This window comes from Pelmatolapia mariae, linkage group LG7, assembly GCF_036321145.2.
Source record: "Pelmatolapia mariae isolate MD_Pm_ZW linkage group LG7, Pm_UMD_F_2, whole genome shotgun sequence".
In the NCBI taxonomy this organism is placed as follows: Eukaryota; Metazoa; Chordata; class Actinopteri; order Cichliformes; family Cichlidae; genus Pelmatolapia; species Pelmatolapia mariae.
In genome coordinates, this window is record NC_086233.1 from 14712404 (window position 1) to 14784492 (window position 72089).

Consider the following 72089-nt stretch of genomic DNA (forward strand, 5'->3'; position numbering starts at 1 on the left):
TTTAGTAACGCAGTAATGCAGCGTGCTTACGGGAAAGTAACAGTAATCTAATTACCTTTTTTGCGATAGTAATCCCTTACTTTACTCGTTACTTGAAAAAAGTAATCGGATTACAGTAACGTGTTACTTGTTACTGCCCATCTCTGCTAATGAGATCGGCAAAGAGCTATTTACAGGGGAGTGAGTGAGGGGGCTATATACAACAGTGTGGCAATACTATTTATAGATGTAGAAACTAAACTAAAACTAAACGAAACTATACACATGAACGAGAGCTGGGATCTATGCCTAATGAGCACAGGTTACATGAACTTGAGTGGCATGGACATGATTGTGCGACAGGGTTCCAGGAAGTAATTCTTGGCACTGACATGATTAGGTGGATTATGAGCCAGAGGTCAGAATACTCTACAACAGTTTCTGCTACCTCTGGCAGCAGAAACCCAAGAAAAAGGAGGAAGAGGAGGAACCATCATGGAAGGACAAGCCCCTTCGTGGTATATACCACTGGCAGATTGAGGAAGTGGCTGACATTCAGAAATCCTACCAGTGGCTGGACAAAGCTGGACTGAAAGACAGCACAGCGGCACTAATCACGGCAGCACAGGAGCAAGCTCTGAGTACAAGATCTATAGAGGCTGTGGTCTATCACACCAGGCAAGACCCCAGGTGCAAGCTGTGTAAAGATGCCCCTGAGACAATCCAGCACATAACAGCAGGGTGCAAAATGCTAGCACACATGGAACGCCATAACCAAGTGGCCGGCATAGTGTACAGAAATATCTGTGCTGAGTATGGCCTGGAAGTCCCAAGGTCAAAATGGGAGATGCCCCCTAGGGTGGTGGAAAATGACTGAGCTAACATCCTGTGGGAATTACAGATACAGATGGACAAAATAGTGGTGGCTAACCAACCGGATATAGTGGTGGTAGACAAGCGGAAGAAGACAGCCGTAGTGATCGACATTGCGATACTGAATGACAGCAAAATCAGGAAGAAGGAACACGAGAAGCTTGAGAAATACCAAGGACTCAGAGAAGACCTTGAGAGGATGTGGAGGGTGAAGGTAACAGTGGTCCCAGTGGTAATCGGAGCGCTAGGTGCAGTGATTCCCAAGCTAGGCGAGTGGCTTCAGCAGATCCCAGGAACAACATCGGAGATCTCTGTCCAGAGGAGCGCAGTCCTGGGAACAGCTAAGATACAGGACCCTCAAGCTCCCAGGCCTCTGTTAGGGGACCCAAGCTTGGAGGATAGACTGCTAGCAGGGGTGAGAGGGGAATTCTTTTTTGCATGTATATAATTAACTCACAGCTGCCTGCTAGAGAAACCTTTACTCTGTTCTTGGTTACAAAGACAATGAAAAAAATATACATTCACCAAGTGGAAACTCAACATGACTGTAAAATAATCACAAAACTAGGGCTGCTCGATTATGGCAAAAATGATAATCACGATTATTTTCACTGATTTCACTGATTTCACAAATTGAGATCTCGATTATTTGACGATATTTATTTAACAATAATAATGTATTGAATAACGGCTTTAAAGATGTCAAAAAAATAATATAAAATAGTGTGCAAATACTGATAACAGTGCAAATGTTTGCAATATAAAAAATAAATGAAAAATGTAAACATCTATGTTTAGTGAACTTCAAAATACTGCATAATACTGGTTGTTCACTGTGTTAATTGAGCAGTGGTCTTTGGCAAGGAAAACGTTACCGCGTTTCTTATCTCCTTGTGTCTCTGGGAGCTGGTGGGATATTTAGTCGCGTTGTACAGGGGAGCGTGAATGGAGGTCTGTGAGGATGAAGCAGGTGTTGTCAAGAGTTTTTTCTCTATGTTCCTTCATTGTTTGATCGTATGTCACTTTGTGAGCGCTCTTCAAATGATTGAATAAATTTGTAGTGTTGCTCTGTGGTGCAGCTACGACACCGTAGCAAAGTTTCCACACTATGTCTACTTGATCCACGTCTGACTCCGCGAACCCAAAATGTTTCCACACCACTTAAGTCGTTTTATCTCTCTTTTCAACCAACGGCATTCTTTCTTCAGCAGCCATTATCCTCTCCTCACCAAATAACTTCGGCTTAGCTTTCCGAGCTCCCCTCGGGTCCTCTTAATTGTTGTGACGCGTGTTCGAAACGCAGAGAGGTGCGCTCGATTTGCCACACGGAGCAGCGCGAGAGGAGGAGCTAATAATCGGCTCAGTCATTTTTAATGATCGTTGAAAGCCCAGATCGTAATCACGATTAAAATTCGATTAATTGAGCAGCCCTACACAAAACTACTAAATTAAGCATTTAAAGGAAGTCATTACCACTACCAAAAGACTAAATTTTGTTTGAGTCACAATGAAAGACTAAATGAAGAATTGGACAAAGCACCGTAATTAAAGAATTGTTTGGTACATTGACCCCTTGCTCATTGACCTCTCTCATTTGTCCCATATTAGAGAGACATTGCAGTTGTCCTAACTTTAGCAAGGCTAAGTGGGTTTAAATGGGCCTACTTCAAGAAGATGGTATGACTTCATACTGTAAGCATAATAAATATTTGAACAAACATTTCCATTCCCCCGACCTCTGACTGTGATATGATATTAATATTAATTTTGTGTTTTTGCAGTGTGTGTGTGTGTGTGTGTGTTGCCAATGAAGGCCTCACCCTTATGAGTAAATTGTGATTTATGAGTACATTATAATTTATCAGTAAATGATAATTTATGAGTAAATTATTGGTCATGGCACATGGCCGCCCCTCCCTGAGCCTGTTTCAGCTAGAGGTTTCTTCCTGTTAAAAGGGAGGGATGTGAAGAGGGAAGTCTCACTGAGAATATCGAGGATGTACAGATGTGAGATGAGAAAAGGCAGACAGTGTCTCTAGATGCAGTTTGCTCTGACTGGTGGAGGAGCACGTTTGGAATAGACTGGTTGGACTTTGGGCAGAACTCATTTACTTGAAATGAACATTTAGCAGTAGGGACGTGAACGAAGATTGAATGAATTTAACACCATTATCCTAATGGCCATGGTTTTAGTGTCTCGGAAACATTTTCTGTGGGTTCTGTTGTGTGCGTGTGCCTTTCCTGCAGGCAACAATGGTAAGAAAGCTTTGTTATTTTATGTTAAATTAACACAGGCACACTTAGAAAACAATTGATGGATATGTTAGAGATGAAATCTGACTTTTTTATGATTTTGTCAATCTACATAATATTATTGTTTTTTCTAAAACAAATTTAGTTTTGACAGTTATCAAGCAGAAATAATAGTTTCACGGTTCAAGTTTTATTGTCATATACAGATAAACAGTGTAGCCACATATACCCATAATGAAATTCTTTGGCTCGTGTTCCTCAGCTTTACATGAGCATATAGAAAGTGTGCAGTTATATTTAAGAAGAAAATAGCAAGAAAATAACAATAATAATAGTAATAATAAAAGAAAAAACAAACAATCATTCCTGGTAAGTGAGTTTTGTGTTTCTGGTTGTGATAGACTTATATTTATTTACTTTTTAAATTTCATATAAATGAATGATTTCCTGTGTTTTATTTGTGTTTACTGCATGTGTTAACTGTTAAAAAATAACACAAACATTGTGTTTTTATCTGTCAGTCTCTCATTTTGTTCTCCCAATTCTCTCTATTTTCATTAATTGTGAAATATGCAACATTAAAATCTTGTTCAACAAGTTCAAAACAGAATATTTGGCATGTTTCTTTTTTACTGATTCAGAGCTTCAACTAATTTATTTGTTATGTAACCTGTGAAAAAAATTATAAAGATCAACCATCATAGTTTTTATACCAAATTTTTTAAATTAAGACTACTGAATAATATAAAAAGAGGCAAAAAAAAAGTATTTACACTTGAAATCTGGCTTGAAAATTGCTTTCTGCGAAATGTTTTCTGTGGGTTCTGTTATAACCGTGTGTATCTTTCCTGCAGGCAATAATGATAAGAAAGCTTTAACTCATCATATGTTAAACTTCGAGCGCACTTAACAACCTGTTCATAGGTATGTTAGAATGAAAATCCTTCAGTTGTGACCAGTTGTTAAATTTGCAATGTTTAAACTTTTGCTGCCATGATGCCAGGTCTCTCTTGGAAATTAGATTTTTACCTCGAAAAATAAGGATTAATACAAAAATAAAATAATAATAAATATTCAGATATTTACACCTGAAACCAGCCAGTAAATTATCTGTATTTCATTTCATTTCTTAAATCACTAGATTCATAATAATATTCTTACCTTCTGTTAACAGAGCTATTATCCAATAATCTCAATGATGTAGCTTTAATATCTATATTAAAGCTACATAGTTGAAATATGTTAAAGTGACACGTTTTTTTTTTTGTTTTTTTTTAAATCTCTCTCTCCCTTTTAGGCACTTCAAACAATACTAGAGGACCGAAAGGAGCATCTGAAGCAGGTTTTCTACATACCAAGACCGCAGTTAATAAATCATCAAATGAAACATTTTTAAGAGATGGACTTTCGGAACAGGCGCTGAAGTTTCTAACTGGCCCTGTGTCCACCATCCTTTTACCTTCCTTCTACATGCTGGTCTGCTCCATCAGTGTGCCAATTAACATCTGTGCTCTGCTGGCCTTTGCTCGGGGGATCCGTCCTAAGAAGCCAGCTGCAATCTATATGCTGAACCTGGCCTTAGCCGATCTTCTCTTTGCACTAATGCTCCCCTTCAAGATCTCCTACCACTTTGAAGGCAACAACTGGAAATTTGGCCCGTCCATGTGCCGCGCTGTCACTGCTGCCTTTTACTGGAACATGTATTGTTCTGTTCTTCTCATAGCTTGCATCAGTGTGGACCGTCTGCTTGCTGTAGTTTATCCCATTGACTCTCTGGCTTGGAGGAGGCCAAGGAACACAGTCATAGCCTGCATAACCATGTGGGTGTTATCCTTTACTGGCTCTGTGCCTCTTGTTACATCAGACCAGACTTTTCACATCAGTGAGTTGAACATCACCACCTGCCATGATGTCCACTCCACAGCTAAGATCGTCTGGTTAAAGACATACTTCCTCACCCTCTGCTGCATTTTTTTCTTCCTACCTCTGCTCATCACAGTGGTGTCCTACGCTCAGATAATCTGGTCATTGAGCAGAGTCCAACATGATGTTCCAGGAACATCACAGAGGAGAAGAAGAGCAATGGTGATGACTTTGACTGTGCTGGTGATATTTTTGCTGTGTTTCATGCCCACAAACTGTCTGCTGCTTGCACACTACCTGCAATTAAACGAAGAACCCAAGAAGAGCCCGGAGGCACCCGATGGCTCTTACGCACTCTATCTGGTGTTTCTGTGTTTGGGAAGTCTGAACTGCCTCCTGGATCCCCTGCTCTACTACTTTGGATCCTCGCAGTGCCAGAAACAACTATCCAATATGCTGAAGTGTAAGAAGGTGACAGAGAGCAGAGATATCACTCATTCAACAACTGATTCCTGGAGATTAAGCGCAAGAACAATGCTGAAACCCAGAAACCTGCAAAATACCAAACACTCTGAATTAAACACATCAGTGGACTCTTTCCAGCTTCAACAACCGAAACAAGAAACTAGTAGTCTGACTAACTCTAACACTGTGCTGACATTTTAATTAACTCTTATGTCTAATTTTAAAGGTTATTTAAAGTTAAACTTCATTTTAAAATTACTTTGTCTATTCTTTAATGATTTTCTTTCTGAATGTATGTTTATTGATTAAACTGTTATTGAGCTTGAAGTACTGAGATGGAGTGAAATATCTGCACTCATAGTTTGTTTTATGCTTCCCCCTGCTGGTGCAAACTTTACATTAATTAATGTATATTTAATTCAAGCTTCTTTATTTGATGAATTGATTTATTTGAAATAACACAATGTATGAATATGAGCATCAAAATAATGCTCATAGATATGTCAATATTTAAAAGTGTAGTATTATAAGTGAGGTTGCCTATTTGTGGAATATCCACCATTCATGATAAAATTTTTCTGCTTAGGTTTCTTTTTTCTATTTAATATATTAGAATACATAAAAAAAAACTTTGTAGAAGATACATCCACGACAGAAATGAGATATGCTATTATGCTGTGAGTTTTCACCACTGCCTCTGTGCTTGTCTGTCCAGCGTGTATTGCCACATTACTGTTAAATAACTAGAGAGTGACCCAAGCGGTCTCCATTATCAAGATGCAGTTAAGCTCTTAATCTTACAGAGAAGCTCTTACGTCTGTGCTGGGCTGCAAGTAATGAGTATTTGTAATGGATATTTAGTGTTTTCTGTGTGAAAGAGCAACAAATAGAGTTATCTTCTCTTGCAATTCCTTAGCTGTTTTTGTTTGTTCAACCATCAAACCACACCCTTATACTGAAACCTAGATGTTGGGATACCATCAAATGATATATGACATTTCTAGACACCCAAAAAGTCTTAAAAAATAAATAACTAACATAAAAGGATGTTACATTTGCATGAAAACCTCAAAAGCTTTGACGAGTTACAGCATAGTTATTCAAGCTCAACAGCTACTGGCAGTATGGGGCATAACAATCACAGCAAATATGTAATAAAAGCCTTGATGTAAATAAAAAAGGAAAATATCAGTTAAAATGTAATGCTGTATGTGTCTTATCTAAATGGCTTGCTTGGTGTTTTCCTATTAAATGCATGGTTGTATTTAAACCTGTGAGTTATCCTCTTGCAAGAAAATAAACAGATGTTCCCTGTTGACTTGTTCTGACTCCATGTTTTCTCTAGTATACAGGCGTCTTTATTTTGGCTCTTTATCCAATTGGATCTGCCACTTCGTTTTCATTTTTGATGTGATGATTTTACTTCCACTTTACTACCATGAAAACATGAAAAACTATAGTTACCTAAATAATAACCTACCTAATAATTGCCTAATAATATATGTTATATATATTATTATTATGTTATACATGAATTTAAAGCAAAAATCCTGCCTTATGTCGAATAAATGAATAATGGCAATGATTAATGGTGAGTAATGGTGAACATAAAATTTTTCAAATTAGACTGACGTAATCCAAATGAATGTGAAAAATGCATTTTATATTCTTGACTATAATTTATTAATAAAACGTATTTTCCACGCACAAAACATGTTAAGGTGAACGTGATAAGCCAGCAATTTCATAAACAGGTTTAATCTGTGAGAAAATATTCAGAGAAAAACAAAAGTCAAATCAACAGGGACTAAAACAATTGAAAAGCTTGTTACATGTTCTTATATCATCACAAAAAAGGCTATTTTGCTGGCTGACAGCAGTAATGACAGCAGTGAGATGCACCTGAGACTTCACTCACGAGTTAGACACTTCACATTCAAAGGTAGCAGACGATTTCAATAAAAATGTAGTATCAGGATCAAGATGATAGTCTCCTTAGCTTCGTTCACAATATTAAAAACAACCTAAAATAATGGTACACCGTGTTCATCAATTTTTCAATAAATTTATTATTAGTAATAGTATTATTTCGTTTTCATTTAGTTAGTTCTCACTCTGGTGTTATATCACTGTCCAAGAGTGCAAGCTAATGTGCGTAGTTATTGTCATAGCAACATGTCCGAGCATTCCGTGACATAATTGGTATGAGACATGAACGCTAGGTGGACGTTGAGGCAAGAATGTACGAACGTACAAAGCCAACAAATTACTACTGATGGAGGAAGGTATGAAGCACTTTCCCAGCTCCTTCTATATCGGGTATGATTAAGCTAGATGTCTGATATTTATTTATATTCAAACATGTTAGTATTGTTTCTTTAAAAAGTTGTAAATTGTTAGAAATAAGTTATTTTTGGATGACTTTTTTTTTTTTTTTTTTTTTTACATTAACTGCAATGTATGCTCATAATAGAGGTCTTCTTGCCCATTCACAGATGCAGGTCCCACAGGGCCCCGTTGTTCGCTGACATGAATCTTTCTTTTTGACGCAGGAAAGCTTTTTCCAAAGAAGGCAAAGAAGCCTCAACTGCCTCTCTTCACATAAACTGCTGCCTGGAAGAAAAAGAAGAATACACAACTATATTTTAATTTTTTTTTTTTTTTTTTTTGTCAGTCATCAAGTCACTTGGCTCAATTGCAGCAATACTATTAATAATTGTAACTTCAACATACATGATCATACAAACATTTGTATTTGAAAACAAATGAGTGGTGGTTGGCTCTTCAAAGGTCCTGATGTGTTTTTCCATTCACAAATCACCCGATTTTTCACAAGCTCAAAAATCAGGATAGCTTGTTTGGTACCATGCCTGCACAAGAATGTTAATTAGGCTCCTGTCATCATAATCTGGCAATACAAACACCAGTTACAAACGCTTTTTGTTAGAGGTAAATTAACTAAACCAGTCACGGCAGATGGCTGCCGCTCCCTGAGCCTGGTTCTGTCAAGAAGTTTCTTCCTGGTAAAAGTGAAGGAAAATCTGAGGATACCAAGCCATTCAAATTCATAAAATACAGGTGCATAAATATGGCTGCAGTTGCTGTTTAAGTGTCGGTTGAAAAGCTCGATCCGAGTATTCGAGTTGTGCACAGAACTTCCTATTAAAACCAAGCCTTCACCCCTGCTTGCTCACACATTCTTCCATATCTGAGGGTTCTCTCCTCTATTATCAGTCCTGATGTGCAGGGGTCTGCCAAATTTTCCAATAATTGCAGTAAATGGTTTCAGCTCAATTATTGTTGGAGCACTGAAGAAACATACTATAGCCATGCACCATGAACAGCAAACATTCAACAAATCAGCTTGTGATATCCATCTACATGCAATATGAAATTTGGATGAGGCACAGAATAAACTCACTATTGCAGTTTTTCTGTAGATAGAACACCCTCCACAGTGACTCTCTTACATGCTGTCTTTGAACCACTATGTTCTTAGAACACAGACGTCGCCCCACTTCTCTATCATTTGGATTTTCAGTTTTTATCTTGAACACTATCTGATCCAAATTATTGACACTGATTATATTGAATTTTGACACAGATATTATAGTCTTGCAGTAACTCTTAGAAAGTTGGCCTTGAGATGGAAAGGATAGACATGTCACGACTGAGAGGTCAGACTAGGTGCAAGGACTTAAAGTGCAGACACAGACGGAGGCACAAGTAGATGTTAAAACAGTGTTTTATTTACAAAGTGAGACAAGACTTTAAGGTGACAACTATGAACTGTGAACTATAACTATACTTTTAAGGTATCGACTATGAACTGTGAACTATGAGACTAAACCAGAAACGAGAAGCGTAATCTGTGAACTAATGTTAAATTCCAAAGTCTCTGAAACTAGTCCAATGGGGAAAGAAGGGGCTGTGGCACGGGCGGAGAAGAGCAGACACTAGAATGAGAGTAAACAGGGAGTCAGCTAGGTTCCAATGATTAATGGTAAGTATGATGGGAAATGTTTCTAATGGCTTACACGTTGCAGGTGGAGTACGGCGTGGAAGGGGGGCAGTCCAAAGGTCTGGATGAGGTTTCATAAGTGAATCCAAAATGTACTGCTCCAGAAGCTGTTGCAGGGAGGCACGCAGGTGGAGTGCAGCGGGGAAGTGAGCGCAACCAGACTGTGTGATTGGAGGAAGACCAGCGTCCAAAATGAAGCTCAGTATTGTTCAAAAGAGCAACGTGATGACCAGCCAGGTTACTAAAACAGAGAAAACACAATAAGCAAGAATACTGAGGAAATCACATATGAGCTTGGCAGCCTAACACTAACACTGGTTAGCTGTATATCTGGTGGAGAACTTTGAGTATGCTGGTCTTAAATACCGGTAGCCATAGCTGGACTGGACATCGGGCATACCGGGCATTTGCCCGGTATGCCCGATGGTGATTTTTCATTTTTATGGGCCGATGGTTTTTCTTTTTTTTCTTTTGTAACGGTATAAACAATGAAAGGTGGTGGATTGGCCAGATGCTGGCCGATGTGTAAAAATAACTCAGTGGTTTGGTGGTGGCTATGGTGGAGCTTCCACAGAGGCCAGTAGGTGGATGAGGGAAAGGGGAAGCAGGAGGAGAAGAGACCCGAGGCGGCCGCCGAGTGTCAGGTGAACTGAACTTCAGGTAAGAAGTTATGACCTGCAGTCTATCTGGGTCAGATATAAACCAAGTTTAGGTGTAGTTTATTTTCGTTGTGCTAACCTTTTACAGTCAGTTACAATACTTCGTACTGCGTGCTAGCTAGCATGACGGAGTACCGATAGCGAACTTTATTTTATTCATATGGTTAGTTATTAGAGTTGCCAACCGTCCCGTAAAAAACGGAATCGTCCCTTTATTCAGAGAAAATATTACGCGTTTCGTATTGAGCCGAAAAGGAACGCAGTTTGTCCCGTACTTCAGCTAGAATGAAAAAGAAGACAGAAAGTTAGACTTATTCTGCGTCTTTACGCTGCACAGCTGCTTCTTCTCCACTCCCCTCCTGTTGCTACTTCAATCATGAAACTGATCAAAGATCAGCTGATCAGCGTTTCTCTCTTGTGTGTTTATTGCCCACTTTGCGCCAGAAAGAGGAAACCAGCGGATGTTGCGCTAAACAACACCAGCACGTTTAAGCTTGATAAGCTGTTGTTAGAATTTATTTAATATTAATTTCTAGTATCAGCTGATGTTTGTAGGAGCCACAACTGTAAAAGCTGCTGGTCATGATGTCGGTTTGGATATGTGGTGAGAGGGAAACATGAAGATGAAACCAGGAGATGTCCTTACTGAATCATCAGAGCTGAACAGGTGATTGAGAAACAGCTTTACCTTTAGGTGACATGAATGAGTTGAAGGGAAGTTATGAACTGTTTCTGAGAGACAAATAACACCAGGATCCTTTTCTAAGTAGCTGACAGCTGGTAACTGTGCAGGGGCGGGTCTAGCAAAGTTTTGCCAGGGGGCCAGGTAGGGCATTAACAGGGAAAGGGGGGCACAAAGAAGTACTTTTCTTTCTTATTCTAATTTAAAATGTCTCGCTTTTAATAAATAATTATCTGAATCTTACAACCAAAGTTTTTATCTGACGTAAAATGTATAGAAATCATACATATACCAACAAGACAGTGCACATCACTGTCACAACAGCGTTCGTTTTCATTCAAAGGCTTTATGGCTTTTTCTATAATACCTGGTGGGCCGGTCTCTAGTCAAAATGCCCAGGCCAATTTTTTGTCCCAGTCCAGTCCTGCCGGTAGCTTGATTGCAGACAGGTGAGATGGCTTAATGGAGACTCTGGCCTGAGGTGGAGCCCCAGCTCTATGGAAAAACACTGCACTCATCCCGACCATGACAAGATGTTGCTTCAGTAAAAGATGTTTTCAAGGAATTAACATTTTGAAACGTCATTTCAAGATTCTGTGACATTGATAGAAAATGTACCTTTTGTAAAACTGAACTTGAAAGTGTTACTCATTTGTTTTATGGCTGTTCATATAGTGCTACATTTTGGAGAGAGCTTGAAAATTATATACTGTGCAAAACAACATACGAAATCAAAATTGAAGGGAAGAACATTATCACTTATTTTGAAACTAAAGAAAAAAAATATGTACCATTGTCAATCTTTATATCATATTAGGGAAATTCCATATACATAAATGTAAATTTCAAAACTCAACCCCATCATTTAATTTGTTTTTGATTGCAATTGAATATTACTTAAACGCTCTTAAATTAACTTCCAATAAAAAAGGTTTATCACTGATTGAAATTCATTCAGAAATGTTTAACGAATGAGCTGTCACAAATACAACTTTCAAGTACAAAGTTGTTATGAAGTCTGTCACATTCCCCCCTTTTTTTTTTCTCCTTTATTTATTTATCCTTCTTATTTCATTGTACTGTATATTGTTACTCTTATTTGTCCTGTATGTCTACTGTACAAACTGAACTGGAATGACTGACTGTTCGCTTTATAATTTCAAATAAAGTTGAAAAAAATAAATAAATAAATAAAAATTGTGGAATAAAAAAAAATAAAAAAATTTTGAAACGTTGGAATTTTGATGCCTGGTTTGATTGGTAACCATCCTAGAACACTGCAAATATGCCAATAAGCATAGTTCTGTAACAAAAGATGGGCAATTCAAGGTAATTAAACTGTGACAGATTAGCTAGAGATTTGTATTTTAGGCAGGCACGTGAGTAGGATTTATTTTGTTGGTGCTGATGTGACTCTGCTCATGCTAGAGCTGTAAGAAGTTAAAAATGTATACTGAATCAGAGTTACTACTTTGACACAAGCTAATTTAATTCAAAAATGCAAGTTGAAAAAGAATTAACTGCAATATTATATGACAGAAATATACAAATCTGCCAGCTAATTTACATGAGTAATAAGGCCTACCAAGCGCTATGATATTCCAGTGGAGGTAGTAGGTCTATGTAGTTGGTCCAGACGCATTGCTGGATTCCTAAGGAAATTTTACATCAAGAAAGACTGTTAGCTACAAAACACAAAACAAAACAAACTGCTTTCTGCATGCTGATGGGATGGCTAGCGAAGTAACTTAGCAATGCTAGTTTAGCTAACACTGCAACCCGTACACCAGGCTATACAATAAACTCACCAAGTGCTTTGGTGATTGTCGAAACTGCAGCCACTGAAAATGCACTACTGCTGAAAGACCGCCAAAATGGCTCTTTTGATGCTTTCATTTAAATCGCCAGATATGCTCGTAGGAAATAACTGAAGTAACGTATGGCGGAAGTAACCCACAGTCAGATATCCTCGCCACTACAGGTACACTTTAGAGCAGGAGGTTTTCATAAAGCTTTTATTTTGGTATTTCCGCTGACCAGCAGAATAAATTTGCAATTAGCTAAACATTTAGACTTAACATTTAGATTTAAATATAAAAAGTTACAAATATTGTTGTAAATTTTGTAAAAATTGACTCAAAAAACGTGTTTTTATAAGGTTTGGAGCTATAAACATGGAAAAATGCTGAAGTTAATTTCAGTATTTAACCCCATGCATTTGAAACCATGTTGTATTTATTAAATCGCTTGATTCACAATGAAAATACTCATCTTTCTGATGATTATGTATTCAACTATTATTTTCAGCAATGAACCTTTCATTCTATATATTAGACCATACTGCTGTATCCAAAGGAATAAATGAAGCAGGTTTTAATTATCTGTAAATCTTTAATAACTAACTAAATTAAACAACTTCCAGGGGAGAATTTTAAGAACAGTTAGCCCACAAAAATGAGGAAAGTCAGGAAATGTGGCTCATTCTTTAGCTCTTTAATCTTATTTATGTAGAACTGAGAAGCAATTTATCCAACATCCAGGAAGTTTCATTTCCCTGTGTAAGAGTTCGAAGGAAACCTGTTACCATGCCAGGCAGAAAGCCAGCAGGTATAAACAAGTACGTTTAGGGTGCGTTCTTCAAGGTTGGTGCTGTTAACAGACATTTAAGACACTGTTGGATTGAAAGGAAGCCAAAAAGGAAAAGTTTCCCTGAGAGAGAGAAGCAAACATGGCTTTAACACAGTTGTTGTTACTTCTGTTTTTTTCCTGCTGTATTTCTGCCGTGAACACTTCAGGTAAGCTTGAAAACACTGTGACGTCTTGAATTGCTTGGACTCCACTGAAAAATCCAAATAAATTACTTGTTGTTATCTGTGTTAGAACAAATACAATTCAAAAAATGTTTTGGTGAATCCAATAATTTTCAACAGAAATCTGACATTTTCTAATTATTTTATTTTTATTTTTATTTGATTTAGACTTTTTGTTTAGTGTCAGCTAGTGTCCAGAGGGGGATTATTTTTGTTTTAGTTTCAATTTTGTTATGTGAAGTTTTAGTTTATTTTTAATGACTTTCAGTGTTTGTTTTGGGTTTTTTAATTATAATTATTGGATGGAGGGCATATGTCAGAGGCAAAAGTTTGGAAAATCAATGCAGGTATGACAATAAAAACACAGAATGATTTAAAAGCAACTGACTCACGGTCTAGACATCCAAAGTCATAATAAACATTTCCATCAATGCCTCATCAGAAAGCAAAATACATTTCCTCTATATTTTATCTTAGTTTTGGTTTTATTTTAGTTTCCAACTTCACAAAATTGTTCAAATTTTTAGTTTTTATTTTATTCTAGTTATCTGAAATGGGTTTTTTTCCACATCCATGTTTAGTTTTTAGTTTAGCTTTAGTTAACTATAATGACCTTGCACCAGACTAAAGAGGAACGCAAGCATCAGGCTTGTTATCAGCGCTCACTTCAAAAGCCTACATGTATAGTTGTACACTGATGCCTATGGAACTGGAAGCTTACACATCTGGATGGGAACGTGATATGTATTTCCTTTTAAAATATATTTGAGATGAAGTTCCAGGGTCTGTCACATTTGTGCACCCGAAAGGGCAGACTGGGTTGTTGTGGCGAAAGTGCATCTGAAGACTAGCCTCATCAATGTGATTTTAATTGGCAAACCATCTCAGTTGCTCAGTTTTGTGCAAGTTTCAGGGCAAAACTAGATAAGAGAAGATGTGACTTTGGATGTGTTTTTAGTTATTTTGTTTGAAAAGGAAAGTCAGTGGACAAACAGATTTAAAACTGCGTCTGTTTCTGACCTTTAAACTCTGAGAAAATGTTACCATCATAGTTTTATACCCAGCTAATAACCATTCATTTCTGTATTTTAGAATACACTGACAAGTCTTTTTTGTTTTTAAAACAGGAGCGTCTGGAGCATCTCCAGCAGGTTTTTATCATGATAATAATGATAATTCACCAAATAATTCATCAAATGGAAAATCTTTTGGACTTTCAGAACAGGCACTGAAGTTTCTAACTGGCCCTGTGTCCACCATCCTTTTACCTTCCTTCTACATGCTGGTCTGCTCCATCAGTGTGCCAATTAATGTCGGTGCCGTGATTGTCTTTGCTCGGGGGATCCGTCCAAAGAAGCCAGCTGCAATCTATATGCTGAACCTGGCCTTAGCCGATCTGCTCTTTGCACTGATGCTCCCCTTCAAGATCTCCTACCACTTTGAAGGCAACAACTGGAAATTTGGCCCATCCATGTGCCGCGTGGTCACTGCTGCCTTTTACTGGAACATGTATTGTTCTGTTCTTCTCATAGCTTGCATCAGTGTGGACCGTCTACTTGCTGTAGTTTATCCAATCAATGCTCTGGCTTGGAGGAGCTCACGGACCACAGTCATATCCTGCATAACCATGTGGGTGTTATCTTTCGCTGGCTCTGTGCCTCTTGTTTCTTCTGACCAGACTTTTAACGTCAGTGAGTTGAACATCACCACCTGCCATGATGTCCACTCCACAGATAAGATCATCTGGTTAAAGACATACTTCCTCACCCTCTGCTGCATTTTTTTCTTCCTACCTCTCCTCATCACAGTGGCATCCTACACTCAGATAATCTGGTCATTGAGCAGAGTCCAACATGATGTTCCAGGAACATTACAGAGGAGAAGAAGAGCAGTGGTGATGACTTTGACTGTGCTGGTGATATTTTTGCTGTGTTTCATGCCCACAAACTGTCTGCTGCTCGCACACTACCTGCAATTTAACACCGAGAAGAGCCAGGAGGCACCCGATGGCTCTTACGCACTCTACCTGGTGTTTCTGTGTTTGGGAAGTCTGAACTGCCTCCTGGATCCCCTGCTCTACTACTTTGGATCCTCCCAGTGCCAGAAACGACTATCCAACATGGTCAAGTGTAAGAGCATTACACAGAGCAGAGATATCACTCAGTCACCAACTTCTTCGTGGAGATTCAGGAGGTCTGGAAGAACCATCTCCACCAGAGGGGGTTCTTTTCAATCAAGCCTCAGAAGCCAAAAGAAGAAATTACTACTCCTCTGAGCTGATATTTTAAATGACTCTTAGCTTTTAAAGTTATGAAATAACATCAGTGATTGTCATGATATTTCAGTAGCTGTGAACATGAGTATGTAGCTAGCAGGAGCGTTTAGAGTTCTGGGCATATCTTTCTTCATGATCGGAATGAACTGAATACCTTCCATGGCCATCTCAACAGAAACAGCTTTAAATCTTTGTTTCATAGGCACACATGATCAGTCACAGATGCCAAAAGGGACACTGACACCAATCTTCAATAGGAGAACTCATGATGGTTCAGGAGCAGTCAGTCTTACCCGGGTGAGATTTGTTTTTATGTGTTCAATAAATTCTACTTGTATCTTTTAAGATATGAATATTTATTTTTAATTATCTAGACCAGTTAGTGCAGATTAAGTAAAAAACCTTTGAACTGGTATATGTTAAAAACTGATCCAAATCTAGGACATATTGTAAAAATAAACATGATTTTTCCACTGCATATAAAAATAAGCCTCAAACGTCCTCCCTAATAGTTTCATTTGCTAATTTAGATCTGAATTATTGAATTATTTATCATTATATCTACATTTATACATATATTTTCCTTTCTTTTTTTTTGTGGCAAGCGTATGCCAGTGCTGAGGGGAAGTGGAGGTAATGATGAATAAGGTAAATCAACAGAGTGTCACATTCCTGGGTCTGTTGACCCAGCGTTTAAGTTTTAGTTTATTTTAATGTTTATGTTTAAGTTTATTAAGTTAGCTAAGTTCATTTCTTTATTAGATTCCCCTTGTGTTTTCTTTCCCTGTATTTAAGTTTCCCTCAACCTTCATGTGTTTCATGTTTGCATGTCTTTGGTTGAACTTTTATATGTCTGAAATAAAGGGTTATCATCATCAAATGCAGTAATATTAATGCAGTAATATTAAAGCGCCACCATTTAGGTTGATCAGATAAATATGTGGGATCTGTACTATTCATAATAAACCGTTTCTAATCAGAAGTTTCTTGTTTTGTTTTTTAAATTTAAATTTTAAATTTAGTCGCCACATGTGGGGTTTCCTGCTGTCATGACCCCTTGTAATCAGGAAGTAAAATATAACAGCGAAAGCAGATGACAGAGCAATTCCTAATATCTCTATACTTCTTTTTATGGATGATACTATATGGATGTAAACTCGCCTGTGCACATGACATCACCAAGCCCGCTAATAAAAAAAAAACTGTAGCAGTCTGCTTCCTGATTGTGGGATCTCTGGGATTTGTAATCCCCACTGTTGTGTGCATCATAACCTATCTCTCTTCACACACAGGATTTTCCAGCTTAGAACAATCATGCTTGCTAAAGACTTCCTGGAATGCTCCTTAGAATGCATGTTGAATTTACGTCGCCTGTTTGTTCATTTAGAGTAAAGTTGTTTTTCACTAGATTAATGGTGTTCCAAAGAAACCTGGGACCAGGCCAGGCAGGAAGCCTGAAACAGCAGGTACAAACAGGTAGGTTTAGGGTGTGTTCTTCAAGGCTGGAACTGTTAGCAGACATTTCAGACACTGTTGGCTTTAAGGAAGCCAAAACAGAAAATATAAAACTGATATATAAATAAAATTAAATTGAATTATCGTCAAACTCAACATGACTTTTTTTTTCTTACAAAGATACATTTTCTCATTTTAAACATTTGATATCTGTTCAATGTGAATAAACTATGGGTTTATGAGATTTGCAAATGACTTAATTCTAATGTTATTTACATTTTACAGTGGGTCATAATTTTTATATTTTCCTTTTAGAATTGTGGATATATATTTTAACAGTTATTTTTAACCCAGTGTTGCGGTTTCAGTTCCCTGTGGATGATTTTTAGCATTATGATCAATGTTTCAGGCTAAAATGTGTCAGATAGAAATGAAAAGACACCCCAGTGTTATGCCTCAAAATAACTCATCTGGCTCAGTCAACAGTACCAAGCCCTGTGATACTAATTTATCAGTAACAAGATGAGATAGAAGATAGCCTTCATTAGCCCAAGACATGGGGAAGTTGTTACAACAGCAAAGTAGACAGGAATAAATAGATGCAACTTACCTAACAACAATAATATATTGCAAAAATAGAAGAAAATATACACTATACAGGGTAGAAGAAATATAATTTAAATATATGTACATAAACATTAAATGTGTTTTTGTGTATATGATAAAATGATACGGTTTACTAGTAGCAGTAAAATGGACTGTGTCACAATGCAGCGGTTGGCTGTTATTAGCTGCAGGTATTGTGTACTGCACACTAAGATATGTACAGACCACAGTCTGTGCATATGTGGTGTGTTTTCACATCTGTACATTCACTGCTCAGTGCAGCAACCTGTCACTGAAGGAACTGCTCAGTGCTGTCCGGGTAATCTGTCTGGGGGTGGGAGGTGTTCTCCAGCAGGGATGACGGTTTGACCACCATTCCCCTATAACTGGCTACCTCCACTAGGTCAAGAGGCTGTGTCCAGTCAAGTCATGTGAACACCTAGGTTCAGTGGTGTAGGTAGAGAATGTTTGTGCCTCTGCTGCAGACTACTCTACTAGACACACGGTCTGGATCCTTACATACTGAGGGCGGTTGGTAAGATAGTCCAGGATCCATGTGGCGAGATGCACTCCAGCTTGTCTTTCAAATTTATGTCTACGATAGTGTTGAAAGCACTAGAAAAAAAAAACCAAAACATAATTTCGAGCTCTCAAAATGTAAAAAAAAGAATTTTTCAAATATTTATATGATAGTACAGTGTGGTAGGACTTGACTTAAGCGGCCAAAGAAGTGCAGGAGACAGATACTGTCCAGTGTAGCAAGTGATTTATTCACCATTTTGTGACCAATATTTACACAAATAAATTTTAAAAAACTCAACTCCATAATTAACTCAGTTCAAATAAACAGAACTGAACTTAAATCGACGGAAATTAAGGTCAAACTGCACACAGCTACACTGACCTGATCCTTCCTCCCTGAACACCTGCGTTCATCTGCTTAAATAGTTCATTCACCCCTGGACTAATCGATTAAGGTAGGTAAGGCAAACATTTCTACACTCCAACCTGTACTGCTACTCTTCCTAGCAATAGAACTCAAAGGTAGTCAATACATATTACAACAAATCAATTTCTCTACTAACACTCTAAAATCAACTTTATTAAATTACAAGGATTCTCCCCCTTCTTCTCCTGGTCTCTTCCTGTGACCTCAGATTAACCAGTAAGCTATAAATACAGGAAGTAAAACCTTCCTTCTTTTGTTCCTGGAACACGGGTAGGTAAGGTGAGTTTAAACAAGACAAATTAACAGTTGAACTAAATAACATGTTAACTTAACAAACTTGTCAAAAATTGATTTAAACCAAGATGTGATGTTATATAATCTGTAAAAGTGCAAAACATAGGCAAACATCTACTATCCCGGGTTTGTTTATTGCAGACTACACATGAAATATGGTTAAATCAAAACAAGAATGTTAACTAAGAATATGGACAAGTGCTGCTCTCACCCATTTTGTCACATGCAGCATCAGATACACTGAAGGCTAGTCTCACCACTGTGCGACTTTGTGCAGTCAATTGGACATGTAAACGCTCAGGAAGTCCTAAAAGTGAATACCGTCTCCTTCTTGCAGCCTATCCCAGCTGCCATACAGCAAGTGGCAAGGTAAACCCTGGGCAAGTCACCATTCTGTTCCAGGGCAACCATTTTAAGTGTTTATAAAACAAAACACAGAAATAAAAAGAAACACAAAGGGACACTAACACCAACCCAAAAACTCATAGTGGTTCAGGAGCAGTCTTGCCCAGGTTATAAGCATTACTTATGTTATCAGTAAATTCTACTTTTATCCTTTATGATGGGAATAATGGAACAGATGCAGAATGGAGAATTCAAGATGGCTGCTAGGGTGCAGACACACAGCTTTGCAGGTCCTGTGCTTTTGCCAAAAAACCATCTAAAAACCCCTGGATCTTGACATCAACTTGTCTTTTTGTTTTTATACATTTTTATCTTCTGTGGAGTTCGACATGTCCAAGAAAGCTGGATAATTATACCATTTTCCCAGCCAAATGGAGTCAACATCTTTTGTTCACAAGATTCTTGGATTTCGGTCATGCTAGACCACCCCCAGGTAAACATGAACAATTAAATACACCACAACTGTCGCTGGAGATTCTGAAACTTGTTCTGATGCTACTTTTGGCTGGTGATATAGAACTAAATCCTGGACCTAATTCAAGCATCAGTGATTTGGACTGGCTACAACTAATTAGCCTAGTTAGCCTATGGGCACAGCTATCTCTGCATTGCTTTCCACCTCAACTAACTGTGCTCCAACCATCGTCCCAGTTAGTAAGGCTACATCTGCAGCTAATAGTGTTTACGCCCCTGTTGTCGGGGCCTCCACTTCTGCTGTTTGGGTTACCATCTCAGCTGCCTGGGCCTCCATTTCAGCTGCCTGGGTTTCCACCTCGGCTTCCTGGGTCTCCTCCTCGGCTGCCTGGGCTTCCACCTCGGCTGCCTGGGCCCCCAACGCGGCTGCCTGGGCCCCCACCTGCTGTACCCAAACTACAGTCTCCGGTAAAGGGTTTCTCATCATTAAATGCTCATAGCATTGTCAACAAAAGGACAAGAAATCCTGCTATTAAAAGTTACAGAGGAACAAAGATCTGCAAGACATTTAATCAGGCTAAAGTAATCTGGGACACTAAAAATAAACCAAAGGGAATATTTTTTATGAACAACTACAGATATTACTTAAATATCATACTATAAATAATAAGATGAGATTTCAATGTCAACTGGGACTGTCAAAAGGACAGAAAAACACTCAAGGACATAATGGAGACTTTAAACTTTACTCAACACATTGAACAACCCACAAGAATAACGAGACACTCTAAAACTAAAATAGATCTGGTTTTCAGTAATAAGCCCGAGCAAATTATTAAATCTTATAATTTTATCACTGGTATTTCAGACCACAATTTTATACTATTTTCTAGAAAACCTATAAAATCACGGGTTAAGAATCACTTTCAAAGTTCATCTAATAGGAGATCCTTTTATGAATTTATACCAAGAAGTCAGCGACAAAATGTAGCAGAAGCATTAGCATCAGTTAACTGGGAGCCTTTATTGTGTAGTGATGATCCACAATTCTGCAGCAGTCACTTCACTGACATTGTCAAGGATGTTATATCAACATACTCCATTAGAGGTCGACAAAAAATAAAGACAACATCTAATTTGCCCTGGTTAAACAAAGAGTGCAAGAATCTAATGAAAACAAGAGATCAATTACTAAAACAGTTCCTGAAAACAGGTCTAACTCTGGATAGACAGAGATTTACTTCAATGCGGAACAAAGTAACAAGAAGTTTGAGACAGGCCAAAGCAAATTTTTTTTATACATATAATTGAAAGAGCCAAAGGTAATGGTAAAATTATCTGGCAACACCTAAATAAATTACTTGGCCGTCATTCAAACAAAAGTAAAAATACAATTGAACTTTATGTAAATAACTCTATTGTTAGAGAGCCTCTATCTATTGCCAGTAACTTAAACACTTTCTTTATCTCATCTGTTAAGGAGATCAGTCAGAGCTTTGACTCAGTCGTATGCTCTGATAATGTGAATGATGTTGGTCAAAATTTGTTCACCATCACTCATATTTCAGACACTGAAGTTGCTAAACTAATTACAGGTTTAAAACAATCAAAAGCACTTGATGTATATGGTATTAACACAAATTTCCTAAAGGAACATATGGATTTGCTTGTACATCCAACAACTCATGTTTTGAATATGTCTTTTGAACACTCCATTGTTCCAAACAGATTGGAAAATTGCTGCAGTTACACCAATTTTCAAAGCAGGTGTGAAGACTGACATGGCTAATTATCGCCCCATAAGCATACTCCCGGTCGTATCTAAAATAGCTGAGAAGTGGGTGGTTAAACTCCTCACTGCTCACCTAGAAAACACCCAACCCTCATTACATCCATTGCAGTTTGGCTTTCGGGCACATCACTCCACAGATAATGCCCTGTGTATGTTTGTGGAGAACCTGAAGAGCTTGCTGGACAAGAGTCCCTGTGTTGGAGCTGTATTTTTAGATCTGAAGAAGGCTTTCGACTCTGTAAACCATCAGATATTGTTGTCCAGATTGACTCAGTTTAATATCTCCAGTCAGGCTCTTCAGTGGTTTGCCTCATATCTCTCACACAGGAAACAGTGTGTGGTGTTGGATGGGGTTAAATCTCCATATTTAGACTGTGATACAGGGGTTCCTCAAGGATCTGTTCTTGGGCCCTTATTGTTCTCTCTTTTTATCAATAACTTACCTGAAGTCTGTCCAAATATATTTGCTCAAATGTATGCGGATGATTCAGTTATATATACGCAAGCAAATAGTGTCCAGCAGGTGGCAAAAGATCTTACAGCTGCTTTAGCATTAATGCATAGCTGGCTGGAGGACTCATGCCTAATGTTGAACACCTCAAAAACTGTCTGTATGTATTTTTCAAAACGCCCCTTAAACTTGAAGCAGTCAAACATATTCCTGGATGGAGCAGAGCTTGAATTAGCTCCAGAATTTAAATATCTTGGGGTCATTCTAGACCCAACACTATCCTTTAAGAGTCGCATAAATAAAGTGTCCCAGGTACTTAAATTTAATAATCGAAATTTTAATCATATACGTAATAATTTAAATATGAATGTTGCAAAAACTTATTTTTACTCAATGATCATCTCTCATATGGACTATTGTTTGACGTCCTGGTCACTTGCTTGTACAACAACACTTAAAACTATTGAAAACATCTATAAAAGAAGTTTAAAACTACTTGACAAAAAACCGACTTCCCACCACCACTGTCATGTGTTTAAAAAAACATAAATTACTGAACTTCAATAACTTAGTGAAACTTAAGAGTGTGTTTAATATATAAAGTCTTACACTCCCTTGCTCCACCACCACTAAAGCAGTTCATTAGGCATAAAGAAAGCTCAGACAGGACCACTCGAGCTACAATCCGAGGAGACTTGTTTATACCCCACAGACGGATAGCATTTGGGCAGAACGTCCTTTCTGTCCAGGGTGGCCATCTGTGGAACAGTCTTCCTCAATCCATTAGAGAATGCTCTACATTCAATTTGTTTAAGGCAAAGGTTAAAAACTGGTTATGGACAAATCAAGTGTGTGATCATGTATAAGTTGTATAGTTTTAATGTTTTATTTGGGAACAGAATGGTGTGTATGTGTGAGTTTGGTGATGGAGTTTTTATTATGAATGAATTATGAATTTTTATGAAGTATTATGTCTATTTTTTTATGTTTAAGGACAACAGATGGAAATTAGCCCTTGGCTATAATCTGGCATATTTACATTTTTTTTTACATTTATGTTCATTAACATGCACTGTCCTAAATAAATAAATTAAATTAAATTAAATATTTCTTCCTAGTTATCTAGACCAGTTGGTGCAGTACCAGAAGCTTTTTATGTTTTTTTTTTTTTGTTTTGTTTTTTTTCTCACAGGTCTATTATGCTGCTTGTGTCAATTTTCCTTCAGAATGCATGTTGAATTAATCGTCTGTTTGTTTATTTAGAATATTGTTTTTCACTGTTCCAAGAAAACCTGGAACCAGGCCATGAAGGAAGATATTACTAAATCAGCAGGTTCAACAGGTAGGTTTAGGGTCTGTTTTCTCAAGGTTGTTAACAGACATTTCACACACTGTTGGTTTTAAGGAAAAGAAGAAGGAAAAGTTTAAGCGAAGGGCTTGCAGATTTAAGCACAATAAGGCCAAACCACGTGCTGTAGCTCTACTAGGGACACGCTTATTTATGCAGTATTAAGACATCATTTGTCCAACATCCAAGTTTCACCTGTGAACGGGTTTTTATAATTATATAGAAACTTGATTTTATATTTATTCATGGTTTTATAATTATAAATTCTTTAGGCTAAAAAGTGTCAGAGAGAAATTACATACAAGATGAAGTTTTAGGGTACATCAAATTTGCCAGAAAAGTCAAACTGAGATGTTTTGGATAGTGAAGCATCAAATAAACAGGAGGCTAGACTCGAAACAATTCACTTGTTGAGTTTTGTATGATTACATGGACAAAATAAAATAGGAAAAAAAGTAGGTTTGTACTTTTTCAAATTTCTTTTAGCTCTCATATAAACTATTTTCTGCAGTTTATTTGTTCTGATTTTCAGAATACACAGTAAAAAAAAAATCTGCAGCTCTGCTGAGAATCCACACGTGGGGGTGGTACTTTATTTTGATGGGACAGACTGAGAGACAGACTGGCATCATACCATACTGTCTACTCTTTAAATTTTGCAAATAGGTTTGTTACTTCTGGTTTAAGAAATTTGACAGGAGTTATTATTTCACATCGCATGCCAAACATTAAACTGATTTTTAGTCTAAACAGTAACACATGAAAGACAATCTTAATGGTGTATCAGTTGCCTGGGCTTATCGCATACACAGAGGCAAAAACATGCATAATTTATAGCATCATCATAGTGTTGTATTGTATTGTTTTGTTTTTATTTTGGGTTTGTTCGGCACAACAACGTAATGAGTGGAGATGTCTATAGGCTGTGGTCACTGTACTTCAGCATCTAGCTAAAGGGAGTAACTTTAAGTGTCAGGTCATTTCTAATGCTGCGCTCAGTGTCCAAACTAAGGTACCTTCTTTTCTGTTTAAACTGTTGAAAAACATGAACTGTAACATTAAATATGTCTTCTTAACTCACATACGAAAGGGAGATGAGTGAACACACTGGCACGCAGCTCACACTCAGCTAACAACCAGTCAATACAGAATCAACCTAGGCAAAAGTGTTACTACTCATTTCTCTTTATATTCCCATTGCATACTCCCTACAGTAACACAGTCAAAACATCCATCTACAATAAAAACAGCATGAACTGTCTACTGACAATTTAGGGGCTGTAATTTACTAATATAATTGTATTACATTAACTTATACAAGGTTCAGTTATCTTTGCACACAAAAAAGCTGGTCGAAATGTCCTCAAAAGAGCCACTTTTTACTTTCTTACTTTGAGTACATTTCATAGACTACATTTCCACTTTTACTTGAGTAAAGAAGTTGAATCAGTACTTCAACTTTTATCAGAGTACATTTTAACATAAGTATTTAGACCTCAGAATGTACTTTTTACTTTTAGAACTGTAGGGGAGACCGGGGATAGTTGTAACGTGGGTCAGTTGTAACACTTCCAATTTCTCCAATCAGGGCTACGTTTCAAATGATGTGATTCATTCTGTACATGCCCGATTCAGTTCTTCTATCACATGTGAAAAATCAGCACATTTGGTCAAACACAGACAATTCAAGAAGAAAAAAAGTAATTTGTATGCGAAAAAGTAAGTTTTTTTTACTTTATTTCAATTTCTAATAGCATTAGCTGCTTTGCAGTTAAACTCATCAAACTTAAATTATGTTATTTGTATGTCTATGGGGATATATTCTGTGTAGGTCTTTAGTGCTAATGTTTTAGCCATTGGCTGTAATGTTAGCTAGTTCATGGCTATAGGAGTCTGGGTCAGTTGTAACAGCAACAGTCTGGGTTAGTTGTAACAATAATGCAAATGTTACAACTTACAACACTATTACTTTAACTTATATTAAACAAGTTGGGGCAATGACATCAGCAGAGAGAGGTTCACTGGTCACCTTTGTATATGCGGTTAATGCCATTGGCAACACAATTCCTCCCATGTTTGTGTTCCCACACATACATTATGCAGACCACTTTGTCAGAGATGGACCAGTAGGAAGTATTGGTAGTGGAAATAAATCAGGATGGGTGCAAAAAAACAGATTTCCTCATCTTTCTGAAGCACTTTGCAAACCACACCAAGGTCAGCCATGAAAAAAAGTAATGGAATTGCGATGCTGGTGCACAACTACATTTTTTCAGCTTCATTGTTATGTTCAAAAGTTGGTGCAAGAGTTGTAGGTTACAATGCCCCTTGAGCCAATAAGGCCAAACTCAAGGAAGACCAACCAAAATTAATGAAATATTCAGTTGCAGAAAATTCCATAATTTGTCTTTTTTGGGGGATGGGAATATGTTCAAAAGCTAGATTTCTGCATTCTGTCACACACACACATAGCTACATAAATGGCTCTAAGTCCATTCATGTGTTGAATAAAAAAGATTACATGTTAATGTTTTGTCAGTACCCTTATTTCATTGTGTTACATTTCACCCCAAGATATGTTACAACTAACCCAGACTATGGGGTTAATTGTAACATTTCACTCTTTGTGTTTGAGACCATACCATGCAATGAGTAATTGTGCTGCACAGAAGATAGCTGTACTACCAAATAGCAGAGACATGTAAATACTTTGCATTAAATTTTGAATCCACTACCTTAAAAGAGCTCCAAGCTACAGACAGAAATGTCAAAAATGTTACAACTATCCCCAGTCTCCCCTATATTTATTTAGAAGTATCTAGCTCAGTTAGTGCAGTTCCAGGTTACCCACTGACCCTAAAGACGGAGCTGACCCAATTCATGCCTCCCCTAAATGACAGATGCTTTTGGTTGCTGCATGTGAAGTGAAGTGGAAACCTTTGCATTGAGGACGTTAATACTGTAGTAGATCCAAATGTAGAACATATCATAAACAAAACATGCACTCTCTGTGTAAAAGTATGTAAGTAAAGTTTTAGACATCACATTCATTTAAAAGAAACCATATGAATAAATGTTTTTGAGTTACAGGATTCGAAAACATTCATTTGTTACTGTGTTTTAAACAAGGAAGGACTGAGAAGCAGTGACACATCTTTCCTGATAAGTTTTTGTATATTGCCCTCTGCTGGTGGCAACCTTGCATTAATGTTAAAGCTGTATTTAATTCATTTTTAAGAATAACGTCATATTTCTCTGCTGTCATCCGTGGCTCATCGTCCTTTTTTCTTTTTCTTGTCTTTTATTTTGGCATTGGAGGTAGTAAAAGGAAGGTGAATAGGAAGGGTTTTATTTGGAAATCTCCTCCCTAAAATTCAAGATTCTTTATTTGTCACATGCATAGTTATACCAGTACAACATGCAATGAAATGTATCCTCACACGCTCCTCGACTGTGCATGACTGTGTTGATAGTCTGGATTTTTTACTGTTGAGGAAATACAGGTTTACCTTAAATAAACTGTTTTATGATATTATCATTAATATGAGAAATAAAGGTACTGAGAGAATTTTCGTCTGGATCATCACTGTTCAGATTGTCTCTCAGATCTACAAGGCTTTTCAGAAACGGCGAAGATTCAGACAAAAGGAACCAGTTTCACTATCGGGATCAGTGCAGCAATCAGCCATCAACAGCAAAGCTACTTCAACTTTAAATAGGAGCAAGGAGATGACATGATCGCAAACAGGTGAACTTTGCTCCTCCAGATGTGCAAAATTAAAGGGCAGAAACTCAGAATTAGAATGTCTTTATTGTCATTGTCACAGGTACAACAAAATTAAAGATGGTCCCCGATCAGTGCATCATCCCTAACAATATCAAAATATAAATAAAACGATAAAATTCAATAAAATCAAAAAATAAAATAAATAAAATACTTAAAGTGCTAATAAGAATAGTATCAGCAAACATTCACATACATTCCCACATACATGCTTCAGTCAGCGCATAGATTAATACAAGAGTGGTGTGATGGAGATTTTATTGTAGCAGTATTGGTTGGGGTAAAGGATAGGATAATTATAAGCCACAAGGCTTCAGCCTATTCCTTTTTCGGTTACTGTATGATTGAGTACTTTTATGTAAAATGATAATCTGTGTTGTTGTTGTTGACCGAAATAAATTTCACTTCACTTCACTTCACTTCACAGTATTCAGACGTGTTATTGCAGTTGGATAAAAGCTGTGTTTGAGTTTACAGCAAACACTGCAGTCCCCTGAAGGAGAGAGAGAGAGAGCAACTAAGAAGAGAGACAAATGGAAAGGACAAGTCAGCACAGGAGGATTTGGAAACCATAAGAGATTTCATTTCTTTCCACAACAGTCACTTAATTTCCCTGAATGGTATTGCCTAAAGTCACCTGTCAGGAAACTTACCTGTGCAGGCCCATAGCGCGTAGTAGTAGTAAATTGTAAGGCTGTTGGCAGCGCAAACGCATATTTATCACATTTTTCACATTTTGTGAAAATGGGATTAGATCATCTGTCCTTGCTTTCATAACCTAAAATATGGCAAAGACAATGCTTACATGCTTAATTTATTTAATTTAAGAAGTGAGATCACAAATAAACATTTATTTAAAAATAAACATGAATAAATGATAAATAAACTGAAGAAAGTAATGCCAAATTTACTGAGACTGAAAATAAGAGTTTCACGTTAGTTTGAATAAAATAAAAGCACTATTTTTTTGCCACTGACAGCATAATAAGATACATACATGAGTGCAATGTTCCCTCTAAGCTGCGCACGTGCGCAATTGCGCACTGCTGGCATGGTCTCTGCGCACAGAAAATCTGTGTTGCGCACAAAAAAAAATCTAACCTGATTTGAAATTAAAATTAATACTTTAACAATTCTGTTTTGCAGTGTTAGTCAGTAAGTGACTGGCTGCTCCCGTATGGGATTAGAACGATTCCACCTTATCCCATAGTCCAGCCAATGATGCGATTTACATTCGTATATACGCAGCTAATCAACGTTGTTGACAGGCTATGACAGCGTACTTATGTGCCGACACCGGTGTTTTAGCGAGCAAAGCGGCGTGGCTGATGTGGAGTGAAGCCACATTAATGAAACGTGTACAACCATTGGAGATGTGAGCAGGACAGACGGAACAATTACGGAAAAAGTGTTGACTTTATACCAGTTTTAAATTGTGTTGATAGGCCACGTAAAACCAGAGTTATGATAAAAATATCTGCAATGTTTGGTTTTCTTCCTGAATACTATTGTTGTTTATATTTACTGCGGGAAGAAACGGTAAAACGGCGTTTTAGAAGGAAAAAGGCTCGAAAGCCTGTGAGCAAAAACAAACTCCACCCACCTTTCCTATTCGTCCAAAAAAGTACCATGTCGACCAATCAAAAAATGATATGGCAACGTGACATCTAGTTGTTACAAAACTGGGAGAAGTTTTAGGAGTGATGGCGGTGCTTTGAGATGTGAGTGATTTGAGACGTTTAGCGCAAATCTTGTGTAGTCAGTGTGTAGTGTAGTCAACAGTTTTGTTGTGTGTGTCAGAGCAATGAGACGACTGCTGAATGTTACAGGTGTTACAGGAGTGATACATCTGCTGTTGTCAGGCCTGCAGGTATCAGGCTGCTGTTCTACTTTATCTAATAGTGGACAGAAATTATTTTTTGGAGTGGCGCAAATAATTTGTGTGACATCAGATTTGATGCAGAACAGCTGATTGTTCTGTAAATAGTTTGAAATGTTTATTTAAAAACGCCTTGGCTGCATTTAAAAAAAATAGCTGCAAAAAAACTGTTGTTTGCCAAACTGAGTTACTTTTTTAAAGAAGTAACTATATAATTAATTGCCCAGCATTGGTCATTATATACTGTATTTTGCAGACAGAGAGCTACAGACTCTCTCCCAGACCACAGACTCATAATGCAAGTCAGAGCTTTTTTAAAAAAGAAAGAAAGTTGTGTTTTCAAAATTGGAGTTCAAGTTATTTTTACTTCCAATAGTGTTAACATACTACACAGGTCATGAACAAAATTTTTTTTTTACATTTTCATTGTAAGTGAGCTAAAGCAGTTAATTAAAAGTAGTCTAACATAAATGTAAATGCTGTAATTTGATTATCTTAATAAACCATGTAACTTGGATGGATTCAATGCTGGCGTGACCACATTGCACACGTCTGATGTCGCTCACAGTGGTCCAAGGGATCGCTCAGGGAGTTTGTGTGTTCGCTCAGACACGTGAAAAATTAGAGGAAACATTACATGAGTGTGTAAAATGTTCTTCAGTATATGTTCTTAATGTATCTGGCTACCGAGAATTTTTTCCCACTGAGTAAATGGAGCTCAGAAGAAACCTGAATCAGATCACACAGGCAGATATGACGCAAACAGCAAGCACAAACATGTCGTTTAAGGGTGTGTTCATTAAAGCTGGCATTTTAAGGAGACACAAACCTTTAAGGAAGCCAAAGAATTTCCTAACAAGAGAGCTACAGACATGGCTTCACCACATTTCTTGTTGTTCCTTCTCATTAATTTCTGCTGCATTTCTGCCTTAAATACCTCAGGTAAGCTTGAAAACACTGTTTTGTCTTGAACTGTTCAGTCTCTGCCCTCTACTCGTATACAGAGGGAATATTAATATATTAATAAGATTTTGTTACCTGTTGTTATTAATATTTTAGAGAGCCAAAGGTTAATGACACAACCCCCTGACATAAATAATGCCACATTTGTAAGGAAAATGCATTTTTAGGTTGAACAGCAGAGTTGAGTATGTGGGTTGTACTCATGCTGATGGTGAACAGCATATGCTGCTCTTGTTTATTAATTTATGTGGTAAATTTATGTTGCGTGTAGCACCTTGGTCCTGGAGGAACGTTGTTTCGTTTCACTGTGTACTAACTGTATATGGTTGAAGTGACAATAAAACCAACTTGACTTGACTTGACTTATTTAATGTCATTTGTCGAAGTAAAAACACACATTGGCAGTTAAACAATTTATTCTTTTAACAATCCAGTACTTTAGGGTGGAATAATCATGCACAGCCACAACAGCCTATTTGGGGTCGGTGCACAAAAGAGAGGAATCTCAGGATGTGCCTAATGTTTTAAAATATTAATATGAAAGTAGTCTATTCTAGCGACAGGTTTATTTTTTAAGAATTCATTAATTCAACCTCCTGAGTTTCAGTTGCCTGTAGATCACGTCTTATAACTATCATGAATGTCTAAGGCTAAAAAGTGTCAAAAAGCAATGGCTCATGTTACAAGCTAGTGTGGCACTTCAGAATAACAGCCAAGATACTAACTTTTCAGTAAAATGCTGTCATGGCACTGGGTCATTATTAAATTTCAAGTTTTGTTGATTTAAATGTTCTATTCTGATTTGTTTAATATTTTCAGCATATTTGTTTTGTGTATTCTTGGTGTATTTTCTATAGCTCTCAGTTTCTTTAGTTTAATTCCTCCTTCAGTCTTTCTTCCTTCTGTGCCATGTCTTCTGTGTTTGGTTTATTCATGTTTCTGTGTTTTACCCATTTAGTTTTTGAAGTTCCTCCTTTATTATAAGATTTAATGTTCCTTCTACTTCCATATCTATATCTTAGATCACAGGCACAGTGTTTTTTCTCCTTTTAGGCACTCAAGAAAATAAAACAAAGACACCAACTGGAGCAGGTTTTGCTGTCCTACCGTCATCAAAAGAAAGAGTTCCGTCAGAAGAGGCACTGGAGTTTCTTAATGGCACTGTGTCCACCATCCTTTTACCTTGCTTCTACACACTAATCTGCTTCACCAGTGTGCCAATTAACATCTTTGCCATAATGGTCTTCAGTTGTTGGATCCGTCCCAAGATGCCAGCTGCAATTTATATGCTGAACCTGGCCTTAGCTGATCTGCTCTTTGCACTGATGCTCCCCTTCAAGATCTCCTACCACTTTGAAGGCAACAACTGGAAATTTGGCCCATCCATGTGCCGCGTGGTCACTGCTGCCTTTTACTGGAACATGTATTGTTCTGTTCTTCTCATAGCTTGCATCAGTGTGGACCGTCTAATTGCTGTAGTTTATCCCATTGGCTCTCTGGCTTGGAGGAGCTCACGGAACACAGTCATAGCCTGCATAACCATGTGGGTGTTATCCTTTGCTGGCTCTGTGCCTCTTGTTACATCGGACCAGACTTTTAACCTAACTAAGTTGAACATCACCACCTGCCATGATGTCCACTCCACAGATAAGATCATCTGGTTAAAGACATACTTCCTCACTCTCTGCTGCCTCCTCTTCTTCCTACCTCTCCTCATCACATTGGTGTCCTACACTCGAGTCATCTGCTCACTGAGCAGACTCCAATATGATGTTCCAGAAACATCACACAGGAAAAGAAGAGCAGTAGTGATGACTTTGACTGTGCTATTGATATTTTTGCTGTGTTTCGTGCCTACAAACTGTCTGCTGCTCGCACACTACCTGCAACTTAACACAGAGAAGAGCCCGGAGGCACCCGATGGCTCTTACGCACTCTATCTGGTGTTTCTGTGTTTGGGAAGTCTGAACTGCCTCCTGGATCCCCTGCTCTACTACTTTGGATCCTCCCAGTTCCGGAAACAACTATCCAACATGTTGAAGTGTAATAATGACAATAGCACTCATTCACCATCTTATTTATGAAGATTCAGCAAAAGACAAATGCTGAAATCCAGTCAAACAGAAAAGTCCAGAATCAAGACCTCAGTTACCAGAGCAGGTTCTTTCCAAGCAAGCCTCAAAAGCCAACAAAAGACAAGCCAAACAAGAAATTACTGGCCTGACTGACTGTCACACTTTCATTGATTCTGAACTGTTATTTTAAAGTTATAATATAACATCAGCAATTTGTCATAATTTGTCAAAGCTGCTGACATAAGAGCATGTAGCTAACAGGAAGATTTTAAATTCTCTATATTCATGATTAGAATAAACTGAATACCTTCCACTTCTTTGTGAACCGGTCATGTCAACAGAAACAGTTTTAAATCTTAGGGTCATGGCTACACATGGTCAATGAGAGATCCTTTTAAGAAACACGAAAGAAAACACCAGGAGAGAAAATATGCATTACATAAACAATACACATTCCATAAGGCAAGAGGTGGGGTCCAACCTGGGCAAGTTGCCCGTCTCTCGCAAAGCTAACATTATGAGTAATTATATATTAGAAAATAAAGACAACGTATGGTTCAGAAGTTGTTGGTCTTAGGCAGTTCAGAAGTATTTTTTCTGTGTTTAAAAAACTGTACTTTAATCTTTTATTATGTGTATTGTGTGTTTTTTCTTCTTTTAGCTATCTAGAATTAGATGGACACAAATATAATGTCCCAGAGGTATTCTGTTGGATTTCAGTCAGGCGAGCGTGAGGTCTAGTCAATGGTATAAATTCCTTCATTCTGCAGGAACTGCCTGTATATTCTCACATTGTCTTGCACCACAAGAACCCTGCACTTCGAATCCCTCCATGGATATGCCTCCACAGAGCATCACTGACCCATTTCCAAATCTGTCATGCTGAGCGATTTACAGGCAACATAATGTTCTCCACGGCTACTCCATAGGAACCTCCTCTCATCTGTGAAAAGCACAAGGTGCAAGCCGTCGACCTGGTATTTCTGGTATTCTATAGCAAATGCCAATCTGGCTCCATGGCACCAGGCAGTGAACACAGTGCCCACTAGAGGACATCGGGAGCTCAGGCCTGAGACCTTTCTGATTGTTTGGTCAGATACATTCACACCAGTGTCCTGCTGGAGGTCATTTTGTACATATTGGGCTGTTCATCTTTGCAAAAATGAGATAATCTGATTAAAAAATTGTGTCTTCTATTTTTTTCCTTTTTATTAGGCAGAATATCTGGGATACTCATTTATTATTTGTATTGAAATACATGCAAAACCTTGTAGAATAAACATCTACACATTGGAGATATTTTTTTAAATCTGTAAGCAGCAATGTCCATGTGCCTTTCTTTCCAGCAGGTAGCGCTACATTACAGTTAAGTAACACTCTCCACACACACTCTGCATTGTCAAGCTGCAATTAAATCCAAATCCAAAACCTGAAGACATTGGAGACTATAGTAACATAAAAAACAGAGATAAAAACCTTAAAGAATCACACTGGGAAGAACCAGTTGTTTATTGATGTATTAACAATTAAAAACATGGATTATATCACTGTATCATATATATCTTCAATAATAAATCAACAAAAAGATAACGATTATACTGTTTTGCTCTCTTGTCATTTCTCACACTGTCCTTTGTTGTGCTTTCCTATTAACTGTGGTTGTAGTGGTTGTATTTAATCCTGTGTCTGTTATTCTTATCTTAGAAAACAGAGTTTCATCCATATAGGCATAATAGCACTAAACAGTTGCTGCAGATTTGCAGGCAGCACATCCAAGATTCAAATCTTCCATTCCACCACATTCCAAAGGTGTTCTACCTGATTGAGATCTGGAAACTGTGGAGGCCATTTGTGTACAATGACCTAACTGTCATGTCCTTATCTGTTATCTGGTATCACCAAGGCTTTTTCATCCAGAGAACTGCTGACGGCACCATCAACCACGTGACGTTCAAACTCACTTACAAACAATACTTCCGCACTCTGATGCTCGGTTTGAACGTCAGTCGGTTGTCTTGATCATGTAAATCTGGTCATGACCCAGGGCACAAAAGGAATTATCACCTAAATCCATCATAAATAGTTTTATTATCGCAACTATATTTTTACTTAACGATGACCAACGTAAGGTTGCTTCTGTTTTATATTTAGGGCCAATAATTTTTCAAATTCGCGTAATGTGACGGGCCATATATTTTAAATACGGGAGCAGTAAAGGGCAGAAACTTTGATCGTCTTACATTTTAAATCACTTAAACAACTTAAAAAAAATAATTGTTCAGATTAATCTCTCACCAGATTACCTGGCTCTAAAAACAAACGAACAAACAAAAACATATTGATTACCACTCCTCTTGGCTGTCCTTCTGATGCATTTTAGGAATTCAGACATCCTTCAACAACATATACTGAAACTGCGTTTCACATCACAGTCTGGGGCGGCAGAGGATGCATAAGCCGCACCGGTTAAATTTTCTTGTGGTTCCATTCTAGGTTTTATGGTAGTGTTTGTCTTTCGCTGACTATTGTTCAGGTCCGTAAAGTCTTCAATGTAACTTTCAGTGCTTTTAGTATCATACAAAAATCGTGAAATTCTCCGCGGATTTATTTTTAATTTTTTATTACTTTTCTCAAAATAACACGCCATACCCCTGAACATTGATCAGCAAAGCTGGAAAAGCACTGCCATAAAGCTTCGGCTAGAAGCGCAAGTCAAGGCCAGGCATGACAGGGCTGGCCTGAGTCTTACGCAAGGTCGCTTGTAAGGTCACCTGACATCACGCTGGTATGTAAATTAGCTGACTGTGGGCTCTGTCAGCTAGTTCGCCGGCACTAGCGGTTAAAACATGGCTTAAGGTCGCTGCCGATAGACCGCGTTCGCTATAATATTGTTTTAAACTAAGTTTTGCAGGCATGTCGTGGACTACAGGATCGATTCACCTGTTCCTGATTTTGTGTTTTACACAAACTTGCCTGACGATACACCCAGGTAATATTTCAACCTGTTGATTCAGCCATTATTACCATACCGTCGTGACTGGCAAACTGTTCATTTTGAAAATAATTGGATGTTTTGATTGATTAATTTGATCTTTTTTTAAAGTGCTGAAGACTTATGTCAGTGCTTGATGTTTTAGTCTTGGATAAATTCATTTGTTTGCATCAGTGTGATCGGTCAGAAATAGCTACAGTTTGATGGATGTTGTAATACATACAGGTGACTCATAAACATACTAACACAAACGGGTCAAAGTGCCCTAAGCTTAAGGAACTGGGTGTGACATTTGTTCCTATACACACTGTAAGCCTGTTATACTTCTGCTTTTCATATATTTTCATATTGTGACTTCACAGAAACCAGAGGCTTCACAGGTACAGAGAAAAATGGAAGCCTGTGGATCAATCTAAATGACGAAAACGTCCTGAGCGGTCGCCTTACAACCGTCTTTCTCCCAATCATTTACATAATTGTGTTTTTGGTGGGTCTCCCCACCAATGCCTTGGCAATCTGGGTCTTCCTCTTCAGGACCAAGAAAAAGCACCCATCTTCGATCTACATGGCCAACTTGGCTCTGGCTGACCTGCTGTTTGTCATCTGGCTCCCCTTAAAAATCGCCTACCACTTCAACGGCAACAACTGGATCTACGGAGAAGGATTATGCAAAGTGCTGGTAGCATTTTTCTATGGCAACATGTACTGCTCAGTTGCCTTTATCGCATGTATAAGTGTTCAGCGTTATTGGGCCGTGGCTCACCCGCTGTCTCAGCAACAGAAGAGAAACCGTGTAGCTGTTTCTGTCTCCGTCACTATCTGGGTGGTGGTCTGGCTCATCAGCATCCCTCTCTATCTGTATAATCAAGAAGTTAAGATAGCAAGACTCGAAATCCTGACCTGCCATGATGTCACCAAGCCCTCTCAGAAGAAGACTGCAGCAGGCTACTTTCTGACAATGGGAATCCTGGGATTTGTCGTTCCCACTATTGTGTGCATCGTATCTTATGTTCTCATGCTGAAGGCTCTCAGGAACAGCATGAAGGATCCTGCCATTGCCAAGAGACGCAAAAAGGCTGTGGTCTTGATCGTCACTGTCCTTGTTATGTTTTTATTGTGCTTCACCCCGAGTAACATCATGCTGATGGTGCATTATATCCTCCTGCTTAAAGGGGCGGACAACAACTTGTATGGCTTTTACATCACGACCCTGTGCTTGGCCAGTCTCAACAGCTGTTTTGACCCTTTTGTTTACTATTTCATCTCCGAAGACTTCAGGGAGCACGTGAAGAACACATTCCTGTGCCGAAGTGAGAGGACAGCGCAGAGGATGAGGGTCTCCTTCAGCGCTTTGAAGTTCTCCAAAAAAAGCAACTCGTATACATCAGGGTCAGGGAACACACGGAGCACGGATTGCTAGTGGATTCTTGATTTTTTTTTTAAAGACTTGTCTTTATCATTTTACCGAAATGTAAAAATGACTCCCTGGTTTGTTACAGGTGAACAAGTCAGTTTGACTTTTAATGTTACTGATTTTTAAAGTTTTGTAAAATCTTTGCTTTCATTTGTTTTTTGTTGTTGTTTAATGTGTAACATTTCTTAAAGCTGCCTTAATTTAATTTATCCAGGATGTGAACAATTGCTTTAGACATTACAAACGTGTCTAAAATTGTGCCATAATTTTTATTGAGAGCAACTCTGGCAGCTTGTGCTAGAGTGCTTTGCTGCCTTGCTTATAAATAACATTTCTAAGTATATCATATATCAAAGAAGATGAAGTCACTTTTTGTTTGTTTTTTGGTAAATCTTTTTACTATATTTAAAAGGTTCTCAATAAAAGTATCATCTCAATTAATTGTGCTTTGTCACTGCATACTTGTTAGGTGTTATCCATCAGCTCACTATTGCTAACCGAACTGGTTACATTTGTGCACAATTCTTTAAATTAGTTGAAGCTCTCCGATTTCAGTGCTGTTAATTTAATAAGTAAAAAGAATGTTTTATAAAACTGGAAAATGTAATATAATATTAAATGATATTGCTTTTATTGGTTTTCCATTATGCTTGTGACAGTTTGTGAAACAAGTATGTAGTTGCATAAATGCCATTGCATGTGGCATTAAAAGTTTTTCTATGTTACTCCCTTTGTTTGGTCATCAACATTTCCTCTGACTGTATCATCGGGTAAACAGTTAGAAATGTCAAGCTAGATGTTCCTTATTTTGAAAACGCAGTCAGCTTTGTGTTCCAGAAATTTCCGCCACTGTTCTTTTTGGTGGGTAAACAAACAAATATACAAATCATGTATTTTGAATATCACATTGGAGGACTAAAGAGCTTCATTTTGGGTCTTCTTGTTTTCATGACCTGCCAAATAATGATCACTTACTACAGTACAGTGAGAATTCCTGCATTTAAATATGCAGTTATAATTTTTGCCTTTGAGCAGAGTTGGGTTTCCTGAAGTAGCTCAAAAGTTCCCTCACAAAAGGAACTATAAGTTCATACTATCTTTTTTCCTTTCTTTCTACAAGCTCGGATTGTACAGAATGTACCACAGCATTCGGCACACCTACACAGGAGAGACAGATCATATCACTTACAGTTACACGTTTTGCCCCTTTTGCACTTATTTTCATATAATTTAACTAATTATTTACATGGCTAGATACCAAGAGGAAGAGAGATGGCATGGTACTAAAAAACAAACAGGTGTATTCACAAAATCATAATTTCAGCCACACAAAAACATACTTAAGACCCACCTTTTCCCTACAGTTCATTTATATATTCACAGCGTTGATATTTCCTGTCTGCTGTGCGGTGGTCTGTAGGTTCTGTAACTCTGAAAATAAAATCAAATGACTAGTTAAGACATCAATCAACAGAACATTCGTCAAGTTAAGGTGTTTGACTTTAGGCCTGTTTTCTGGCCATGTTTTCTCTTTTTTTCTAAAGGATAAATACTCAAAAAACTAATGTCAGATTTGAAATAAGAGTTTCTACTTCAGTATCAATAAAATTCAGCCACCCTTCATTTACCACTGACGACGGAATTTTAAAAATGATAATAAAATAATTCTTCATAATGTGTGGTAAAGGTGCCTGTAACTTATATGGCATGTTTATTCACTGCGTGTTTTGTTCTCACTGAATCCACGGAGCTCCACAGAAACCCGTAACAGGAAATGCACTTGAGGACGGACCGGGCGGGCGGGTTTGGACATGACGCAAGCGTAGGAACAGGTACTCTCGGGGTGTGTCCTTCAATGTTGGAGAAGTCGGACATTTAAGACTCAGCTGGCTGTTAAGCCGTCGAGAAAAGGAGAATTTGTACCGAGAGAGTCTCAGTGATAGAAACATGGGTTCAACACGGTTACTGTGGCTGTTGGTTATTTTCTGCTGCGGCTCCGTCTCATCAAGTAAGTTCAAAAATCCCTGCGCTGTCTTGAACTGCCAGGGTGTTGTTATACCGAGCTCGGCTCATGTTTTGTTTTGTTGTTGTTGTTACGGTCTAAAGCCGGGCGTCTAAAGAGCAAATATTTTAACCGAGCTCTTTTTAAACTTGGGACTGTAATAACTTCACAAAATAGAAAACTTTCGGGAAATAAAGGCTTACTTTTCAAAACTTAAGAAGATACTTGGGACAGGATCATTTTTACGGTTTTAACAGAGCCTTATCATTATCATGTATGCTTTAGACCAAAAGGTCTCTGTACGTAATGAAATGACTCCTGTCTGAGGCCATTGTGATGCCTCAAATAACTTGTTTGGCTCAGCCAACAGAACTAAACCCAAATATAGTTTAGGGGGGGGGTCTGTAATAACAGCTTAAATGATAGTTCAATTGGTGTTCTGTCTGCTGGTTAATCATTAATTTAAACTGTAATATTTATTTCCGTTTGTATATGTGTTTTAGATAGAAGCCGGATGTTCATCGGACACAACGACCCTGAAAATTCAAACCAAGTTGTCGTGGATGAGGAAGTATCAGCTACGCTTAAGAGTAGCCTCACCACAGTCTTCTTCCCGATCGTCTACATCATCATATTTACAGTTGGACTTCCGGCCAATGGTATGGCAATCTGGGTCTTTCTCTTCAGGACCAAAAAGAAGCACCCTTCATCAATATACATGGCCAACCTGGCTCTGGCTGACCTGCTCTTTGTCATTTGGATTCCATTAAAAATACACTACCACATAAACGGCAACAACTGGATCTATGGAGAGCCTCTCTGCAAAGTCCTAGTGAGCTTCTTCTACGGGAACATGTATTGCTCTATTCTGTTCATCACCTGCCTGAGCGTGCAGAGGTACTGGGTTGTGGCTCACCCACTCTCTCAGCAGAGGAAGAATAATAAAATTGCCATTGGTGTCTCTGTAGCTATCTGGGCTTTTATCTGGGTCACCACCACTCCTCTGTACCTGTATGACCACACGACCAAGCTAAAAGACCCCAACGTAACCACATGTCATGATGTGACTGTCATAAAGGACCTAGAAAATCCATTCGAGTCTATCAGGTTGCCATTTATCTACTTTATCATGATGGGAACAGTTGTGTTCCTAATCCCTTGCATAGTGATCATTGTAGCCTATGCTATGTTGCTGAAGGCTCTGGGGACAAACATGGAGGAAAGTACAGCATCAAAGAACCGACACAAAGTTGTGGTGTTGATCGTAATCGTCCTGGTGACCTTCCTTGTGTGCTTCATTCCCAGTAACATCATGCTGCTGGTGCATTACGGTTTACAAAAGAACAGTATAGGAAATCACGGTTATAACGTCTACATCTCTACTTTGTGCTTGGCAAGTCTCAACAGCTGCCTGGACCCATTCATCTACTACTTTGTGTCTGAGGATTTCAGAAACCATGTGAAGAACACTCTGCTGTGTAGGAGCAGCAGGGCTGTGGAGCAAATGAGAGTTTCCTTCAGTTCCATGAAATATTCCAAGAAGAGCAAAGCATACGTGTCGGATGTTGGGACCACACAGAGCAGCACCTGTTAGTGAGAAAAGGAGAGGAGAGACTCTGATTCCAGGCCTGGTTGTGCTTTTACAGTGTAAACACTGTAAACAAAAAAGACACATACCAGATAGACTCTGGTAACCAAAGATTAACTTTTATTTATAATTTGAGCTGCTTGGCATTAAAATGTGAAATGTATATGAGTGCCTGTGTTACGGGTCCACACCTGCTTCATACTGACATGCAGAGCTTTGAATGGACTAATGTGCTTCTTCCTGTGGTTTTGACTGATTATCTTTGAATATCAATAGAAATGTAATTTAATATGAATGACATTTATACCATACCCACATTAACCTGTTCAGAGAGCTTGTGAATATATTGATTTTATGAGATAAAATTTGCTTTTTTTATATACACACACAATTCATGCATCCAGCAAGTTTTATTTTTGTCATTTTAAAGCCCTTTTATCACACTTTTGCTTGAAAAAAATGAAGGGAGAACGGTTGACATTGTTACTAAGTTTCTTAAATAAATGGTAAAACAACATGATTTAGTATCTGTGAAACTTCTTTTGTTCTATTAAGTAACTGATAACGTTCCTGTGACCCGTGAGTCACTATTCTTATTTTCATCCTGCAGCTGGATGAGACGCAGTGTCATTGATGAGTCTCGGACAGTAATTCCTGGAATGTTGTTGTGTAGAAACTCGGTGCAACTTTACACAGTGTAAAGGCCAGTGTTTTAAGCTTGTACTTTTAATGTTCACTCCTGTTCGGAAAATGAGCTTAGAGTGGAGAGTGTTAAGGAATGATTAACAGATCAGTGAGGACGACCTACATATAATTGCATTTTCTACCGAGTGGTTTTAGTGGCAGACTAGTTTCACCTCTGAAACATAAATAGCTAGTTTCACTTCATCTTTATTCATTTGGTTTAACCCAGTTAGTGTTTTGTATTTTATTAATTTTTTTTAATGGTGTGCAGTCCTCTTAGAGACCTGTAGTGTTACACTTTTTTCAGTCGACATTGCCAGCATCTAAATGACAATATGGTCAACAAATGTATAAAGGGAAAACTACTGCAGTCTTTTCTCTGTAGATAAGGAGTAGGTAAACTGCCGTGGTTCAAACACTGACCCCACCCATTTACCCGCCACCATCCCCCCCCCAGGTACACGTACACACACAAACAGGCCAAGAATGCTGCTTCCCATTTAACGACCGGTTGTGGGAGCGCTCTGAGGTAAATGATTGTTATGGAGTGTCACCTTACCTTTTGTCAGCGCTCTGTGTAAAATGCGTTCTTTGCACATGTTGGGGGCAGGGACAGGACACACCCTGCCCTGGTTGCATTCACTTAGTTCCACAGATAGGAACCACTTGTTGGATTTCCTCTGAGCAAAATTATTTTTAACAAAGCATAGCGTGACTGGTACAGAAAACTGCTAATAAAATAGCACACAAAGATGGGTTTTATGGATATGGCTTCAGCTTCTATAAATGATTATTAGCTTAAGCTTTTCTTTTATATTTTATATTACTGGTTTCATGAAGGTAGGACTTGGTTGTGAGTCTTTAAAGTTAGGAACTTATGAAAGGACTCACTCACAAAGGCTCCAATTATGATGGTTTGTTCCACATCACATTTAGCTCTCCAAATAGTTCAGTGCACAGGTTCAGTGTCAACGCAAATGGCTGCAGTGATTCTGTACTTCTGTTTAATATGATTACAGTACGATGTGTACCATTGTTGAGCTTTACAGTGGTGGATATCAGACAATATGCAAGATGTACAATACTCTGCAAATGTCTTGAGTCGCCACTTATTTTTTTGAATATGTTGCTTCCAATGAACCAGACTTCCATGTAAATTTGTATATGTAAAAGACTGCTATTGGTTGCTGTTCATTCTGCAACTCATTTTATTTACCGAAAGACCTTACGGTTTCCAGCTGGGCCAACTAGAAAAGAGGAAATGCAGCCTGTGGTTTAAGCCAAAAGACTTCCACTTAGTCTGGTTTTATGTTATTATTACACAGCAGAAAGTAAACAAAGAATGCAGACAGTGAGCATGGTGGAAATTTCACTTTAACCTCTGTGTGCATAAGACATTTTTTTTTGTTGAATGATCTGCCTATGCTGGAATAATGGCAATAACTACTGCTACATTTAACTAGCAGTGAAGTAGCAGTGCGTGAGACCAAATAAAACCAGTGGCATTGTGGTTATGACATGCTGAACCGCAGACAAAGCAATCTTTGTTTCACATGCTGTAAAATGGTGAAAATAAATTTCTCACACTGAAATGGTGCCACCTTAGACTCTTTACCCCTTGAAAGCCTAAAACTTTTTTGAACTGAGCAGTTTCTTTCATATTACAGGCCTGCTTATAGTGTACATCAAAAGTTAGTGAGGGTCTCAGTTTCTCCGAAACTATTCTAATGGTCACCAAACCATGCCTTTATTAATATAAACATCCTTATTTACCCCACACTGCTATTTTGTTGGGTTACTAATATTCAGAGGGTCAAATAAGTAATGAACATGTCATCAATTTTCTAAATAAATATATTTCTAAAGGTGCTATTGACATAAAATTCTCACCAGATGTCGGTACCAACCCATGCGTTCCACCCATATAAAGAAATAAAATCACAGATGTTTGTGAATTAAGTTATGTGTAAGAATGAGAAATCACACAGGAAAAAGTTTTGCCTTTTTGCACCTTGCTTTCTTTATGTGTTCTTATACAGTATGTGTACTCATTTTACCTGCTGTAAATGTGGAAAATGTCACAGATACTCTTACAGGGGCAATATTCTTTCTCATGTCTTGATCGTTTTCGTTAACCGGAATTCAGTAATTTCCTAACTCACTCTAAGGGCCATATTCTTGATCTTGTTTGTGTTTCTGGTGTTACTCCTAAGAACTGTATATTTAAGTCAAACTCTTTTCACTCTCTCATATTGAAGTATTAAGAACATTGACATAACTACTTTCTCCCATGTAACTGACAGTCTGCCTAGAAGAGATAATTTATGTACTCCTGATAAACTGGTGTCTTCATACAATTATGGACTTCATTCCTTTGAAAATTCACAGAACTGTCAGACTCTCTTTCATCCACTATGTTCCCTGGTTCATGTATCAGGAACACATGCACCACAATAAGGATGCCCTGTCTACACCTTAATTTGAATATTATATAACACTCATCAGGTCTGCTCAAAGGAATACTAGGACTCTTTCCTCCTGACTATTGGGGAAATATCTGGATTTATTAAGAAATCTTAATAAAGACCTATTTCTCACTTAAGTGGCTAAATCCTGTTTATCTTCTCTCTGTCTTTAGCTGATATTATTCACTCTTCCCTAATATCTGGCTTTTTCCTGCACTGCTTAAAGCAATGATAATGCCAACTCTTAGGAAACCCCATACAGACCCTTTCAAATAATTATTGTCCATATGCTAATTTACCTTTTTGTCAAAAAATTTGGGAAATAACTCTTGTTGTTTAGATCTAACTTCAACTTATTAGCAATCATCTTTTTGAATAATTTCAATCTGGTTTTCAGCCACTTCATAGAGCAGGGGTAGGCGTGGTCAAAATCACAAATGATCTTCTGATGGCAGCTGACACTGGGCTGTTAACCATATGTTTCAATGTACAAAATGTTCAAAATGCATGAAGATTTTGCATTTTGAAATGTCCAAACTGGTGAAGTTAAACTGACCTTTAATCGAGTTTAAAACAAAAAGTCAGAGAACTTACAGATGCTGTGACACAGGACAAAGGACAGACTAAAGCACAAACACAGAAGGGTCACTGTTTTTATACTTTAGCAAGACGCTTACTTCTGCTTTTCTGCATACCTCATACACACAGTTTAAATTCATTGAAAGGTCGTATGTCTATGTATGGTATAGCTGGAAACACACCCACACACACAGAATACAGACACTGATGTTGTTCGGATATGCCTGCTTAAAACTGTCACGTGGTTAACTGAATTATGTGTAACCTCTGTTGTCAATAAAAGAGTGAGGCGGACGCAGAGGAATTGGAGTTGCTTGGACAGGCGAGTCGCATCACTGCTCTCCAACGCTCCCCTTGCATGTACACTGGTGTCTGTGTGGTTGCTTTCAGTAACAGGTTCTGTTTACCAGCAGGGTTGACTTAAACCCAACATAAATTAATTTTCATAGATCATTAATATGAATCACAGAAGAGATAACATAGTATCCTCCTCCACATTACTGTGATAAAGAGAATACTTTTGTATTCATAACATATTTATTGGACCTATTTATTAAATCTTTCATTAAGCTGATTGTAAATACTGAACACAATCATGATATAGCAAGGTCAGTATTGCCCTACAATACAGATACCGGTATTTGAAGACGCAGGGTTTTAGGTAACACGTAATTTTGTCATAGTTGTATGGCTTTAATTTGGCTTTAACAACATCTAGGACACAAATAGTTGACTTTATGACTGATGTATTGGGAGGAAATTTCAAATTATGAAGTTCCTGTCCTGACTATAATAAAGGAGGTTGTTTCATAGCAGTCATGCACTTTACTCTGCCTCCCCCCTATGCTGAGCAAATGCACACATGCACACACAGATCTATTTGAAGTATACCTCTGTCTGTACAGGAAGAGGTACACCTCATCTAGTTATAAATACAACACATTTTGTACATCTGTCATCTTTTACATAGCATGCTTAAACCACTGTGACCTTTGCTGTACAAATATACTACCTGCAACTCTTGCAGGTTTCAAACTAGGACTTTAAGTTAAAAACAGCAGGGGTCAACAAGAGCATGGGAAACAGGTGGGACCACAGCTGGAACTAATTACGGTCCGAAGAGACCAGAGCCAAAAGACTTTTCACATATGACAAATAGAATTAAAGGGAATTAAATAACATGTCACCTAGAATTAAGCAATCACATGTTTTGTCTCAACAAGGATGTTGTGACAAAACATTAGCTCATTTAACAAATAATTTAAAAAAAAAATGCTTAAACCAAAGGAAGTCATTCTATTTGTGTTACACATTTAAACACACTTTAAACTAGTCGAAAGGTTGATCCACCATCTGGACACTTTTGTATTTGTGTTATTTTTACTCTAACTCATTTGGCCCTTATATAAGTCACTGTTTTATAGTTTAATTCACTCTAAAATGACACTGTGAAATGAAAAAACAATTTTTTTTAGAGATATAGTCACACTACACACGGTGATCACAAAGAATATAACACGTCTGTCCAATACAGCACTCAGCAGTGAAGTAGGATGAGTAGTTTCTTCAATATGAGTTGATAATTTAATGGCAAAGTTGTGATTGTAGGAATGAACTTAATTTTAATAAATGTCTGAATAATTTTTCCACCACTGATTTGACTTCTTGTCATTGCCCCACTCATGTCATGGTTTGTTTTGCACACCGCCAACATCTGTCATTCCACCTCGCAGACACCTTTGTTCAATCCACCTCCTCCCCATCTCCATGTTACTCGGGCTCCATCCAAGCATCCAACTTAATCTCCCCCACCAGTAGGGATTCGGAGTCTAATCGCCAAATAGCTTAATTGAATTCCATATAACAATAAATGATATATGGAAATGATAAATGATGTTTCCTTCTAATGAGGTCTCCTTATTGAAATACAATGAAAAGATATGGACTGATTCTTATATAGCGCTTTTCTACTCTCCCAGAGTACTCAAAGCGCTGTGTACAACATGCCTCATTCACCCCTACTCATACAAGCACTTCTAAACTCAAGTGCAACTAATAAGCATTCACACACATTCACACTCCGATGAACGCATCGGAGGGCAATTTGGGGTTAGTATTTTGCCCAAGGATATTTGGCATGCAGACTGGGGGAGCCAGGGATCGAACCACCAACCTTCCAATTAGTAGCTGATCGGCTCTACCACCTGAGCCACAGCCACCCCCGAAGATGTGATGTGTATGATGATGTCACTTCTTGTCATTGCTCTACACATGCAATCTCATGGTTTTGCATATTGTTTTTGAAGCGTGCTCTAACTGACATATGGAAAATGAGATAACAGACCTAACACAACCTTGTTGAATTTAATATTACAACAAGAACAACTTCTGCTCAAGGGAATAGATTTTTTTCCCAGAAGAGTTAAACAAATAAGAATTGAGGCAAATAAGACTTAAACCTCAATGCTGTCCTGAAAGAAAATACCTATATTACTCTTGTGTTACATATATTCATTTGCAATAAAAAAATAGTTCATGTTAAAAATATACACATTATTCATATTGTTCCTCGACATGCATATCCCATAATTAGAACAGGATTAACAAAAGAATAAGTTGTGCCTGAGAGCCCTGTCTGCAGTGTTTCTAAAATAAACGCAACATGTTTGAGCAGTTGTTTCCCTTGTACCACAAAAAACATGCTAAACTGGTTCAGACTGCAGGTAGTAACGCACAGTGATGAATAACAAGGAGAGATAAGTCACAATAATTGTTACTGCAGAACTATGAATCCCTGAGGTTATATCGCCTAGAACTGTGATATAACCAGAAGCATAACTGGAAAACAACCAAGAATGCATTGGGAGTTTTTTTGGTCTTTTTTTGTTTTTTCCCAGTGGGATGTAATTTTTGCTTTACATGTATTTGTACACTTGTTCTTCTTTTTGTGGTTTGGAAAAAGACTGACCCCTACTGGTTTCTTTGTAATAATATAAACTAGGATTTCAGGATTTTATTTAAACACCAAGTTATTTGGGAAAAACTGTACCTGAAAAAAAGGCTGTGATTCTACTTTTAAATAATTTGTAAAAATAATTAAAATGAGCGAAAAATCATTTGATGTTCATAAAAACAAATAACATTCTATCGTAGTCAATAAAATTTTTTCAAAAGAACAGCACCTGCAGTTAAGTATTAGCTGTCAGGGCAGCTATTGCAGTTTCTCTTCGGGGGCTTTAATTAAGAACTCTTCCTGCAGGACCATTTTGTCTCAAAGAGAGAGAATGATGGATTAGTATTGCGCCCACGCATCATACTGGGATGCAGCTAAAAGGCAGCCATTCATGCGTGGGAGTGAGAGGGTCATTGCTGAGGAGGGAGAGAGGGAGAATGTACGTGCAAACTTCTGTGTAATCACTCTGACAGATCACACCATCCTCCGTCAGCAAAGACTCAGAGCGACTCAGTGACATTCGGCAAATCAAGGAAGGATTTCAAATGATTTTTTAAATTTTATTTTATATTTCTGGTAGCTCCAAACAAATTACACATGTAAGGTACCTGACCTGAGAATGCCACTGAGACAATTAACAGCACATCAATTCACTGACATAAGTGGAAAATCTCTATGAATAAGAGATATATGTTCATTGCACAAAAGTACAAGATAATCTATACTATCATTGTACAAAATACAAACATAAAAAAATATCTTTTGACAACTTACCACACTGTCAAACAATGTTAGATTGATTATCAGCTCGTAAAATGTGAAAAATATCCATGCAGTCAAAGATAGCCACATAGTGGGGATCGTTATTATCAAAGAGAGAGTTAAGAGTGGGAGACGTAAAAGAGAGAAATTAGTCTGCAGGAGAGTAGAGAGGAAAAATGAGTCTGCTGGAATAAGAGCATCAACAAAAGAGGCAGTTTGAGCAAACTAGCGATGGAGTCATTGAAAGATTAATTCAAGTTCTTTAGTCTTTTCTTCCTTTCATCTCTTCTGGCTCTCCCGTGGCAGAGTGGCTGGAGGCGGCTGGTACAGTGTGGGTGCCCCCCAGCCAGTCCCAGTGAGAGAAGAATGGGGCAAAGTTAGTGCCAGGTCTCTGGTGGTGAGCGTCATGCTTCGGAGCACCACCCCAGAGGCCAAAGGGCACCAAGTTATGTGTGGCCCAAGGGAAGTCATAGCCACAGTGATCCTCAGTGGAAACATAGACATTGAATACCATGAAGCTCCATGTTGTGAGGCAGTGGCACTGCAGCAGGATGGGGTCTACTGTGGCCCAAAATCCCACGCTAAATAACTCCCAACCAGACAGGTACTGGGTGACAAGGCTGAAAGGCTGGTTGTACTGGTGGTGGATGGCGTGGAAAGTGCGGTACAACCAAGCAACCCGGTGGTGCAGCAGGTGCCACAGGTAGTACTGGAAGTCAAAGACCACCATACAGCCCAGGATGCCCAGGAAAAAACTGAACAGAGTGGGGGCTTCAGGTGGTAGAGGGGTTGGTGGCCTCCACAGCCACTGTGCAACTGCAGCAGGAAAGATGTAAAGCAGGTGGTTGTAAATGGTGACACCCAAGGTGGCCCAGATGTTAGGCCAGGTGATGGGTCTGTCTGGATGCAGCCTGTAGCGGTTGATGCACGGCCAGGTGGGAGCCAGCAGGTCCAACACAGTGTAAAGAGCGACCAGGAGAAAATAGGTAGTGACTGAGAGGACCACGGGGAAGAGAGGACTTCTTAGGAGGTCGTGGTAGTTCTGACGGAGATAGTCCCAAATAGGCTGCAGGACCAAGTCCTGGGAATAATCCCCAGTCACATTGTCTAAATATGACATCCAAGATAAAGTCTCAGTTCTGAGTAACCCGCCCACGCTCATCATTAATATGGCGTTTCTCTTCCAAAGACGGCTGATCCAATAGGATTGTTTTTAACAAGCAACCAAAGAGGATAAAGAGGGTCTGAATGAAAAGAGGGATCCAAGCTTCCTCGTAATAGGTTAAGCGACAGCAAATTGCCTGGTGATGGTGTGCCAAATTGGACTGGTGGACTGTCTTAGCCTCTTATGTATGTTCAAGCCCCACCTCCACCATCCCCTCCACCCCCGTGCATTTTAAAAGAAGGCGCTCTTTAAAGGCCCTTTTTCATGGGCACAAGGACTGCAGCCAGGACTCAGAAGCCGGGCCTCAACAGTTCTCATTTTTGACCCAAATCATGGAGGGAGCTTCCGTCTTCTTGAGAATTCAACTCGGGGACGATGTCATTTAGCTCCTAACATTCCCAGAAAAAAAAACAAAAAAACATTAATTATACCATACCAAGTTATATTTTCACTACTGCATGTTAACAATCAGCCCTTTCATTTTTCTGCCCCCTCACTCTCAAATCATAAGACAGGGAACACGCACATACACACACCAATACACACAACATCAGACCAAAACAGTAATTAATCACTGAAAAGTTGTCAAATGAGACATGCATTCAAAAGCACTTCCTTTCTGATGCTGAATAGTAATTGGCTTGTTGCTCAGTTTCAGCTTGTTTACAGAAAAGAAATGATGCTATTATTCATAAGTGGGGCAGGGACCACAGCTCTTGCTTCTATGGTATGATAAAATAATTTTGCACAGCAGAGATTTTAATAGGTTTCATGTGATGTTCTGTAGGCATACATTTGGTCAGTTTTCTGTCTTCAACAGCTATGTTTCATTAAACTCCATCAAAATGCACACATCTTAAACTGTACAAACACATTTTTTAGCTTTACAAAGGGTAAATTAAAAACAATAAAAATAAAACATAAACTTTATGATATTGGAAAAGCAGTTGCATTGTAGAATAAAAACTTTTATTTACTCCTTGTAATTGTGCATTGTCTCAAATTTTTACTTTACTGTATTTCAGGTTGTACCCATTCCACAATAAAGATTAAAAAATCACCTGAAAAATGATTAAACTGCACGAGTCAACACCTGTTTGCCTGCAGTCTCAACGAACAGAGCTCCATTCTGTAACAACTACGTGAATTAAATGTGATTGTTGTCATAGTCCAGTCTGCTTTCATCTCTCCAGTGTGTTTGATGTCATTTACTTAGTAGATGAGTTCAGTCATGAACTGTATTTACTGGCTGAAAGTAACATGTAACATGCTTTGTTTCTGCCATTCTGCGGTCATTTGCTGCCATGCTTGGGATCGCTGTTCTGCTGTATAACTCCATCTTAAGTTAAGTATTAGCTGTCAGGGCAGATGGCACATTTGATTTTTTAATCCTTTGGTATACAGAGAAGTTTGTGATTGACTTAATGATTACGAGGTGGCCAGGTGTTGTGGCTTCAAAACAAGCCTAAATCATCAACTGTCATGTGGTTTTGTGCATTATGGCCAAACAGCTCTACTTTGGACATGTCTGTCCAGAAGTCTTGAGGGTTTTTTTCAGATGCAACTTTGCAAACATCACCCATGCTGGCATGATCTTTTTTAGAGAGAAGAAGAATCTTCTCCCAAACAAGCCATCCATTTACCTTCTTCCACTTACCCAATTCAGGGGCACAGTTAGGCTAGAATCTTAAGAGTTTGTATTTTTAGAGCAAGGTCAAGTCAAATGGAAGACTTACTGAAATATTTATTTTGTATGTACTGCATATTCCATAAGACTCTGTCTCCTATTATATTTTTTCTGCCTGCTGCATGTTTCTTGTACAACACCTCCATCTTCTTACTAGTTTAGGATCACTAGAACCTATCCCATCTGTCAAAGGGAAAAGCTGACACAAAAGAGATTTTCACATCTACGGCCAAGTTAGAATCATGATTGAACACAACATTGCATGTCTTTGAACTGTGGGAGGAAGCTGGAGGACCCAGAGAGAACCCGTGGCACAGTGCGGATATGAAGCAACAGAAAGTAGTGTCCTATTTGGATTTTAACACAAAACTTTTTTACTGCAAGGCAATGACGCTAACCACCACACTAATGTGTTCCCTGCAGCATACTCCTAAAACTGCTTTTATGGTCACTTGCTGACGATCATTTATTTCAGTGGATTTGTTTAGCAGTACCTGGCTGCTACAGCACTCTTAATTCACGTGGATGCAAAATAAGGTTGTACTTTTCCACACACATGCAGTGCATTAAATACATTCCTATTTTAGTTTTTCAGTTATAACAACTAGTGAATTTTACTGTGTATACTGAAATGTATAATAAAATAGAGTAAAATTATGATGAACACCTAAGAAGATCATCGTAATACTTCATCATGAGTCTAACTGCACAAAATGTTCATTTCTTATGTGATCAGCACACTTCTTTATAGCAGCCAATAGAGGGCAGTAGCAATCAAGTCTTGAGCAGAGAAGTCATAGAATATAGTGCAAGAGAGCAATGACTAAAAGGAAATCCTCCTCAGTGGATGAGGAACTGCACTGTGTAGCATAAACATAATCAGTGGAATGGACACACAGCAGAGAAGATGCACAATGTGATGTTTGAATGTCTTTTTTTATGTTTTAAAAATGGTAACACAGAGTGAAGATGTATTACTAACTCAACCCAAAGCTTCAGCTTTCTAGAACTTCTACTTACCATAGTTGCTTTAGTGACATAGTAATAAATACTTTCAGCAGATACATTAATCACTAGCCATTTTTGGATCAGTGTTAAAAGACAAATTTACTCTTGGTGTATAACGGACAAAAAACACAGCAGTGGCTTATTTGTTTTATGATATTTCTATTAGCTTTTGCCATAGAAATCATAAAGCACCTCTGGGTCCATAAATGTATCAAGCTAAAAAAGTTTAATGTTAAATGATAAATAGAATATTTAGAGCAGGGTTGATAAATTAAACACTAGCTGGAATGAGCCACTGTCCATGCCATTGAGATTAGTTATTGGCCCCACAAATCCTATTCACATGTCCCATATATTTAAGCTCCTTTAGCCTGTCCACAGTTTCTGTGCATCTGCAGGCCACTTTGAAACCTACCTGCGGCTTTTACCAAAGAGAAGGTTAAGAGAAGAAAGACAGCCACACCAATAGAACCTACATATATTACTATTTGTTACTATAAAAATATATAAAATATAAAAATATCTATATAAATATAGAAATATCTACTTATGACATAAGTTGTCATGTAGATAATGTTAAATGCATTGGAAATGAGTAATTAGTAAGATAAATTAGTAAGTAAAAGAGTACTCTTTTCTCTTGCAACAGACAAAAATGGAAACAAATACAAAGGTTTAGGGAAAACTTAAACAAAGCTTAAAGGTTGATGCCTCACTCAAGGGAGTTGACGTAGATAAGCCGGCCTTGATGTATTTGTGTGAATATTATACACAGAACAATATTTTCAACACCAAATCTCTTGGAAACACCTGAGGGCTGAGCAGTCTGAAGGGCTATCTTTTCCTTGTCTTTACCATCTCTGTGTAACTGCTCTTGGAGGCTGTGTGATAGTATATGTTGACACCAGTGAAAACATGGATTACACCTGCAGCGACAGATTAATGTCTGGCCTCATCTTCAGGTGAAGGTTTACATTCACTGTAACAGATTCTGCTGGAGTGGAAAGCAAAGCCTCCAGTCAGTTTATTGCCAAACAAACAAAAAGAACTGAATATCATTGTGGAAGCATCAGTTTTTTCATTTAGAGGGCAATGTCATGTGTCAATGTGTCATCGTATAGATTTGTAGGCATAGATTTGGTAAGACTCTAATTCACAATAGCAGTAATAACACCTGGCTGCATCACTAAAATTACTATTGAGTCAACATGTAATTTTGCTTAAGTAGTGTCGGAGTCTGTAGTTTTTTCTCTGGTCCACTTCCAAGTCAAACCAGGATTGACATGCTTAGCCACATTTTAATTGGATAATGGATAACTGAATTGAAAACCTTACTGGGGAAAACGTGATTTTATGAGGAGACGACATTGATCCCACTATAGATGGAGCAAAACTTAGACAAACCCCAAATAATCACAAATATCATCATAAAAATATGGATTTAGTATAAAAATACACAAAGACAGAATATTATAACTACCTCAACTGCAGAGAGCGCTTTGAGTACTCCGGGAGAGTAGAAAAGCGCTGTAGAATCAGTCCATTTACCATTACCATTATATCAAAGAGTAAATCAATTAAATGTGGAGTATTAAACATTAGATTTCTCTGTGCTAGCAAATGATTTAATAATGAATCAACATATTGATCTAATCTGCATTGCAGAAACCTGGGTACAGCAGGATGATTATGTTAGTTTAAATAAATCAACACCTCCAAGTCATCCTAACTGTCAGAATCCTCAAAGCACAGCTGGCAGCAATCTTTCACTCTAGCTTGATAGTCAACCAAACACCCAGACAAAATGTTAATTAATTTCAAGCCCTGACTCTTAGCCTTATCCACCCTAACTGACTAAGTCAAAAAAAATATTTTCAGCTGTTCTAACTTGTCGTCTTGCTCCCCTGTACTTGAAATTTCTACTCCCAGTCTCCCACAAATCTGCCACTAAGTACAGCAAGTCTAATAACTACTGATATTTGTTTAGAGTCTTTTGAAAGAGTAGTTGTCAACATTTAACTGACCGTTTACAAACAAAGGATTTACAGTTCATATATATTTGGACAATGACACAAGTAATACCTGTTCACCGAAACATATTCCAAATATAATTATATAATGGACATAATGTGTAGACTCTCAGTTTTCATTTGAGGGTATTCACATTCAAATTGCATTAAGAGTTTCCGCTCCTTAACAAGTGCTACCCTTTTTTTAAAGGGACCAAAAGTAATTGGACTCAAAGGCTATTTTATTGGCAGGTGTGGGCAATTTCTTCGTTATGTCATTATCGATTAAGCAGATAAAAGGCCTGGAGTTCTTGCATTAGGAAGATTTTGCTGTGAACAGACAGAGGAGTTCAAGCCATCCTTAAGCTGAAAAAACAGAAAGAAAAACATCAGAGAAATTGCTACAATAGTAGCGCTGGCAAAATCTACAGCTTGGTACATCTTGAGAAATAAAGAAGCCACTGGTGAACTCAGCAAGGCAAAAACACCTGGACAGCCACGGAAGAAGACAGTGGTGGATAATCACAGAATCATTTCAATGGTGAAGAGAAACCCCTTCAAAACAGCCAGTACAGTTCTGGAAAAATATTTTTTGGACAGATGAAGCCAAGATCAACCTCTACCAGAATGATGGCAAGAAAAAAGTATAGAGAAGGTGTGGAACAGCTGTAAAGAAATACACAACTGCTAAAAGAGAAGGAAGAACTGGAGGAGATGCAGAGATAGATGCAACAAGTTCTAAAAGATTTTAAATTGCAAGTGTTTTGCAATGCAGCAAAGTACAAAAATCTTGAAATACTAAGGATGAGAAACAAGAATTGGAGAAAATATGCAGAGAAAGGCAGAGCAAAATCCAAGCAATGGTGAGCAAAAACACTCATTTGCAAGGACTGTATAACAAAGCCCAGTACACAAACACTCAAATGCATGAGAAAAAAAAGACAAGAGAAAAAAACATTAGCATTAACATGTTGTGCTTGGAGAAGACTGTCCCGAGTTTTTCCGATACACCGAATGTTGTTGCGTTTGTCTTTCTGATCCTACCTAGTTGGTGTTTGATCTTCTTTTCTGTGCATCTTTGCTGACTTGATGAAAGCCCAAAAATCTGGGACTCTCCATCATTTGACCTTGGAACTGAAGAAGCTTCTCGGATGAGAGGTGAAACATCTTCAAGCAACTTAAAGAAGTCCAGACGCTTTTCTTTCCAAGCTCCTTTGACTATGATGACCTGCATGATTAAGAGCCTTCACAGACACATGAAGCATAGGGATGTGAGCCACTGTGTGAGAGCTGAGCAGCGAAAAGAAATTAAGTGAGGAGCCGGCTCTCTTCTCAATGGGAGTCGACTCTTCTGATTCACTACAAAGCACTCTCTAAGCACGACACTTAGAGCTGATGCTTTTGCGCATGACAAATTATCGAACGCTACGTTGTGTGTCATGGATACTGTTGACTCCAAATCTCCCGACCATGTCGATCTGAGACAGCAAGACCGAGACAGCGAGACCAAGACAAGACCGAGGGATCCGAGACCAAGACCAAGACCAAAGTCCGTCGAGACCAAGACAAGACCAAGACCACATAAAAGTGGTCTCGAGACCGGTCTCGAGACATCCAACTCTAATGCTGGGCATACACTGTGCAATTTTTTTCAGTCGCGTTATTCAGCTGCTGCTCAAACTGCACGATTGACTCGCAGGGGTTATAAAATTCGTAGGTCACGATGCAGGGTCTCACAGTATACGGCCCGATGCTCTGATGCGACCTGAGTGCTCACACTGTGCGTTCATAAAATGAAGGTTATAACAGAAATTCTGTCGCTCGCTCTCCCTCTCTGTCTTTCACTCACACAGACACGCACACCACCACCATCATCAACTTTGCTAAATTGCTAATGAAAAACATTGATCAGGCAGCTGTGATTGAGCAGCAATGTAAATCCAACTATTTTCACGGTTGTTGTGGTCGTGATAATTTTGTGAGGCCACATCGAAAAGGCTCGGATGAGCTTTCCAAAGTTCTACAAGTTGTGCCTCCATCGCTTGTGTCCAGATCACACGCTGCACTGCCGTGCTACTCCGTCTTTTTCACCGACATTTATGTGTTTGCGCGTGAGCAGTGTGAGAAGCTGCGGTGACACCCTCACGAAGGTCGACCAAGCGATTGATGATCGGGAGCTGGTCGTGAGGTGTTAATCGCTTCTCGTTACCCCACGTATACTACACAATGCATGACGCACGATGAAGGCCAAACTCGGGCCGATCACCAAAACGGTAGCACGACTGAAAAATCGTCTCAAAATGGGCCAAAAATCGCACAGTGTAAGCCCAGCTTAACGGATAGTCCTCAGAAAGGGAGAGTCATCTTATCAGATGCACTTTTATCTTCCACGTGAGGGTGTGTCCCTTCCCCACTTTTATTTGTCCTTAATAAAAATGAGTGTCAGAGTCTCTATCAGGACAGACATATAATCGAGTTTGCAGACGACTCAGTGAATGTCTCTCTGCTCCAGGATGCAGATCGTGACCATGGCCCAGTTGCAGATGACTTTGTAGCATGGTATGGACAGTCCTTTCTGGATGTTAAAGAACAAAGGAAATGGTTATTGATTTTTGTAAACAAAAAATGTCATCCCTGCCCCCTGTTTGTGTTCTGCTGGTTCGGGTCTCTTAGCTGGAAGAATAAGAAAAGGTTGGACCAAAGTGTTAAAGTGTGTAGCAACCTGGCAGGTATAAAGCTAAATGATCTTGCCCTCCTGTATAGAGGGAGGGCGACAGAGGGACAGAGGGAAGGCAGAAAAGATTCGGAGTGATTCTCCTCAGTTTCCTCATGCAATTGATGGCTGGCTTCTAAAATCCAAGATGGAGATGGCATAAACACGCAGCTTGAAGAACATGACTTTCATATATTTAACCTTTCAGCAACTCAACTCCTGAGAAAAATATCGGGTTAGCTGCTAAATGTTTATGTTTAAGTATGATGATACCAGTGTCTACAGTGATTCATCTGTCTAGCCAGTTCAGTTTGTTGTTTGTTATTGCTTTATATATTATTATTTGTTGCAAAGACTTCAATGCTTTGCTCAGTTATTGATTGCCTTCTTGAGATCCGTGACTCTCAATTATCGATATCGATGCATAACTTTGGAGGCTGGACTGCAGAATCTCCCTGTGGGGCTAATCAAAACCTATTGTAGTGTCACTCTTAGACACTACAATAAGTCATTCAACTAATTAGATTGCTGTTGAAGGTAACATTTGAATGTGTAGCCAGCTGAACTGATGTTTGCAAAGATGAAAAGGATTGAGTATATTTGTATAGCACTGTACACGGGAAAATATTATTGGGGGCTGAGCCACCCTAAAGGTTTGATCCTCGAATCACCCCTGCTGTGTACACAAATGGTGTTAGGATCTGAGGACAAATAATGTCTTTTCTGTCTCTTGGCCTGCAATAGATTGGGTGTCTCGCCTTATGACAGCTGGAATAGCTGTCACGATTTGTGAGGCAAACCGTGTGGAGATTGAGAGGTGTGGACCCAGGCACAGACAATGATGCAGGAGAGACTGTTTCAAACTGAAAATGAGCCTGTAAGAATTACCACAAAACCACTAACAAAAACCTAAACTGGGGACAGCTAAACATAAAACTAGAAACATAAAACTAAACAACCTGAAACATGGAAACGTAGCTGGAGAGACACTGTGGGAGATGAACAGGATGACCAACAAGCATGATACACAGAATGATACGCAGATGCTTCTACAAAGAAAAGAGCAAACCATGCACTAAAATATACACACAAGGTAACAAGGAAATGGCACACAGGAGGGAGACACAGCTAAACCTAATTAGACAAGACAACGGGGAAGCAGAACCAGATACGCGAAACATGGAAACACAAGACCTACACAATAAAAAAGGAAACTGGGGAACCTGACACAGGAGTGGAGAAGAGGCAGACGAGAGGGAGCACGAGGGAGAGAGAGGCCATGAGAGAGAGACATGGCGGACTGGGGAGAAACATGTATAAACCACAAGGAGGGGAAACAAGACACAATACACATAAGCACAAACACAGACAGGGGGCAAAGACATGGGGGGGAGCCTAAATGTATAACAGGTAACATAGTGGTAATCCTGAGGTTATTCTAAGAATAATAAACCTTAACACAATTCAATTCAATTCAGTTTTATTTATATAGTGCCAAATCACAACAACAGTCGCCTCAAGGCACTAAGGTAGACCCTACAATAATACATACAGAGAAAAACCCAACAATCAAATGACCCCCTGTGAGCAAGCACTTTGGTGACAGTGGGAAGGCAAAACTCCCTTTTAACAGGAAGAAACCTCCGGCAGAACCAGGCTCAGGGAGGGGCGGCCATCTGCTGTGACCGGTTGGGATGAGAGAAGGAAAACAGGATAGATGACATGCTGTGGAAGAGAGACAGAGATTCATAACAAGTACGATTCAATGCAGAGAGGTCTATTAACATATAGTGAATGAAAAAGGTGACTGAAAACTCAATGCATCATGGGAGTCCACCAGCAGCCTATTCCTATTGCAGCATAACTAAGGGAGGATTCAGGGTCACCTGATCCTGCCCAAACTACATGCTTTACCAAAAAGGAAAGTTTTAAGCCTAATCTTAAAAGTAGAGATAGTGTCTGTCTCCCGAATCCAAAGTGGAAGCTGGTTCCACAGAAGAGGGGCCTGAAAACCGAAGGCTCTCCCTCCCATTCTACTTTTAAATACTCTAGGAACAACAAGTAGGCCTGCAGTGCGAGAGCAAAGTTCTCTAATCGGGTGATATGGTACTATAAGGTCATTAAGATAAGATGGGGCCTGATTACTTAAGACCTTGTATGTGAGGAGCAGGATTTTTAATTCAATTCTGGATTTAACAGGAAGCCAGTGAAAGGAAGCCAATACAGGAGAAATGTGCTCTCTCTTTCTAGTCTCTGTCAGGACTCTTGCTGCAGCATTTTGGATTAGCTGAAGGCTTTTTAGTGAGTTTTTAGGACTTCCTGATAGTAATGAATTACAGTAGTCCAGCCTAGAAGTAATAAATGCATGAACTAGTTTCATTTCACAACAGGTCATAAAAACACAAGAAACACAAAATGCTAAGTCAAAAGGACAACCATGACAATAGGCTCCAATCCCCTGCAAGTCTGAATTAGGTTCTTTCATTGAGTAAAGAAGTTGATGTACTTGAACTTTTACAACTTTAAAGAATTGTTTTACACTAGTATCTAAACTTAGATCTTAGAAGTTATTGTTGCAATTCATAAGTATTTGTAGGAGTTTCCTACAAACACCATATTTCAACATGCATTTTATAGTGAGCTGATAGATTTTTGGTCAGAAATCAGTCAGTAAAGAACACGTGAAGTCTTCCAGCTTTGCACAAAACACCACGGATCACTTTCATATAATTTGTATTTTCTTCTCTTCCATCATATCTGTACTAAACAACATTGAAACGTTTGCCAAAATGCAACAATTAGTGGGAGTGAATCTTTAATGGCATGTAAGCAGCGTTTTCGTTGTTTAATTTCAACTTTTCTGTTGCTTGTCATTCTTTCTTCACACAGTAAACTATTACAATAATTTGTACATTACAGCTAAGGTAGGATAATTTTAATTGAGAACCAATTTCTAATGGGAATGCAGAGGAAATACTTGCAGTAGGATGCTGTTATAATTTTAGGAAGTCAGGACCCAAAATTCAAAAGATGAAAATTTCTGTCATCCAATGAGCGGTTTACAGAAATTTTTTTAAAGAAATTGACAGTGGTTAATCAGGTTTCCAGGCCATCAATTAATAGAATTTATGATGGAAGACAGTCTTCAGCCATTTCAAGAAGAAGGAGCGGGTGAAGAATTGTGGCATGGAGCTGAAAGGAACAGACTAGCGTAAATGACCAGTTCCCCAAAAAGATCCTGAAGCGACACAAGGTCCTGTTCCTAGTCTGACACAGCTTCATTCAGAAAGGGCTCCCGTGCTGTCATCACCTTTAAGAAAGTGACAGTGAGGGGAGAAAAACAAGGCAATTCAAGGGCTGATCTTAAAGAGAAGGAGAGGAGAAGGTTAATTGGTTCCAGGCCGTTGATTAACAGAATTTATATTGAATGACATTCTTACTTTATCCATGGGGGCTTCCGAGAAGAATACAATATTTCCTTTCCAGGGAACGGGTTAGTGGCAATGCTCAAGAGTGGCAGGAAGGTTGTGATGTGAAGATAATGGACTTAGGATCCAGAACTAGGATGAATCAGTTTGTGCAGGAGGCACTACAGATGCTCCACAGGAGGGGCGAGCTGGAATCTGCTTCCAGCTTAAGGAATCTCCATTTACCAATTAGTTTCTCTCTGTCTTGTATTTTTATTGTTTTGTTTACTTCAAATTTAATCACAGCTATTAAAGCTGTGATTTTGAGTTTACGTCTTTCTGCTGAGTGGTCTAAAGTGATCTGCTCCTGTGACAGATTGGCGGTGATGTAATTTTCCCAACAACTGATTACAATGCAGCCACTCATCTAAACAGGGCATTTTGTAGAGGATATTGCAAATGTGGCAGTGTTTCTCGAAACAATGGTGATCTCAAAAATACTAAAAACAATTTCTCAAAACCATAACTCAACTTCTTTCCCAAAATACTGTTTCGACTTTCATCTCAAAATTACAACTTTATTCTCAAAATGATCAACAATATTTTTTTCCACTAGCGTTTTGGGATCTCCTTTAATCTCTCTGGAGACACCAGCCATACCATACTTTGTTTCAGCCCTTTCTACTTTTTCTCTGCTTTTCAAGAATTAAACAATTTTTCCTCTGAATTTCTGCTTCATTCTTTATCAGTTTTTTTCTCTGAGTCTAGCAGCTTGTCTTCTAAATGCAACCTCAATTCACAGTTATGGAGTTATGGAGTCATAACTCCATACATGTTAGTCAGTGATGATGGACCTTTCCTTCTGTTTCCTTCTGTTTTATTTTTTTTTTCTAACTTTCGTTCATAGTCCACATATTTTTTCTTTTTTTTTCTTTTTCCACATACTTTTTCTTTCAGTCTTTAAATAGACTGGATAATGATGATGACTGGAAACAGGTGAGAACACCACTGACACAGGAAATAGAACTAAACTGACAAAAGTCCAAACTGAACACACCGGGTCAATGACCCAGGTACACTGACAGTACATAACACTACATATACTTTCTGACAATAAAACAAAAAGTTTGTTGACTCTCCACTGGCATGTCTGCAATTACAGTAAGTACTTTGTATCTTAAACCTACAGTATTTTTGATGGTTACTTGGTGGTGATAGCTTTGGCTGAAAAAAGAAAACCAAAGGTATGTTTCTATAGAACTTAATGGTAAATTTCTGACTTGGCCTCGGTGCACTGAAAACTCTTTTTTTTTCACATAACATAAGCCAAGCTTTATTAACAAGAATAATCTGAAGTATGTGATCAAATCAGGTTATATTGAGTATTTATAATACTGTACCATCTGTAAAATGCTGTAATTTTTTTTATATGCAGTCTATGTTATTACAGTGCAAATACAAAAATGCATATAGTGATATTTAATAACATATTTAAACTAATTGATGTATTCTGAATTGATCCACAAGATGTTGAACACATTTTCTTCTTATCTTAGCTATTCATAGTTCAATTCCTATCTCCTCAATAAAAGATATTAGGCACCCTTCAATGGGAATGTTAATGATAGCCTTTTATTTAAATGCATAATTTCGGACATTATTAGTGTTGAAAACAGTTATTATATTGAAGCCATGTTTTCTGTATTGCAATGAAAAAGGTCAAATTTTACCTGTAAACAGAATGGACACATCATCTTTTCTCTTTGTAGTGATCTTAAAGCTGCTGCAAATGACGAGAGAGAACATGAGGGGATCTAAAGTGGAAGAGCATCTGCCAAGTAAGCAGGAGACAAGCGTGTCTTTAAATCCATTTTCAAATAGCAACAAAATTCCTGGTTTATCATAGGGTAATGAAATGATCATTTAATGACCTATAGTGATGAGTATTGTGATCATGTGCATCATTTCATCAAAGTGCCTGTTGCTTAGAACTTCACTCTACATCTGTTTAGTTGTACATGATAGACATGGATCATCTTGTGGAAAATACAAGAATTTTGTATTTGTTGAAAGATAACTGTGTAATGAGACACATTGCAGTGTTTGATGTAATGCCAGTTTATGGTTTTACAGGGCACCTTCTGCACAGCATTACTAACAGCAGCTGTGAAGGAAACAATTTCATCACCTTAACAAATGGAAAGTCATTTTCTTTGTGACAGTGGCTGCAAGTGGGAGAGAAGTTGCAGGGACACCTGACAACGAACATCTCTCAGGTGTTGTCACGAGGGCTCGGAGCTGAATAGAGTGTTATTCTCCTCTCTCAGTTATGACACGGTGACAGAGGAGGGGCGACTGTGTATGAGAGGGACACAGAATGACAAAGGATGAACGCTGCAGTTACTAAAAATAAACCCAAGAACGAGAACATCAAAACATTTGAATCGCAAGGTCAGCCTGAGAGAACAAGAAGAAAAGCAGCACAGTCACTCAATGCAACGTTCATTTTATAAACTTAGAAAATCAAGACAATTTGACAGGAAGGAAAATACATTTACCTAAATTAAATGAGATAATAATGTACACTTTGAAATGAACCTCACTTTATATTTTTCAAGGAAAATGGAAAATTAGGTATAGCATTTTACTGAAACATCTCCACACATTCAGTATATAAGTAAAAAAAAAAGAAAATTCTGCAGTTCTTGAAAGCTTGGAAGTCAATATCTGGTATAGCCAACTTTATTCTTTAACACTCTTCTTTAAGCAGTCTTCAGGAATAGCCTTCTTGAAGGACACTCAAACCTTTTCTTTCCATGTCAACATGCATTTGGTTTCACTCGCTGTCAAGATGTTCCCACACTGCTATCAGTCCATAACGGATAGTTTTCCAGTTTGTGTTTGTCTATCCAGGTATGCTTTTACTGCATTGGCAGTGTATTTGGTATGACTGATATGCTGCAAAATTAAGCTCTTGCTTCTGAATTTTTTCAGATGGTATTGCATGGTGGAACACAATCTGAGAGTATTTTTATGTCTTCAGAATTCTATCAATTTTGACAAAATCTCAAACACCGCTGACTGAAATGGAGCCTCAAACCATTCTAGCCAATAAAAGTATTTCTTACGGCTATAATCCTGTCTTGGTGTCTGCTCTTGAGCTGGGGTTTTTTGGTTAGTCCTGACAGTCAGCACAAGGACTAGACTAAAAGTGAATGAAAAAAACACCAATGTCCAGAAAGGCTGAAGAACTTTAGCAAATTTCACAACAAAGTGTGTCTAGTTGCAACTGGGCAGAAGTTGTATCTTTCATTGTGTAAACATTCATAGCTAATCCAGTTGAAAGACCAATGCCTAATGCCTTAGAAAATGCAAATGCATAAATAAAATGAATGAATGAATATTTAAAGGATAGGCATAAAAGCCATGAGATGCTTCTTGTTCATTTATCGTTGTTATGATCAGAAAGCACCTGCTCTAAGTAGTATCTCCATGCTGCCCTTTTATGAGTAACACATCAGAGCAGGTGGGCAAGTCTTAACCTATTCTGTCTCTAATGAAGTATGCTGCACAGTACTGAACTTACTTCAGGGATATATTAAGTTACACATGCGTCAAGGCTCACGTCTGGCTCAGGATTTGATGAATACCCATGATACATGGTTTGTTTTTCACTTAGCTACACTGATTAAAACCTGGAAAGAACTGTTACCATGGGCGTCTCACCTGTGGAATTAATTATCCCACGTTGCATCCTCTGACTTCCTGATAAACAAGCCATTCAGAAGAGTCTGTGATCTCATTGTTGCAGGACTCTAACCAGGTAGGAACACCACTGTTATGAGCTAATAGTTGTTGTAATGCTTTTTCATATGTGTGTGTGTGTGTGTATTTTTGTATTATGTTTTACATTATTTTTCAGGAAACTGCAAGAGCTTTTTTAATCTCTCCAGCAAAATGCCAAGCCAGCTTGAGAGTGCAATGGATGCACTGATGACAGTTTTCTACAATTACTCGGGGAACGATGGAGATAAATACAAGCTCAACAAGGGCGAGCTGAAGGAACTCTTGAACAGTGAGCTCACTGACTTCCTCACGGTAAAGCTGATGTTTGAATGCAATGATTATTTTGTTGTTTGTTTTATCTGTTGGGCATTTAGACAAAGATTTGATGTCGTGCAGAGATTTCAAAAGGAAGCACCATCCCTGTATAGATTTAAATTAATGGGAACATGTTGGTGTACTGAAGTATGACTGTGCATTTCATTAACTGAACCATAATGAACAATAGTAATTGCATTAATTTGCTTATGGATCTTGAACACTTTGAAGTCTTATTCACTTAAAAGTCAATCTTAAGAGTGACGTGTTCAAATGATGTAACATCCTGACCTTGTTGGAGGAAATTGTTTTTTCATTGATTGCTTTCTTGCTGTCAAAGTGTAACTGCTTGTGGCTCTCACATGAAACCACCATGGCAAATAAATGATGCGGGAAGAGAGATAGATAAGGTCATTTGAGATAAATCCCTGCCCCTGAGTCTGTGTGATAGCAGCGCGTACAAACCTGCAATTTCAAATGATTGAGACCACACCAACAACAAAACAGCCAAGGTCTAAAAGCTGATGCCTTCAGATATCTTTCTTGTTACTGTCCGTCCCCCTTCATGTGGTGGGAGGCCTCAGGTGCTCGCACATCATCATCATCATCATCAGTGACCCATATCACCTCCAAATATAGACACCCTCGTGATGTCATCACATCCCTGTGGGCTATAGTCACCTCTGAGAATAGACACAGTGGCGTTCACCCTGAGTTTCTGCCAACAGGAAACTTTGACACTTGACAACCAAAGCATGATACAGTACTTACTACTACATGTTCTGTCTTGATAGAATTGATAGAATTTTAAAAAGTAATACAAAATTCAAATTAAGTGTGCTCTTGATTAGGATTGTTAGATTTATTTACTGATAAAACATGCAGCTGGTAGTCTTGCATTTTTCATGTTCATGTCTACTGTCGACTTTTACTCTCACTCAAGGTGACTCTGTATTTTAACGTAGTTTTGAGCTTTTCAGACCAAATTTAAATTGAAACTACATTACACTACTGCTGTGGTGATATTTTTTCTAATTTAAATAAACCCCAAGTGTGGATTTTAATTTTAACCTTCTGAGAAGTGCTGACTTTAGTGCCGCGACGGAAAGATCACTGGAGCCTTGGAGGTTAGAGGACGAATTAGAAAAACGTCTTGTTTCTCAGTCATGGAGGAAATGAGCAAAGTAATAAATGTCGCATTTGATTAGCTGAGGCTCATGGGTCATTTAGTGGCAGCATCACTCTGCTCACCACTGGACATGGGGCTTTGCCTTGAGTCAATATCAACCACCAGTAACAGTCACATTTTATGCATTATTACCGGAAGCTTAGAAGTGTTGAAGGTATTTGGCTAAGAAGTCGATAATATTGGTAACAAGTTTGTTTTATGGGAAAATCATTACAAGGCATTACAAGAGCCACAAAGACATAATCAGTCCAATTGCATATTTGTTGAATCACTATCTGTTTGTGTTTTGTTTTCAGTCTCAGAAAGATCCCATGCTGGTGGAGAAAATCATGAATGACCTGGACTCTAACAAGGACAACGAGGTGGATTTCAATGAGTTTGTTGTGTTGGTGGCAGCTCTGACTGTTGCCTGCAACGACTTCTTCCAAGAGCAACAGAAGAAAAAGAAATAGGTGTCCAAACAAACCCAATGTCCATCCACATTTTAAGCTGAAGCTGAATTGTGTCGTAGTTTTCCCAGAGCATAGGATTGTCATTTGTGGATGTAAACGTAACAATTTACAGACTGGAGCTGTTAAACAATCACTTGATCTCACATCAACCTTGTCTTTTACAAATTATTTTATTTTTTTGTTATAAATATAACTAGAAAAGCCCTTTCCTTAAGCCCTCCATGGTGTTGTTATTGTTGTTTTTTGTGTATGGAAGTGTTTCATCCAAACCTTTGTGCATAAATGTGTAACTGCTTTTCTTTTAGTTTAGTCTGCAAAAGAAAGAATAACTTACTGTTGATTAATTCAGAGGTATTTTCCTTAAAAATGATAATGTGGTCATCTAAAAACTTTTCCTAAATCCTTACAAGATTTTGTTCCAACAGATGTCCCAGTTGACTCTCCCACTTACTCAGTTTTAAAGGTCATATGTTTATTTAATATCTTAAGGATGCAATGAATGGTTTCACATTTACTCTTAGCCTCCATTCCCTAAGGGGAAATACCTTTTCCTGGCACAAAATTAGAGTCGTGGAAAGATACGCAGGCCCACAGTGATTTAGCCAAGTGTTCCCTTGTGAAAGGAATAAATGTCTCACTGCTATATTCCATGTGTGGTATTGTGTGCACTTTTGAACAATTTTGACTTCAGCGTTGTCTTTCAATAATTTCTTATATGGCCACAAATCAAACCTACTAAAGATTCTTGAAGACATCATGTTAAAAGTAAATGCACTTAATAAATGTAAATCTATCCTGTGTGACGTATTTTGTGCTGATCCACTGTCTTGCACAAGTCTTGCATTCAAAACATTACTTGAGTAAAAGTAAACAATTCTAAGGTGCAAAAGTAAAGGTGTTATTTTTTATTACACACACTAATAAATTGCTTAAAATACAAGAAATTTCACAATCTTACTTCTGAAAACAATTAAATGATGCAATCTGACTGTATTATCCTGTAAAGCTTACAGTGCATTCAAACTCCAGTAAAACAGTAAATTGTTACAGTATAAAATTACTATTATAGTAAATGCACTATTGTACCAAAAACTGTATCATAAGAAAACAGGTAATTGGTTTTATTAAAATATGTGAAAAGCATCAGGCATTTAATGATAGCTGTTCACATTAAATACTTAATATACAATTTTAAAGGTTGCAAGGAACCCACACCTTTCCAAAGGCTCACAATACAAAGCTGAGGGGTTATTAGCTCTTTATTGTGGCACAACTGGATTAACTTTGTTTCAATTTCTATCCAATTTTGAATTGAAATAGCTGTTCTGGCCAGTTAAGGACATAAAGGAAGACTACACAGATGGAGTGCAGTTTAGTGCAGTGCAGTTGTAAATAATATGCATACAAACTGAATCAGGTCAAGCAAATGGTTTAAATGAGCATAAAACTGAAATACTCTTGCACGAGTTTCTACCTTAGTAAATATACTTTCTACAGCTATAAAAAATCAAATTCAACTTTCTGAATCAGAAAGGCTGTACTTTTGGGAAATGACTGTGTACTATGTCTTTATGACGCATGGTGATCCCAAGTTGGGTCCAGCTGGCTCAGCCAAACACACAGATACAACATCCCCTCAAGCAGAAATGCAGATTTTTCTGACCTTGGGAAGGACAAAAGTGTACACTGAAGCTGTATTTTCTAAGGGTTTTCCTCCCTTTCTATCTCTTTTTCTCTTGCTCTCAGCCCATTTCCCAAAATACCTAACTAGACAGTTAATTTGCAGTGATATTCTCAGCTGTGACGTGGACAAAATTACTGAAACAAAATCCAGAGGCAAGTCTGATGCTTTTATGTGAGCAGATGGTGCTTGCACAAACCCTCACCACGACAATGCAATTTGTCTGTGATTGGCTGTAATCGAGCAGGATAATCACCCCATGGGAAGATGCCATGCCGTAATTATGCGTTTTGTTCAATTTTTAAAAGGTTGCAATCAATTCTAAGTGTCATTTGATAATTTTTAAATGTGGATATTTATATTCTCACTCGTGTGATTGCCCTCCACTTTCACAAACCTCTTCCGAATGTTCATGTGATTGTCTCTTTATTTCCTGTGAGCGTCATGTTCAGGAACTGGCTTCTAGCAGAGCAAAAAAAAAACCTACCCATCACACAAAGTTTGAGTCATCAGGCGTGATCAGATCTTCGTGTCCTGTGTCAGTGTATTCATTCAGCTATTGTGAGGGGAAATGTATCCAAATTATATGGGGCAGCTAAGAAATTGTTAACATAAAAGTGGTTGCACCTAAAGCACAATTGCATCTTTCTAGCACAAAGGCATTACTAGAGAGAGATTTTTAAAGCAGAAATTTTTCATAATGTAGTAATTTTCTTATTTGTTAAAAAAAAAACTATAATTCCAAAAAGCATAATTTAATCTATACCTAATATAATGTAAGAGGACGGAGAAAACAAATAATATTAAAAATTAAAAAATTGTTAAAAAGAAAGATGTGACAATAAAAAACAAGAGTGTTTTTGACACTTCAAAGAGAGAGATAATGGGATATTAAAGAGGACATAAGAGACAACTGATGAAATATTATTAGTATTATTGATCTCTAGCACTTGGCAAAAGTACAAGACTCATTCCCTGAACACATTTTGTTGTTGTTTATAAAACTCTAGATAAAACTGCGTCAGTAAATCAATCCAGGAAATGTGCCTCAGATTCGTATTTTCAGTTTTACCAAACATATGCATATGGCACAAAAATTGCGATTTCTATTGACTGAGTTTAGCACAGTTGTAGCTTTTTGGGACAGTTTCTCCTCACTCCAAGTGTCAGCCATCCAAATGTAGCTGCTACCTGTGACGTCTTTAAAATATGCCTCGAGCCCTTATCTCCCACATGCTGTCCGCTCCCCCTTTTCGTCACTCTGTGCGTCACTGTTCGTGTCAGAACTCCTCATTAGGAGTGACCTGTGTTTGTGAGTGTGTGTGTGTAATGCTTTCGGTTTCTTAATATTCTCATCAGCATTTAAAACGTTGTGAAGAGAGCATTTAAATTTGAAATCATTTGTTTTTGACGTCTGTAAAGAAATATTATAATAATAAGGCATAAACTAATAAGAGAAGATAATTTGAATATAATATAAAATCCCATTTTAGAGATTTCTTTTTATTTTCCAATACTGACTGTGTGCTATTAGTAGCAACGTTTTATTTATACATCACACAAACTAAATTCAAAGTCTAAGAAAACTCAAAATATCAAGGCAACATTATTCAATAGATTTTCTTTGAGGTTAACAATAAAATATGTGGTTTGGCACAGGGTATTACACCAGACACTCTTCTTGAAGCAACATCCAGTTGCTTCAAGAAGAGTGTCTGGGCTTGGGAATATCAGTGGGAATACAGAAGCGTGTGGCTTGTAACCCCACCCACCCACTTCTGACCCACCTGCAAACTGTGGCTCTTTTTTTTTTCTTTCTTCTTCTTCTTTTTTTTTTTTTTTTTTTTTTTTTTGCAAATATAAAGAAGGTCCAAGTTGTTTTCTGTTAATTTCCCACTACCACAGATTTATAAAAATGACTAGATGCTTGTTTTTTGTATTTGGTTTCTTGGTGCTCATATAACTAGGTGAATCAAGAAAATGAGAACTCAGTTGTGGAAAGGACACCACACATGAGAGGTAAGTAGCCTAATGTAATTCAGGAGGACATGAAGCTGAACCTGAATCCTTCCACAGTCTGCTGAAATATCTGTAATAGCATGTAATGAGTTCTCTGCAGGTTAGGATTTCACTGATAAATCAGAAGACACTTGCATTGAACTATAATTCTGAAAGAATTTGAATATATTTATTGAGCAATATGAGGTAAAACAAGACAGGCTTTCTATACTTGTCAAATCAGGAAGCTGTAGCAAAAATAAGATTATTACATTGTATTTAGGGGAATAAAGCATGCTGTCTTTGTGTACTAACCTTGGACTTAATGTATGATGATAATGTATTTTGATTAAAATGGTATAGTTAGCTTCATTTATGAAGTCTGGTCATGTTTGCTTGGTCAGCCTCCCCTGTGACTCAGCCAGAAAATGAAAATGACAGGGTTTTTTGTTTTTTTGTTTTTTTGTTTTTGTAAAGAACAAATTAATATTTATTTTAAACACATATTGGTGTTGCTTAGTAACAAATAAGGGGGCAGACTTTCCACAACAGATTGCTTTATCTGGGAAAGTGGTGTGCTCATCAGAGGATGACAAGAGGACAATAGAAAAAACACTTTCCTGATGCCCCTGCTGGAACATGTATGGCCTGATCTGTCTCTCACTGATAGTCCAGTCTTTGTATCACTTACTGGTGCAGTTCTTCACTGAAAATTGTTCTAGTCAAGAATTTACTAAACTGATGCTGAGATTTTAAACTGAAGCTGCTTCAAGACGAAATCTGGGTTTGAGCTAAACTTCCCAGGAGGCCTTTCTAATTACAGTAAGGTCATTAATGATTAATTAAGGACATCAGTTAATCATTAATGTTATTTGTCAAAACAGACATATGGACTCTTTGAAGTTTTGTCAGTGAAGATCAGCAAATATGATTTTCAGTATAAATGATATTTAATATCAAAGATCATTTTTAAATAGGATTTGATTTGTGACCCAAAGACGACTGCTGGCACCTGCCTGTTTTATTACTTTACGGCTTTCAGTAAGTAGTGACCTTTGACAACCAACTGAGCATGTTCTGTGTTACTGAGCTACAATGTATTTGTTAAATAAGAGGACACTTCCTGAACTCCAATATTACTGTGGTTTAAAGAAACTACACGACCAGGAAAAGTACTCCGGACTTCAAGACAGTGCATAAATTGTTCATCTATAACAGATGCTGAGGAATTGTGGGTCTGTTTAATGTATAATGTTTAATTCCAAACCTGTATGGAAATGTAAGAAACACTTTTAGTACCTCATCATGTGACATTGTGGTTCAAGATCCACAATGTGTGTAACTTAAATGTGTGTATGTATAGGATACAAAGGTCTTGAATTTCTTGTAAAGATTTAATGCAATACAGGATATTATAAAAGCAAAAACTATTGCTGAAAAGTGGCTTCGTGATTATGCAGCTGTGATATTTTGAGATGCACTGCACTCAAAATATTGAGTGCCTGTATCTGCTCTAATCTCCTGTTGAGTGATCGACAAATAATTAATAATCTTTGCTGAGAAAGGCCAGATTCAAATGTCAAACTTAATTTTCTGTAGAATAACAGAGGAGTTCGGTATAACTGACAGCATCAAAAGCAAGTTGTGAGTCCAAAACACACACGAGAGGAACATTTGAACTAAACTACGGCTTTATACAAAGAATGTGATGTGGCTGCTGCAAAGCTTTGGTTGACGATTCAATGTCTATCATACTGTACGCACAGGACAGGAAATAGCCAATACAACATGATGTCTTAGATTCTTTGTGTCATGGAGTAAATGCATCATCGGGCTTGTTCATTAACTACATCACTGAGCACAGAGAGAATACATAGGAAGCTGCTTGATTTAGTAACACAGTGCAACAGAACACATTTTCAAACATATAAACATGATCGAGAATGATGGTACAGTCGGTGTAACGTACACTCGTGCAATTAGAAAAACGTGTAACACACAGGCTTTAACAAAAAGGATTTTCTGGTGTAAAGCATCTGAGATCCTAATGGTCTTGCCACTCACTGCTTTTGTATCCACAAACTATTAAGAACAGCACCTTTGTGAAGCACACTGTTGCACAGGTGACCGTTTTCTTCAATGATATTCACAAAATATAAATATAAGGTTATTATTTAGTCACCAATAGCAGCAGCTGCACATATGTTTTGTATCCACACCTTCGCCCACACTATCCAAAAAAGATAAAGACCACCAGTGTGGCTTATTAATACAATACACTACGCTGTCACACACACACAGACATACAGTTGATGGCTATAAAGTCTTGGGCAGTCGTTCATCACCAGCTTGTGCCTGCACATGTCTCTCAATGATAATACACCTTCAGGCCTTTAATCACAGGTCGCCCCATTGGTTTGTGTGATTCAGGCCTTTATATTTTAGAGATACCGCCTGTTGTTTTCTCTGTAGTGACAGCAAGAGTTCGTTATGTACCCAGGACAGTCATCAAAGGCAGTGACATCATTCCACATATGAGGTAATGATGAAGAAACACGTACTCCACTGAACACATGATGGTTTTGCAGACATGGGTTTGCTAAGACAGGAGCCCACAATGTCTGACTTCACCTGATATGCCCTAAATCTCCTGCATTAAACAGGTGACATGTAATTACATTCAACAGTGAATCCATGTTTCTTCTTATATCTTTGCGAATAACTCACTCATAACTGTAGTTGTGACAGAGATGACAGACACATTTTATTAAGATTTGCAGATCCTACTCTACCTCTGTTTTAGTTTTTTGGCAATCTACATTTGCCATGAATATTTCTATGTTGTGTATATAGCTTAAAAGCACTAAATGTTAGCATGGTGCCAAAAACTGGATTATTTAAGCATGCTAGAGGGTGAACATGAGTTAAAAATAAATTTAAAAAAA

General features: G+C 38.1%; 6 protein-coding genes and 1 pseudogene across 6 annotated transcripts; 6 read left to right on the top strand and 1 right to left on the bottom strand.

Moving 5' to 3' along the window:
• The first annotated feature begins 886 nt into the window (after positions 1 to 886).
• LOC134631683 (proteinase-activated receptor 1-like) lies at positions 887 to 5634 on the top strand. Its single transcript, XM_065471472.1, has 3 exons — positions 887 to 1267; positions 2281 to 2299; positions 4511 to 5634. Exons 1-3 carry the CDS (start codon positions 887 to 889, stop codon positions 5632 to 5634), a joined length of 1524 nt encoding a protein of 507 aa, XP_065327544.1.
• A 7746-nt stretch (positions 5635 to 13380) lies between these two features.
• LOC134631684 (proteinase-activated receptor 1-like) lies at positions 13381 to 15880 on the top strand. Its single transcript, XM_065471473.1, has 2 exons — positions 13381 to 13402; positions 14733 to 15880. Exons 1-2 carry the CDS (start codon positions 13381 to 13383, stop codon positions 15878 to 15880), a joined length of 1170 nt encoding a protein of 389 aa, XP_065327545.1.
• A 9711-nt stretch (positions 15881 to 25591) lies between these two features.
• Positions 25592 to 32448, top strand: LOC134631686 (proteinase-activated receptor 1-like; annotated as a pseudogene).
• Positions 32449 to 34167: 1719 nt separating this feature from the next.
• LOC134631687 (proteinase-activated receptor 2-like) lies at positions 34168 to 36707 on the top strand. The gene is made up of 2 exons (XM_063480244.1): positions 34168 to 34288; positions 35650 to 36707. The coding sequence occupies exons 1-2, from the start codon at positions 34168 to 34170 to the stop codon at positions 36705 to 36707; spliced, it is 1179 nt and encodes a 392-aa protein (XP_063336314.1).
• Positions 36708 to 38648: 1941 nt separating this feature from the next.
• On the top strand, positions 38649 to 40297 carry LOC134631688 (proteinase-activated receptor 2-like). The gene is made up of 2 exons (XM_063480245.1): positions 38649 to 38709; positions 39207 to 40297. The coding sequence occupies exons 1-2, from the start codon at positions 38649 to 38651 to the stop codon at positions 40295 to 40297; spliced, it is 1152 nt and encodes a 383-aa protein (XP_063336315.1).
• Positions 40298 to 47996: 7699 nt separating this feature from the next.
• Positions 47997 to 48896, bottom strand: ch25hl2 (cholesterol 25-hydroxylase like 2). The gene has a single exon (XM_063480734.1). The coding sequence runs from the start codon at positions 48894 to 48896 to the stop codon at positions 47997 to 47999; it is 900 nt and encodes a 299-aa protein (XP_063336804.1).
• Positions 48897 to 63533: 14637 nt separating this feature from the next.
• Positions 63534 to 65465, top strand: s100z (S100 calcium binding protein Z). Its single transcript, XM_063480565.1, has 3 exons — positions 63534 to 63546; positions 63646 to 63821; positions 65310 to 65465. Exons 2-3 carry the CDS (start codon positions 63681 to 63683, stop codon positions 65463 to 65465), a joined length of 297 nt encoding a protein of 98 aa, XP_063336635.1. The 5' UTR covers positions 63534 to 63546; positions 63646 to 63680.
• The last annotated feature ends 6624 nt before the right edge of the window (positions 65466 to 72089 follow it).

Coding starts and splice junctions, on each gene's coding strand:
- LOC134631688 (XM_063480245.1), top strand. CDS start 38,649: ATGGGTTCAACACGGTTACTGTGGCTGTTGGTTATTTTCTGCTGCGGC. Junction 38,710..39,206: donor CTGCGGCTCCGTCTCATCAA/GTAAGTTCAAAA, acceptor TATGTGTTTTAG/ATAGAAGCCGGATGTTCATC.
- LOC134631687 (XM_063480244.1), top strand. CDS start 34,168: ATGTCCTTATCTGTTATCTGGTATCACCAAGGCTTTTTCATCCAGAGA. Junction 34,289..35,649: donor CTTCCGCACTCTGATGCTCG/GTTTGAACGTCA, acceptor GTGACTTCACAG/AAACCAGAGGCTTCACAGGT.
- LOC134631683 (XM_065471472.1), top strand. CDS start 887: ATGGACAAAATAGTGGTGGCTAACCAACCGGATATAGTGGTGGTAGAC.
- s100z (XM_063480565.1), top strand. CDS start 63,681: ATGCCAAGCCAGCTTGAGAGTGCAATGGATGCACTGATGACAGTTTTC. Junction 63,822..65,309: donor AGCTCACTGACTTCCTCACG/GTAAAGCTGATG, acceptor TTTTGTTTTCAG/TCTCAGAAAGATCCCATGCT.
- LOC134631684 (XM_065471473.1), top strand. CDS start 13,381: ATGCCAGGCAGAAAGCCAGCAG. Junction 13,403..14,732: donor GCCAGGCAGAAAGCCAGCAG/GTATAAACAAGT, acceptor TTTTTAAAACAG/GAGCGTCTGGAGCATCTCCA.
- ch25hl2 (XM_063480734.1), bottom strand. CDS start 48,896: ATGAGCGTGGGCGGGTTACTCAGAACTGAGACTTTATCTTGGATGTCA.